This window comes from Nelumbo lutea, chromosome 2 (assembly GCF_056320005.1).
Source record: "Nelumbo lutea isolate HS-2025 chromosome 2, American lotus-T2T, whole genome shotgun sequence".
NCBI lineage: Eukaryota > Viridiplantae > Streptophyta > Magnoliopsida > Proteales > Nelumbonaceae > Nelumbo > Nelumbo lutea.
Window position 1 is genome coordinate 33,168,351 of NC_142685.1, and position 72,089 is coordinate 33,240,439.

General features: G+C 36.1%; 2 protein-coding genes across 3 annotated transcripts; both read right to left on the reverse strand.

Annotated features, from left to right (window-relative positions):
- Positions 1-250: 250 nt before the first annotated feature.
- LOC148869708 (putative N-acetyltransferase HLS1-like) lies at positions 251-2,311 on the reverse strand. The gene is made up of 3 exons (XM_088973789.1): positions 1,957-2,311; positions 1,716-1,864; positions 251-1,380 (listed from the first exon to the last, which is right to left on the reverse strand). Exons 1-3 carry the CDS (start codon positions 2,134-2,136, stop codon positions 510-512), a joined length of 1,200 nt encoding a protein of 399 aa, XP_088829915.1. The 5' UTR covers positions 2,137-2,311; the 3' UTR covers positions 251-509.
- Positions 2,312-27,446: 25,135 nt separating this feature from the next.
- LOC148869709 (phototropic-responsive NPH3 family protein NPY1-like) lies at positions 27,447-34,945 on the reverse strand. Of its 2 annotated transcripts, none has more exons than XM_088973875.1 (4): positions 34,172-34,945; positions 31,242-31,311; positions 28,485-29,618; positions 27,447-28,222 (listed from the first exon to the last, which is right to left on the reverse strand). In XM_088973875.1, exons 1-4 carry the CDS (start codon positions 34,231-34,233, stop codon positions 27,680-27,682), a joined length of 1,809 nt encoding a protein of 602 aa, XP_088830001.1. In that variant the 5' UTR covers positions 34,234-34,945; the 3' UTR covers positions 27,447-27,679. The 2 variants fall into 2 exon arrangements, with proteins under 2 accessions (XP_088830001.1, XP_088830002.1); XM_088973876.1 differs by having other exon boundaries at positions 34,155-34,450.
- Between the last annotated feature and the right edge of the window lie 37,144 nt (positions 34,946-72,089).

Below are 72,089 nucleotides of genomic sequence, written 5' to 3' on the forward strand. Positions count from 1 at the left end.
TAATACAAAATACAAGATTTTACATTCAACATATTTGTATTTATACTCTTCCTAAACTGAACCTAGCTCAATTTGAAAGGAGTACAAATACAAATATATAATGTGAAACATTAGACTTCATTTGGAAGGAATACAAAAACAAATATGCAGAGTGCAAAACCTTATATTTTGTATTATTTTGTATGTTACACTGTACAAATATTTTTGATGTACATATTTGTATTCTATATGTATTTGCCGTATAGATATTTATATTTTATACTCCTTCCAAATTGAGCTTAATGGGTGACTTGCACGGAATCAATTTCATTACATTAGTTAAATCTAACGATCAAAATTTGCTACAAACTTACAAATGGGCTCACCATAACATCCAGCTTAAGAAAATCCAATGGTCTATGACTATCTATCAGGTTCATTACATTAATTAATCCAACGATCAAAATTTGCTACAAAATCGATGGACATCTTGATCGCGTGAGGCTGGCACCAATACAAGGCCCGAAATGTCAAAATTCACGAGGGTCAACGAAAACGACTGGTGTGGACGGCCGAGATCTAATCCAGTCCAGCGTGCTGCCATTTTCCTCATCGATATCCTGCTTCGCGGACGTTAGTTTCTTTATACACCACAAGTCCTCCGCCCATGAAAACCTTCTCCAATGTGGGATTACTTCTCTAACTGGGTCCCGCCGTCCCACCTCAGCAACCACGGCCCCACATCCGGGGTCATCCCTTCCCATGTTATGCGCAAAGGCGCATAGACCCTTCATGAGCCGCGATGCACCCTTTCCCTCCATGTACGGCCCGTACAGGAAATACACTCCGAACTGCCGAAACACGTCTGGGATGGACGGTATGCGTAGCCAAGGCATCCAGGAGTCCAGCAACCGACTCGTTACGCAGCAGGCGTACGTTAGCCTGGACACCCCCTTCATTTGAAGCTTAAACACTTCTTTCGTGTTCCACACGCTCATGATAGCATAACACGGCGGGAGATGGCCAGTCTTCGGGTCCCACTTGGCCAGAGCCTTCTTGGGTAGGGCCATGAAGGTGCCTAGGTTGAGTTTGTTGGACAAAATTACGTCTATGTCCTTGGGAAAGAACTCAGAGTTGGCGAAGACTCGGCGGTAGATTAACTCGGCGAGATGTGGCGAGAGCTGTACCACTGCTACCCCGGATCCCAAAGGCCTGTAATGGGCGTGCACCGGTTGGACCAAGACGGTAGGGGTGCGAAACTTCATGTAAGCGCATTTTAGAGTGAAGAGGTTGATGGAAGCCTCGTTGGTGCAGTCCGTGGCCATGTATGCGTACTCCGCACCCTTCTGCTTACACCACTCCTCCAGCTTCTCCACTAGCTTGGTCCCGATGCCTAACCGCCTGAGAGAGCAAACTTGCGCAAGTTAGTAAGTGGTCGTTCAGTGAACTAACGTGCGCATTTTGTCTGCGTCGTCAGCTCTGTTTATGACGTAGGTAGGAATTGTTTTCTTCATGATAAGGATCTCTAACTAGATAAAAACAAAGGTCAGAGAAGTGGGACTTCTTTGAAGGGTCAAACCGATAATGTCTGAACAGAAGAAAGAATGCCGGAAGAGATCTCAGTAACTCAGTTTGGTTTCTCTTCTCATGAATTCTCAGGTGGATTGGCTAAGATTCATCATCCAAACTAGCAAAGAGAATCGATCGAATAGCAGGAAAACAGAAGAAATTAGAACCTGTGAGTGGGCGATACTCGAAGCCCAAGAATATAAGCAACCTTCACGTAGATACTACAGTCGCTCATGGCTTTCTTCCCTCTCGTCACAGTCTTTATACAACCTCTTACAACCCCAACAATCTCTCTTGCTTTCCCAAACTCTGCAACCTGTTCAGAAGAAAGCTGAATAAGAATGAGGGCGCCATTGATGAGAAAGAAGCTTGTAATCACAGCAGCTTCGACAGTGGAAATCTACTTACCAGCATGAGATAAGCCGGAGAGTGGCGGATGCGGCAGATAGGGTCGCCCATGTCGTCGGTAAAGAGCGAGGGCTTGCCTCCTGGCCCCAGCTCGCACCGCCTCTCCATCTCTTCTATCGCCACCCTGTCTCTCTTCTCCTCATACTCCCTCACTGCAACCAGTACTCTCTCCTCCTCCATCTTTAGCGATGCTTCCGCTATCTATAGAGTCAATTTACGCGTGGCAGAAGACAGGAAGGAAATTAAGCTAGAAATCCAATTGGGTCGTCTAGAAAATGGAGATAGATCTGATTTATTCAACTGAAACCTCTTAAAACAATCAAGAAGTTCTCGACTTCTCGCTGCTCTAGCTTCCAAAATCCTGTCCAATCTCTCTCTATATATCGAGAAACTGGAGTGGTGCTGACGTGGAGCCTCCGGTTTGTCAACAGTGTTTTCCAAAGCCATGTAAGCTGATCCATGGTTTTGATCACGATGGAATGTGATGGTGGTCATGATTTTGCCAGCTAAAATTACAGTAGATCCAGTAGTATGATATCAAGCATGCAACAGTAGAATGCTTGATTGGGTGGTTGCAGATTCTAATAATTGTAATGTACGAAAGCTGATCAGTTGGTCCAAAATCAGTATTGTAGGGGGACCCACCTGCTGGTGGACCTTATCAAACACGTGCTTAGATCTTGGGTTTTATCTGGGGATGGATCTACAACCCCTGGTCCACCATGTTTTGTCTGAAGGCAGTGATGGGCATGTGTTCGTCCTGTATCGTGACCATTCCCATGTCACGATGTGACCATGCAAAGCCAAGCTGTACAGACATGTCCTCCTTTGAAATGAACGGATGGGGTGACGACACGTGGCGGGCAGGGGGAGGAGAGATGAAACTTTTCTCACCGAAAAATGCTGTCTCACCTGTTTATGCTGTCAGATTTTGTCCATCGGTATCTTTGAACATCAAAGGGTTTAAAGTAGATAACTCTAGGTTCCTGAAATGCATCTATTTTGGGAAATTCTTATCCTTAGAAAGACAAAAATGCCCCCGTACCACAACTTGTGTTTCCACAAATAGAAGTGTTCATGGATAAGATAGTCTAAAAACCAAGTGAAAAAACATCCAACTTGTAATGCTGGATGGGTCCCGTTCAAGAGATCTAAGGGCAGTAGCAACCGTTGGATTTTAAGTTTTGTGCGGTTGTGATCATCAGCACTGGAGAAAAGAAAAGATGGCAGTCCTTAGCAGTTAGGAATCCTTCCCAAGACAGGTGAAGTAATCACATAGACTACGAGTTGTGGCAAATATGATTCGATTAGGGTTTCTTTTCATTTACTTTTAGGGATTATCTTCCAATTTTCTTTCATTGCCTCTTCTTTAACAGACGTTAAGCAACCAACTTGTGCACATTCATGTTCACCTCGGAACTTTCACAAGCGAAAAAAAAGCTTTTTATTAATATAAAAATACTATTTGTTTTTTAACAATTTAATTAATCCTTACTATATAATATAGATGTTTATGTTTTCATTCTTCTCAATGTTTTTAGTTCATCTATTTCTTCTTTCTCCATTTCATTCATCTATTTCTCTTATATTTATCAATATATATCACAAAACTATAAGAAATGATTTAAGTACGCTTGAATGATGATGATGATTATTGTTATTAGCACTTTTAACCCGTCATTGATTTCGCTGGTCATCAGATTACTGAATTGGTAAGAACCCATGTTTAATTCAACCTCTAACCTTTTATAATTACAACTGTATTATAAAAGACCAATGACTTAGTTATCCGGGTCAATGATATGTTGGCTCATATGGTTGAACCATTACCAATTAGCTCAATTGGTAAGGTTTTGGTTGGTCGTTGTAATGGAGATTGGAGACTTTTGGGATCAAATCCTACTATTATTGGTAAGGGGATGGGCTACCCTCTATTATATTGTGTAATCCCATGAAGGACCCCCCCCCCCCTCCCAAAGAAAAGAACGACTGCTTGGGGTTGGTTTTTTTTATTATATTTTAAAATTTTGAACATTTTTATAAATTATATTGTATCATAACTAACAGGTTCTGTTGATCTAGAGGGAAAAGCAGTTCAAGACTTTGGGCCCGGTTTCTCCAAAATGCAAAGAGAAGAGAAATGATGGGCAAGCCACTAGTCTGGCGGTCCACATCCTGGGGGCTTAGGCCAGGATATCAACCTGGGACCATTGTAAAGCGATTCATACAAGGACCCCATCAGCCCTTTTTGTGGGAGAGATGCTTCTTGGCCATTGAAACATTGGTTGCTCTTGGCCAAGGCCAATCAGGGGGCCTGGTTTTAAAACATTGGTTATTGTTGGCCTCCAAAATGAAAATGAGAAGAGAAATGCTGGGCTAGTCAGAAGTCAGTAGTCACCTAGTCTGGTGGTCCATCTTTGGGGGCTTAGGCAAGGTTCAACCTGGGACCATTGTAAAGCAATACATACAGGGCCCCCATCAGCCCTTTTTGTGGGAGTGGTGCTTCTTGTCCATTGAAACATGGGTTGTTCTTGGCCAAGGCCAACTAGGGGGCTGGTTTTAATTAAAACATTGGTTGTTCTTGGTCTCCAAAATGCAAATGAGAAGAGAAATGCTCGGTTAGTCGCCTAGTCTGGTGGTCCATCCTGGGGGCTTGGGCCAAGGCCAACCTGGGACCATTCTAAAGAGACTCATACTCATACAAGGTCCCCATCATACCTTTTTTCTGGGAGAGATGCCTTTTGGCCATTGAAGATATCATTGGCCACTGTCACCCTTGGGAGTTAGAATCTAAAGAGGTTGGTTTGAGGATTGGAACTGAAAGGCTGATTCTAAAAATTGAGCTCCCACAAGCATTTCAACTGTAAGAAGATGCTTTGTGGTCCTAAATATTCTTTTAACTTCCACAAAGCATTTTAGGGAAAAGTAGGGCTGCAACTTTGGACCAGCTTGGGTTGAGAATTTGTTAAGCTTTAAACTCGGGACCAGGTCCGATTTGAGGGAAATGTTCAAATCGACCAGGTACCCGAGTTGTAGCCATATTGAATAGCAGATCAGATCATCCTATTGAATAAGAAGCTTGGGAATGACCCCTTTCGGGTTCAATAAATTAAGGAACATTTGAACCATGATTCAAAGTATTGATACACTCGATTAGCTTATTAGTGGCCCTGAAAACCAATACATATCATATGATACAGTGCGGTAGGTATTGATACTTTAACCATGGGTTGAATGATAAAATCAAGAACTCCCCCTACCCCAACCTGATGTCCTGTTTGATTTTCAAAACTTTTCTTAGACTTAGAAGAACTAATATTGCTCCTGGTCTACTAACCAACCCATTAATAGCTCTAGCTAACCTAGTCATGGTTGAACCAGCTTGAACTGATGCAATGCTGACCCAGTCAATCTCTTGTTCCACTTCACAAACATTAATCAAAAGAATACACCAATTCAAAAGGTTTGTGAAATAAAAGGTGCCAGTATCAGAATAATTGACTCATTTGAAACCAGCAAGACCAAAGGAAAAATGCCAAACAAGAAAAAAAAAATCAAAAAGCTTCAACCAGTTATGACAAGGACAGCAGATGTAACGTAACCAACATTTTTTGTCTACAACATAGTTTCCTCCAACTTGTCTTAGTTGACTACAATAATAAAGAACTTATACACCTTTTAAGAAATAAATTAAGCTTTAAAAATCAAAAGAATATTGGAGATTGATAGATTTATTTCTAGAAAGCTGCTTTTAACATAATTATTAGCATCTAAATCCTATTAATTTCATCAAAAGCAATTCATATTAAGTTTTAAGGTACATAGTTTTTATTGCTTGTTAAATAGAGAAATCAAAAGTTTCAATTTGAATTTTAAAAATACAACCAAAGGAGTAAGCCTTATCAAAAGCACATAACCCTAAGATAGGTAGGCCTGGTTAGTAAAAAGTGGGTCTATGCCAAAGTTTCCATTTGAAATTTAGTAATGCATTTATAACTAAGTAGCCCCATGTAGCCACTGAAGCAAGTGGGCACCCAGAAAAGCAAGCCTAGTAACCTTCAAAGATGACTCAGACAAGGAGATCATTGCCAAAACCCTATCAAAATATTTACAGTGACACTGATGAAATTCAATGATCATGGTCCCATTAAGTTCTCAAATTGAAGTTTGGTTTGATTTGATTTGCCCATTACTAACTACCAAACTAAGGTGTGTTCATTGTAAAGGAACTCCTAAAAACATGTACATATGAAAAATAATCAAGGCAAATTAACCATCTTTTATATCCTAAAGAAATTGCATATAGAAAGAACTCCAAGGTGGATCTCATCAATATAAAAAATATAAATCTACTGAATAAAAGTATATATAAGTACATATAAGAAATGTAAAAACTAATTTGAATCAAGAATTATGTAATAACATTTTTCTTGGTAATTACAATATAAATGAACAAAATTTTGTTGTTTTCTTTGAATAAAAAATTATTTAAGAGTATTTGATTCTTTAGGTGTTATCTGAGTTGAACTTATGTTGTTGTTTTCAAGTTAGAAATGAACAAACTGGCATCTATTTATGGAAATGGTGAATAGTATTTGCATGCATATCTCAAATTATTGTAATTATTGGTTACAAAAAAATATTGTTATTATTATGCAAAATCCAAGGATTAACAGATAAGATATAAATGGAATTATTGAAAATTTCATATTTAGCTAAGTCCATAAAAATTAATTTGGTAGTTAATAATTAAAAATACATTTACTGTCCCCCCTCCCCCCCCCCCCCCCCCAAAAAAAAAAAAAAAAAATCTCTTTCACACACTCACAAGCTTCTACTGTACCAGAATGTCAAAAGAAGTTAGAAAAGAGATATTGCTCAAGGCAATAAAAGATGAAAGCATACAACTTAAAAACATGTACCAATTAATGTGAGAAAGGGATTCAGTAATAGTTAATTCACTTAACTAACATTTCTAAACATGTGCATACTTGAATCTCATTACATTATTGAAACCATCAAAACACAATAAATAATTGTGTAAGAAAAAAAAAAGAAAATTTCACATGTCTGAGAATCTACAACGCTTACATTTGCTTTGTGCAATGGTAAAATCTCAGGTTCACAAGCCTGAAAACATGGGTTCAAGTCTAGAGAAGCCATTTTGAGGAAAAAAAAAGGGAAAAAACCAAATAGTTGGATATCAATATGGGTAATGGTATTTTGTGTATGAAGAGAGCTTAACTTGTCATATAACACAAGCATTTATATCATGTGTTCTTATAGCAGTTGGTGGCATTTTATATCACGTAATATTATATGCCATTTAGATATTATTATTATTATTATTATTATTATTATTATTATTATTATTATTATTATTATTATTATTATTATTATCAAATCAAGATAATCACAAAACTGATACTGTTCCTTAATGAAGTCCATATTCTTTTAGAAAGCAAAAAATCTCCTTTGTAGACCAATGTAGAAAGAGGGGAAAAGTAGATGTGAAAGGGATTCTAAAGTTACTTGTCTCATTATTAAGATTAGATGGAATGGAATGAAATGATATGTTGGGACCATTTGTGGAAGAAAAGAAAGAAGAGTTGGACGAATTTGATGCAAATTCTTTAACATGTGCATGTATAAATAAGTTTGGTTTAAGCTTTTGATTCGAAGAGTGATTAAGATTGACACCTTAAATGGCCAAAAATGATAAAGGAGGGAATGTAATAAGAAGTTGAAAGTGTGATCTAATAAAGATCACATATGTATGATTTGTAGAATTGTATTAAACTAGTTATGATCAAAATCAACATCCAATATTCTGTGAGATTTGAATATAATCAATCGTTTAATTTCTTGATTTTTGTCGGAAGCAATCAAAGAAGTTTTTGATTTGAAAAATGATTCTGATTAAATATTAGTTTAAAATATAGGGATTTGATTCCTAAAACAGGAAGAAGTAAAGAAGGATAAAGATAAGGGGGACCCACTTTGGTTTATATGTTTCAAATGGAGATCAAGACATTACTTGCTGAGTTCATGGAGAAGTTTTAGGGGTTTTATAGGGCTGCATTGTCCTTATTAGGCTGACATGAAGCAGCTGCCAATGTCTTTCTCAGTTAAGGGAATAAGGGACGAAGCAAGTGCAGGCCCCAGAAAATGGGATTTTAGGTGTCAATTTTGTCTAAGGTTGATGGAAAAACCAGAGCCCCAGTAACGTGGAGGAGCCATTTTCTTGAAAAGTTGCCGGTTCATGGTAGGCACCAGTGACTGGGATTTTAGGTGTCTTAGGCTTAGCTAGCTATCCCACATGTTTCTTGCTTAGGTGCATGTTTGGTTTGGGCTGTATTTCCCTCCTGTCATATTTGGATGGATGAAAGTGTCCAATCACCTTTTGGTTTTCGTATTTAAACCCTAAACTCTAAACCCTAAATCCTAAAATTTATATATATAAAATACAGTTGGTTGGGTGTATATCTTTCAATCAGATAGGGGCCAAATATTTCCAAATAAAAGAGAAACAGAAAGTCGAGCAAAAGTTCTCAAGAAATTTTGTTAGTTATTAGTTCAGATGGATTGGCTGGGACTTATCATCCTTCAAAACAAACACAAGATGGGTTTACCCGGAAATGGTGAACCACATGTGGCTCGACCCTGCTAATTTGGCTCATGGCCAACCAAAACGCAACAGTAAATGGAGAATGGAAGACCCCTTAACTTGAGTTCACATCTGCGCCCTACAGTACATCCCAACCATGTAATTGGGAGATGCTTCCAATACACGGTTGGGATGTGCTGTGGAGCACTTGTGGGGCTTAAATGTGAATCCCCTACCCAAGCAGCGATTTTTAATTTGGTTGGAGATTCTACTGATTCATAGTTGAGTTATTTGAATATAAACCTTTCCATGGAACTGTCACCCCCTTCACATTTTCCCTTCACATTGTATCTGCTTAATTTGTGTTTGGTGTGTGGATTGATCTAATTATTCACTTCACCACATCCAGAGGCAGCCATAGATAGAAGTTTGGCCAAGTTCCACTGATTATATGTTATGTTCATATTCCCAAATCTTTCCGTTTTTAGGTAATTACTTTGTATTCTGTGGGGAGGGGGATTTGTAAAACGAATGGTTGGTTATACACCTGTCTTGCCAAAACTTTACGATGTCTCTCCTCTTCGTATAGTCCATATCTTAATACTTTTTTAGAAAAAGGTGATCTGTTACTGAAAAGAGAAAAAAAGAAAACCCTATCAAGAAAAATACATAGAGTCCTGGTTTACAAGATTAATAATCTAATTTGGGCAGATGAACAAGAAATAAGCAGCCTTCCTAAGACCTCTACGAGCTAAAGCATGAACAACCGTCTGGTTTGCTTTTCTATAGGGGTGTTAATTGGATTGGACTGGATTTGGTCCAATCCGATCCAGTCCAATATGAGTCCATTACAAATGGACCAGGTCCAATTCAATCCAATCCAATGAATATTTTGTATCACTTTAGATTAGTATAATTCAATGTCTGGACTATATAATCTGTTCAAATTTGTTTTAATTGAGATTAATTCTAATCCAAACATGGTCCATTGACACCTATAATCTTCTATCAATGGACCAGATATTGGATCAATCCAACCCAATCCAATATAAATTCATTATGGATGGACCTGGTCCAATCCAATATACTTTGGACCATTAAGTCTGGTTGGTCCAATTCAAAATATCTTGTTGGTTCGTCCAATCCGTCCAAATTGATTTTGATTTGGATGAGCTTCAATCCAAAACTGGTCCATTGACACCCCTACCTGTCTCTTAACAAATAAGAAAGAAACAATCAAGACTTGAACTTCACCCATATATCCTTGATCATAAAGAAAATCCCCAAGGGCAAGCTCCCATTGCCCCCTGAAATGCAGTATATAATAGAAAAGTTAATTGCTTTCAAAAAGAAAATCGCTAATATGCCCTTCCAAGCCCAAAAAATTCCTTTGAATTCTGAATGCCCTCAAAGTCATTAACATCTTTCATACTTGTATATTGTCATTCATAAGAAGATATCCATAATGTGTAGCTGTGGTGTCCTGTGTGTAGCAGATCCAGGTTATGTAAAGATCAGGCAACCAAATGGCCCGTTCCTTTGCGAAAAAAATTATTCATGCGTGTAGTCTTCAAAGAGAATTTTGATAGGCGTTCTTTTTTTGTTTTTTGTTTTTTGTTTTTTTTTGTTTTTTCTAACTACATTTGTCCAAATGTTGTGAGGTGAATATAGATGTTAAAGAGGTCGTTTGATAACAGCTCAAGTTGTTGAACTAAATTACTTATTGTTTTTTCTTTTAATAATCAATAAAAAAATCAAATTCAAAGAATTGGTAATCCATCCTCATTGAAAATCAAGGATCCCACAACCCTTGTAAAATCTTATTCAAAGCAATTCTTTAGACTAAAATGTCATTTGGAAGGTTGAGAATATAGATGTGTATCGGACTATTGGTTTTCAGGGTCATTGCTACTATTTTTTTTTTTTTTTGGCATTTAGTGACACACACCAATAATAACCCCCTTTCTCAATCATTTGATTATACTATAACAATAATTGGGTGAGTTTAATTATTATAGATATTAGTTACTGATGTGACATGCCCGCTGTGGAAGTATTGTAGAAGGTTAAAAAAACTATGGAAAAGTACCGACAGTTCCTATGCAGATTTTTTATTTTGACTGTAGAGTTATAAATATTTAAAATGTAAACAACTCACACTATGCATCAACCCTCGCCCATGAATTCACATCAATTCCGAATTGGCACTTAACAAGTTTTTTACTTAAAACAAGCTTTAATTTGTATATCAAAAGTATTAATGCTTTCGACCTTCGTGGTTGGATAATAGATGAAGCTGCTAAAATGAACAACTTATTGCTTTGTCTTGGTTAATATGATAATCTATCCAATTACTCCAGCTTCAGTCATTAAAGAATCCACAACTTCCTTAAATAATCTTATTAAAGAGTGTTCTATACTGTTGATATTCTAGGGATTGTTATGTCCTAAAACACAAAACACCATATCCATTAGGTGTTCTTTAAGACTATGTTTGGTTTGAACGTAAAGGTAGGGAAAGGAAGGGAAACATAGGAAAACCTATGCAAGGTTTGTTGATGGAGGCTCATCCCAAGGCCCATCTCACTCCTAGGGGTGGCAGCTCCTAGGATAAGGCCAAGAGTCAAAGATAATTCAAGAATTCAAGAATTATCAAAATTCAAGAATTCAAGATCCATCAAGAATCCAAAGAATCCAAGACTCATCAAAAATTCAAGAATTCAAAGAACCCAAGACTCATCAAGAATCCAAAGAATCCAAGACTCATCAAGAATTCAAGAATTCTAGATAATCCAAGATTCATGCATGGATAAGATCAAGGGAGATCGGACGGGGGAGATCAAGTCAAGAAGAGTTCGATCCTATCTACAAGTTTGAGATGTTTAGATCAAATCTAATTTCTTTTCCTAGTTCTTTTATAATTTCTCAATGTATTATAAATACTGCTATTTCCTAGAATTATTAATCAATTCATAATTCAGATTTTCAGAATTTCTTCAAGTTCTCTTCTTCCTATTTTCGCTACATTTTTCTCTCTCCTAGAGAAATCGGTGTTTTCGCTAGGTGCTAGCGAACGCCCGGTGCTTGCATAGCCAGCCCCGGTTCTCATTACTTCCACACTGCGTCAGGTGGTATCAGAGCAGGGAATTCGCCCAGTCATGTCCAACCCAGACAGTAGCAATCGCAACCCACCCCGTGACGGAGATCAAGGGTTCCCAACTATTTGGAGAGCAATCGAAGAGCAGCGTACAGCCACACGTAACATCGAACAGCAGTTGGCAGAGGTGACTGAACAATTGCAAACCTTATTACGGGAGGTTGTCCCACGAATCCGGGAAAATCCACAGCAGATCAAAGGAGACGACCACGACAGACCATCCGTCGCTACTGCGTCCTGACGTCCAGTTCTTGACGACGACAGCGATGATGATTTCGAATTTGGTGGTGCTCCAATTCTTCCCGGCAACGACAGAAACGGTAGAAATTGGCACAATCAAGGTAATTTCAACCCCCGTAGGAATAATGATGAATTTAAACTCAAGGTAGATATTCCTACTTTTAGTGGAGATCTTGGTATAGAGGGACTTTTGGATTGGATCACAGAAGTCGATAGGTTCTTTGATTACATGGAAATACCAAAGGAACGAAGGGTAAAATTAGTAGCTTTCCGATTAAAGGGAGGCGCATTTGTTTGGTGGGAACGGATGAGAGAGACCCGGATGAGAGAAGGAAGGGGTCCTGTTCGAACCTGGAGGCGCATGAAACAATTAATTAGAGGTAGATTTTTACCTCCTGACTATGAACAATATATGTTTGAATCTTATCAGAGGTGTGCGCAGGGTTCTCGTAGTGTTAATGAATATACATCTGAATTTTTGAGATTAGCTAAAAGAAATCAATTATCTGAAAGTGATAACCAGTAGGCAGCCCGTTATCTAAGCGGTTTAAGACCTTCTATCAGAGATAAAATTGGTGTACAGATGGTTCTTAGTGTGCAGGAAGCAAGGAACCTAGCCTTGAAAGCAGAATTAATGTTCCAGGACAAGGCACGCAGTGATAATTATCGCCGGTATAGCGGGAGCGACAACAGACCGGCAACTGTCGACAAGAACAAGTCAGTTCCGGCAGCACAACCTTCTCACCCGGCAAGTACAAGTAACGCTGGTAAGGCTACTACAGGAGGACATACTCGAGGTAATCTTTCCAACCCTCCTAAACCCAGTAACCCTTATGCAAGGCCTGCTCCTATTAAATGTTTTAAATGTAATGAGATTGGACATAGATCCAGTGACTGTCCCAGGAGGAAGGAATTTAATATGGTAGAAAGGGAAGAGGAAGAAGATATTGAGGAAGAGGTATATTGTGGACCTGATGGGAAGGATGAAGAGGGTCCATATGAACATGAGGAGTATACTTGTGTGGTAAGAAAATTAATGCTGTCCTAGAAAAATAAGGATACTTCTCAATGGCACAGATTATTTCGTACCAGATGTACTGTCAAGGGAAAATTATTTAATTTAATTATTGACAGTGGTAGTCAAGAAAATATTATTTGCAGGGATGTCATCCAACAATTACAGCTGGTTCTTGAAAAACATCCCAACCCATACACAATTGGGTGGATCAAGGAAGGAGGCGGCGTACGAGTGGAAGAACGTTGCAAGGTACCTTTTTCAATTGGTAAGTACCATGATGAAGCATATTGTGATATTGTAGATATGGATGCTTGCCATATTTTATTAGGGAGGCCTTGGCAATTTGATACAGATGCATGGCACATGGGTAGGAAGAATACCTACCAACTTGAAAAAGAAGGTACACGCTATACTTTGTTACCCATTGCAGAAAAAAATGTTACAAATACTCTAAAGGCACATGAGAAAAATTTCCTTACCATCACCCATCATCATGCTGAATTTGTTAAAGAATGTAAGGATACTCATGAGATACATTTGTTAGTAGTAAAAGGAGATGTTAATGATGAAAATACAATTCCAGCTGAAATACAGGGACTACTGGATGAATTTAATGATGTAGTTCCAGAGGAGTTACCAAATGAACTCCCTCCCATGAGAGATATACAACACCATATTGATTTTGTTCTAGGTGCTAGTCTACCTAACTTCCCACATTACAGGATGAGTCCCAAGGATAATGAAATTTTACGTGAAAAGGTAGAAGAATTATTGAAAAAGGGACACATTCAAATCAGCATGAGTCCTTGTGCAGTACCTGCCTTATTAACACCTAAGAAGGATGGCAGTTGGAGAATGTGTGTCGACAGCAGGGCCATTAACAAGATCACCATTGGGTACAAATTTCCCATTCCTCGGCTGGACGACATGCTGGATCAACTAAGCGGAGCTGTAGTTTTCTCAAAAATAGATCTCAGGAGTGGATATCATCAAATCAGGATTCGTCCCAGAGATGAATGGAAGACAACTTTCAAGACTAGAGATGGCTTGTTCGAGTGGTTGGTCATGCCCTTTGGACTAACCAACGCACCCACCACTTTCATGAGGCTGATGAACTAGGTATTGCGCCCTTCATTGGTAAATTTGTGGTAGTCTATTTTGATGATATTTTGGTATACAACAAATCTATCACTGAACATGTGGGACATATTAGGGAGGTCCTGAAAACATTGAGGGAAAATAAATTATATGCTAATTTGAAGAAATGCATCTTTATGAATGATAATCTATTATTCCTGGATTTATTATAAGCAAGGATGGTGTGAAAGTAGATGAGGAAAAGGTGAAAGCCATTAGGGAGTGGCCGACCCCATCCACTATCATAGATGTCAGGTGATTTCATGGGTTGGCAACCTTCTATAGGCATTTTATTAAGAATTTTAATAGTATCATGGCTCCCATTACTAAATGCTTGAAAAAGGGGAAATTTCAATGAGGAGAAGAACAAGAGCAAAGTTTTGCTCTCATAAAAGAAAAGTTATGCACTGCTCCTATTCTTGCCTTACCTGATTTCAATAAATTATTTGAAGTTGAATGTGACGCCAGTAGAGTTGGCATAGAGGCTGTATTGTCCCAAGAGAAAAGACCCATTGCCTTCTTTAGTGAAAATTTATGTGAAGCCAGGAGAAAGTGGTATACTTATGACAAGGAGTTTTATGCTGTGATAAGAGCTTTGAAAACATGGGAACACTATCTAATTGCAAAAGAATTTGTTCTCTATACTGACCACCAGGCCCTAAAATATCTTAGTGGGCAAAAGCAATTAAGAAGTGATTTACATGCCAGATGGTCTGCTTTCCTAGACAAGTTCCCATATAAAATTGTGTATAAGACAAGGCAGCAAAATAAAGTGGCTGATGCACTTAGTAGGCATATAGCTCTCATCAAGACCCTCAGCGTTGAGATCGTGGGTTTTGAGTGCCTAAAAGACTTATATGCCCGAGATGAAGACTTCCAACAGGTATGGGAGAAATGTGTGAATAAGCAGCCAGCGGAAGACTTCTTTATTTATGACGGGTTCCTTATGAAAGGGGAACAGCTGTGTATCCCTTGCACCTCCCTCCGCGAAAAGATCATCAGGGATTTGCATGGGGGTGGACTAGTAGGACACTTGGGAAGGGACAAAACAATAGAAGCTGTTAAGGGGCGATATTACTGGCCGAAATTGAGAAGGGACGTCTCTACCATTGTAAGCAGTGCTATGTTTGTCAGATAACTAAGGGACAAACCCAGAACATAGGTCTCTACATGCCCCTACTCGTTCCTACTGCTATATGGGAAGATTTGTCCATGGATTTTGTTCTCGGCTTGCCAAAGACCTAGAGGAACATGGACTCCGTCTTCGTGGTGGTTGATAGGTTCTCAAAAATGGCTCACTTCCTCCCATGCAAGAAAACTGCAGATGCATCCGCAACAGCCAAATTATTTTTCAGGGAGATTGTTCGCTTACATGGGGTACCCAAGACCATCACTTTAGATCGTGACACATGGTTCCTTAGTCACTTTTGGATGACCCTGTGGAGGTTGTTTGATTCATCTCTTAATTTCAGCAGTACAGCCCATCCGTAGACAGATGGACAAATAAAAGTGGTAAATCGAACCTTAGGGAATTTAATTCGCAGCATATGTCGGGAACGGCCGAAACAATGGGATTTCGCCATAGCCCAGGCCGAGTTCGCCTATAACAATGCAGTGCATAGTTCTACAGGCAGATCCCCATTCTCCATCGTGTACATGAAGGTCCCTAACCATGCACTGGATTTAGTGAAACTACCCAAGGTACCCAGTGCCAGTATCTCAGCAGAACAGATGGCAGAACAAATCCGGTCCGTCCAAGACGCCGTGAAGCAGAAGCTAGAGCAATCCAATGCCAAGTACAAGATGGCCACAGACAAACACCGCCGACCTCAAGTGTTTGATGTAGGTGATGAGGTTATGGTCTTCTTAAGGAAGGAAAGAATTCCCGTAGGTACCTACAACAAGTTGAAGCCTCGGAAGTATGGTCCATACAAGACCGTGAAGAAGATTAATGATAATGCCTATATAGTGGACCTACCAGATCATATTGGCATATCCAAGACCTTCAATGTTGCTGACCTTCACCGGTACCTGTCAGAGATAATACTTGCCTATCCTCGTCACGACTCGGAGTCAAGTTCTCTCCAAGTGGGGGAGAATGATGGAGGCCCATCCCAAGGCCCATCTCACTCCTAGGGGCGGCAGCTCCTAGGATAAGGCCAAGAGTCCAAGATAATTCAAGAATTCAAGAATTATCAAAATTCAAGAATTCAAGATCCATCAAGAATCCAAAGAATTCAAGACTCATCAAGAATTCAAGAATTCAAAGAATCCAAGACTCATCAAGAATTCAAGAATTCTAGATAATCCAAGATTCATGCATGGATAAGATCAAGGGAGATCGGACGGGGGAGATCAAGTCAAGAAGAGTTCGATCCTATCTACAAGTTTGAGATGTTTAGATCAAATCTAATTTCTTTTCCTAGTTCTTTTATAATTTCTCAATGTATTATAAATACTGCTATTTCCCATAATTATTAATCAATTCATACTTCAGATTTTCAGAATTTCTTCAAGTTCTCTTCTTCCTATTTTCGCTACCTTTTTCTCTCTCCTAGAGAAATCGGTGTTTTCGCTAGGTGCTAGCGGACGCCCGGTGCTTGCATAGCCAGCTCCGGTTCTCATTGCTTCCACGCTGCGTCATTTGTAAAGATTTTCCTATATTTTCCTTCCTTTTCCTACTTTTTCTTTCAAACTAAACATAACCTAAGGGTGTGACATGTTTAAAACCATATATGAATTTTAAAACACAAAACATTGCAATTATTTTTCATAGTAAAAATCTTGTTTAAAATTTTGCTAAGAATACATCAACACCGTAGTGCATGGAAAACACCTTTGTGGAGTATGGTGTGTTACAAACCATGTGATTTCAACTATACCACACCATAGTGGGCCTAGTAGATTCAAACGCCTCACACCTTATAGACACCATACTACCAAACACCTCCCTTATTCACCAAAATACAAGCCAGCAAGCTTTTCAAATTAGCCCCTTCAACTGTAAAAGACATTCCTTTGATCTGTCTACGCATATTGGTTACCACTTTGGTTGATTGGTTTCAAGTTTTTCTGGTATTATCTCTATCTGGTACCATAATTGAATCCATGTGTGTATTAATATAAATAATTTTAGGGCTGTTAATGGGTCGGGTCTACCCAATATAATTGAACCAATTATGTCTGTTCACGTTTTAGGATTTTGTCCCATTTAATAATTGAACCGGTTCTGGTTTTTTCTTAATCTAAATCCTCTTTTTTTTTTTTTCACTCCAAGGGCTATATAATGGGTGGTAGCCCATCCCCCAACCCAGGTGCATGCCGGATTCAATCTCAAGTCTCCGCTACAACCAGCAGGAGATCATACCAACCAGCCGATTGGCACCTTGCTCAATTACTTTTGTCAATAATATATAAAGGTTTTATAACTTTTTATAATTTTTATTATATTTCACGTCTAAAAGGGCAAACCTTATAGATAATATATAAGATAATTTTAATTAAATCACTTGATTTATTAACATATAAATAATTTATCACTTTACTATCATTTTTATTAATGTTATATTATGAAAAAGATAATAATTTTATTAATGTTATATAATCAGTATGATTGGGCTTATTATTAACAAAAATAATAAGTATAATTGGGCTTATTAGGTCAGACCTTATTATCCCAATTGTTAATTGTAATGTTTTTAGGTCAGACCCGATTAATAATTGGTTGGCGATTGGGACACCCTGCTCCAACCCATTGACAGCCCTAAATAAGTTAAAAGATGAGTTATGGGCCTTTTCTGTTTATTAGCCAGCAACGATCACCATTTTTACACAATTGCTTTCCAATGGCAAAGAGGACAAATGGGTTCAGCCTTTGCTAGACCCGGATCAACTTAAGCCCCGCCAAGATCCAAAATACTTTTAACCCCCAAAATACAAAGCCCGAATCAAGGTTTTTTGTGCTTTTAATCTTTGAAAGCACAATTCCTGAAGCCTATCCAGACACAACCTTAGTTTTAATTGTGTAACTGAGTTTTTTAAATAAAGTCTAGTTTTACTTAAACCCATATCAAATGTTTATTAAGTGAAGTGATGTACTTAGGTAATAAAACTGGTTTCAATTCATACATTTCTAGGAGAGGAATTCAAAGACCACACTAGCAAACCCATTCAAAACAGGAAAAAAAAAATAAAAAATAAAATTTTTAAGTTAAAACTTGAGACTTACAATTAACATACATGATGAGATTTAGGGTCAACGGTTAGTTTGGTTCAACTTTAAAAGAAAAGCCTTTAATTAAGAAACTCATTCATGGAAATTCTTCAATGAAATGCCATCAAAGAAAATTGCATAAAGAAGACATAATGTTTAGCTGATCGGTATTTTATCAAAAGCCAGGCACCTGAGTTGAAGATTTTTCATATCTCATTCACATTCAAATTTTAACAAATCAACCTAAGCCCACCAAAGTTGCAGCCGTAGTACAGGAGAGAGAAAGAGAGAGAGAGAGAAAACCATCTATGTGAATGATGCTTAGTCAAGTTACTCTTAAGGCTGTGTTTGCTTAAACAAAAACTAAAAGAAAAAAATGAAGGAAAGGTGTTAACAAAATTGTTATAAACAAAAATACCTTGAAGGTACCAACAGCTTAGGAAAAAACTTTGGCCGTTGGGGACCAACAATCTATGCTGTTGAAAACATTATTGGGAATGCCACGTTACCATGAGAGTGGGGTAAAATAATAATTGCCCCGTTTTTTTTAGCAAAAAGGTAGACATGGTGTGAATGGGTTAACATGTCCAGTCCAAAAACATGCTGTTGACCCCCAACAACCAAAGTTATCCCACAGTTTAAGGGGTTGGTCGCAGCATAATTGGTTTTCTCTTTTGAAAACAAAAACGTCTACCACATTTTTTTTCTGATGTGGCAGATTTAAAAAAAAAAAAAAAAAAAAAAACTAACCATGTTTTTGAACACCCCCTTAATTGATAAGTTTGTTTGGTATATATCATTTACTGAAATAATTTATATAACCCATGTAATTCCCAAAATTCACAAGATAGGTTTCAAAACAAATTAATATGTTCTAGACAAAAATAGTTATATAATTCAAAGATCATTTTTAATATAGCTCACAAATTTAAGCGGTATGGAACATTTGTCGTAGGTTGATATTGATATATTAAAATTCAAACTCAGAGTCACATAGCAAATTAATAAATGTATACTATGACCACTTGCACCCCAGTGATAAGAGACTACATACATGTTCTATGGCGAGATTCCAAATTTAAAATAGATTAGTCCAAGATATTATTATATTCATCCCTAATGGCATGGTCTAGAACGTAGTCAAATATCATTAGAATATAACAGATGCATTAATCAATGTATAAATCTCACAAAATGAATTTAACAACAAGAATAATATAACCAAATATATAACAAGTTCAAATAAAAAAAAAAGGCCAATGGTTATTTTAAGGAATAACAAGTGTCAAATAAGTTTTTGAAATAATTATCAATGTACCATAATAGTTAAAAAATTTATTCGTATTCCAATTTCATAATATCACAAGTTTTCACATGCTTGAATCCTAATTCAAATAAACATAATACACACATACACTGTTTTTTAATCCCAAAGTTTACTACTAGTGGAGCTGTGGCCACATAAAAAAAAGGCCAATGGTTATTGGAAACATCTATCGATGATGACATCATCATTACTGATATTATCATCTGGAGATATTCCCAATACACGAAGGAGATGTACTGTGAGACATTGTGGGGAGCAATGTTGTGGGGGTTGATTTGAACTCCTCGTAGAAGGTCAGCTAAGGAGTTGTAAATGAGGTGCTCATGAGAGCCAGTTCCCAATTTCAAGCGACTATCTGCCACCTGATTTGCTTCTCTATACACATGTACAACATGAAGATCCACCAAAGTTTGAAGGTTCTCAATCAAATCTAGCCAGTACCAAGTTGCCAAGGGGGATGATTGCATTTCCTGAGAATAATGTCATGAAGAACTTTAAAATTAGTCTTCAGTATCCACCACTAATTTGGTAATTCCCATCGCACGAGCTATCTCCACGCCCTTTAACAAGGCAAGGTCTTTCACGTGAAGGTTGGTTATGTGTCCAAACCAGCTTTGAAATGTCACCACATACGAGTTCCTACCATCCCGTATTTTTCCCCCACCCCCACTTGGGCCTAGGTTTCCCTAACTATCCACATTCAGCTTACACACACAGGTGGAAACGAATTGAGCCTTTTACTAACTATTTCATCTCAGTTCATTAAAAGTTTGATTTGGTTTTGTCTAAACCCAACTTTGAGTCGAATTCATGGCCCAATATACATGTTCATTTTCTAATTGAGCTGAGCTTGAACTTATTATACTTTAATTCATAAGGCTCGCGGGCCTATATACATATAAAAAATAATATAGGAAGCTTGACTCACAGCCGAGCTCGAGCTTATAAGTTTTTAGTCAAGTCAAACTCGAGCTCAACTCTCTAGTTCGAACCAAGCTTGAGCTCAAGATCGAGTCTCATGATTTTTTAACGAGCCAATGCTCAAATAGCTAAATATTCAGCTCGATTAGGCTTGAATCCATCCCTACACGGTACACACACATAATTGCATAAAAAATGAGTCATAGTGTATCCATAAGTTTCCCTCTAGCCACCTAAAATAAGAAATTGTTATTCCAATATAAATCTCTCACAACATATTACAAATTAAAATGTAATCCTAGTAAAAAATGTTACAAAACATGTTAGGATACCCACTTCCAAAAATCATTACTTGCGCTATAGAAATTCAAATGACAACTTTTACTTACCATTTTGAACATCTCTTGGACAACTATAATTAAAAATCAAAATCTAGTCAAAACTTTGCCGGAAGACCAGTTTCCGGTGGCCTTAAAGTTGGCTACGTCCACTCTATAGCAATCTAAAATGTAATGTAACTATCGTTTTACAGATCCAAAAAAAAAACCCTAATTCTAGCTTTAGCTTTGATGTGGAAGAAAACAAAAAACAAAAACTCAAGGGAAAAGTAGACTTATCTAAAGATTGATTTGATGCCTAAGAATCATTCAGATTAAGAGTTTAAGACCCACCCTGATTCTCCAAAGCTCAATTATCCTCACCTCTTCTTACTTCTGAAAACGAAACGAAGAAAAATTTTCTTTGATTAGCTAATAAAAAATTACCTTTCCCTTTCCCTTCTTAACACTTGTTTTATTTTTTGCCAAGTAGTTCCCCAACAGAATAAAATTACCAACAACCCCTCATACAACTAAGTCACGACCCAACTACACTACTGCTAATTAGAGCTGTTATTAATTTCTTTTTTGATTGGATATTATAAAATCAGAAGGCAAATTCTATGGTAGTGAAGGTAGGGTGTTGCACTATTTGCTTTGGATAATTGTACTTTAGGGAACCAGTGAAATGCGACATCTTGTTGCCATTGGCAAAATTTTTAGTGCTGGTACAAGAAAACTGTGCCATCAAATGGGCTTTTCTTTCATATTGGACCACCTGGATTAGACTGGATGAGCCAAACTATTACACCGCAGCATCCAAATCTTATACACATTATTGGGGTAGCGAAGTCGGGACAGAGCAGGCCCACTAACCATTCCGCGAAGAGCCTGCAGTTCCATGGATTTGATCCCATACATCCATTTTTGGAGTTGTATTGGGAGATCATCTCAATTGTGAGCATGGCTTTTAAAATTGGACTGGATCAAACGGTTGGACCAGAAAAACCAAGAACTAGTCAGGTGATTTGTTCCATTTTTTTTAAATCAGATTTTTCTCAAAAACTGTTGATTTTAATAAGTAAATCGCTGACCCAGGTGGTTAATCGTTTGAATAGTTTCAACAGTTTTGACCATTTTTTATTTATTTTTATTTTGTCAGAATGGGCCAACCGTTCAAACCAAACAATTAGACCATTTGACCTGGAAACCAGACCCCTGACCGGTTCATTCTCCTAGTGAGTACCAGTTTGAAAGGGTTAAGAGCCTGTTTGGAAGTGCTTCAGTGTTAATCGATTCCATTGATTGAGCCGCTTTGAAAAAGCTATCAAAAATAGCTTTACCGGACGGTTGATTTTTTAGCTCCTGAATATGTATTTTTGGCTTTCCAATTTTTTAGTTTTTACGCCAAACCTGGGTTGGGGCCTTTCAAGTGGGGTCTATCTTGCAATGCTTGAAGGCAGTGCATGGAAAATCCAAACGGGCATTAAAGCACAATGTCTTCTAGCTTTCTGAAGTGGGCCCCACACAGACAGCCTATAAATTATCTTTTCTTTGATGAAAAATCCAAACAACCCAAATCAGCAGTCAGTCAGTCGTTTGAAGTGTTGTCTGCTTCAACCTCCTTGAATAGTTTTTTCTAGAATGCTTCAAAAAAGATAAACCAGTTAGCTCAGTCCTCCCAATCAGGCCCTTGGTCGTCAGCATATTAATTGTATTACTAGAGACTCTAATACCAATAAAGAGGACCCAGAGACCAGGACCAGCCATTCACTAAGGCACTGTGACTAGGAGTGCAATTTGAACAGTTTGGTAGGGTATTTGTCAAAATTTGAAGGGTCCAGTCTGAAAGCCCAAATTCGAAGTAGTACTGTAAAATGTTAACTCAGGCCAATATAGAAGCTCATTTTCGAAATAATATAAAATGCTAATTTAGGCCAACCCAAATTGCACCCTTAACTGTGATTGGGGATACAATGCCCCAGTGCAGAAGTTAGGGGAGCTTCATACAATGTTTTCAAAACCAGACCGGAAAGTCGGGAATTGGTCATCTGACCGGTTCCGTTTCAGTCCAAAACTGCGTTTTGACGAAAAATCATTGATTTGGTCAATGAACCGCTGACTCAGGTGGTTGAACCACCGACCCGTCAATCTGGACAACAGTTTTTAGCTGTTTTTTATTTTTTGTCAAAACAGACAGTCCATTCAATTTAAACAATCGGACCATTCGACCCAGGAATCTGACCATAATGGTTTCCTGTCCAATTCGATTTTAAAAACCTTGGCTTCAAGAAGTTATTCCTTTGCCTTGAACCAAACTCAAGAACTGCTGAAAATATCACTAATTGTAAATTCATGGGATCCCTTGGATCATTTAGGAATATTCAAACAGTTGGGCATGAGTGTTCAGCAACAGAAGCTTCAATAGAATTTATACTACTATCAATTAATATTTATCAATGCTTTGAAGCAACAGGGATTTCATAGAGACTACTCATAGTTCAAACCCTTTTTTTATATTTACAAGTCTTGATAACTAGCGCTTGAAAATGTTTATTTTTCCCTAATTTTGTAATGGATGGTTCAATTGTTCCCTCTCCATCCATCATTTTTGCCTTGTTTAAACCATAGTTGTATATTTACTTTGGGATGGGGAAGGAGGTAAACTCTCTTGTTTCCAGATAGATTGCTCTCATTAGCAGGGTTATTTCATACAAAGTGTTTTTTAGGTTCTAAGAAGATCAAAGACAAATTTCTAGTGATAATTTTATAGAACCTGACAAAAAATTTGTCATAATACAGTGAAACCCATCTTCATTTCTATGTGATAAAAAAAGTTGTCTGCTTGCTGCTAAGATCTGATAGGATTCTTAGGTGTCTATCATAAAAAACATATATAAAAATATTTCTCATACTGATCAATTGTTTCGTGGGGATTACAGTCAATATGCAAACTTTCTATTGTGCATTTAAAAAGCGCTAAATGTGTTTAAGCACTTCTGTCTCTTTGTATTAAGAACTGAATCCAGATTAATAACATTGTTACCATATCATCTGGCCCAAAATATTATTGGTATTAAAAATCTTTATTAAGAAACTTGTATGCACAACTTCATCATTACTTGAATATACCACAGACCAAGTATACAATGGTTAATTACATGAAAGGGTGGGGAGTCCAGAAAAATCTCTTTTAATAGACCCAACTTTTAGTGTATCATATATACCTTAATCAGCATTATATTTGAACAAATAGCATTTCTACTCAAACTACCAAAACAAACCAGTAGTGGCTTTATATTAACCCAAGAGATGGAGCCAACTATGTCTTGCCAGATGGCAGAGTTGATGCTTGTTAGAACAAAGCCAACTATGTGGGTCCTCATTGTTGTCTAGCATTTTATTCATTCTACCATTATTTAGACAAAAAAAGGATTTTGTGGCAGGGATAAAATTATCTTAGAATGGTTTCAATTGTGATGTTTATGAACTATATAAGCATCACTATGCATTTCTTCCTCCTTTATTTTATTTTACTTTTTATTTGGATTTGAATTCACAACTGCCATTAGGAAACATGCATCTCTTTCTATGTTACTAGGACTTTTAACCATCAAAGATGAGCTGAGATTGGGCTTGTAAACTAATGGTTGAGCTCGGATTATTATTATTATTATTATCTTTTTGCATGTTCGGACTCTTATTGTCTCATTTAATTTAATATTTTGACATTAAACCCATTGAATCCTTAAAACCAAAAATAAAAATAATATGTTATGTTATTATTTGTATTTATTAAATGCAATGCACCAAATATACAAAATATATTATAATATCTAAATCAGCTAAGCTAAAGCAAGCTCTTCCAGCCAAACAAGTTCAAATTGAATTCATGTCATTCAAGCCCACTAAAGAGTCAAACTATCGCAGCTCATATACTGTGATAACTTTGCAACATAATCCCATCCTTGTATATTTATCAATAATTTGTTAAACTTCTTCTCTATTATCTCATATTTATTAAATGGGTAATTGCTTGGTGCAGTGGTAAAAATCAATCGGGTAATGCCCATTTGTCATATAATAGTCATAAGCATAAATACGTTATGCGTCTGACTTGAATACCCGCAAGTTACTGTTCCTACATCAGTATACAGGGAACGTTACAGTTGTACATTGTAAATATCTCCTGAGAACAGTTTGTGCTTCATGGGTAGATATTTATCTTGGGTTCTTTATAGCTTATAAAAGTTAAATCTAAGGCACCGTATATTTTTCGGTAAGTTATTTACTCGGGCTAATACATTTACCTACTTAAGTGTTTTCCGGAAAATATTTATGTGGGAAAGTGTATTTATCCATTCTCTTTTATTTTTCATGTAAATAAGACAATAATCATTTTAGCCATAAAAATCAATTATTAAAAGAGGTATTTTTGTTCCATTCAAGTGTTGATAATTTTTTCTACAAGTGAGAATGTTATTATCTTGTGGATGGACCATTTTAATCCACTCTATGGGATGAAGATGGCATTTAATTTAGTGTAGACAGGACTGGTACCCAATGTATCGTGGGTCAGCCTTGTCTACACCCCATATTCTCTTCAACACTATTTTCTTGTAGATGCACTTGGTCCACACCTATTTGACATTTTTTTATTGATATGGTACATCACCCTTCTCATTCTTTCCCATATCATTTTACCCTTATAGGCTCTTCACCACCCCAAGGGAAACTCTCCTCTACCATTTCGATCCACTCCATTGGACTAATATTTTGATGTTATGCTTGTCTCACAATAGTGGCTTTGTTATTTTGTTTACTTAAATATTAATATTTTAATGTCTTTATCAATAAAATAATAATTTTTATTTTACTAATATTTTGTTAAAGTAAATATTTATTGGTTAATGTTAATTTATCAATGATTTTTTCAATTTATTTTGGTTTAAAAGTGTAAAAATTAGATCAACTATATAGATCATTTCATAAATAGTATGTAAGATGCATGGAATCAAAATGTTTGGTGCCCACACTAGACAGAACACTACTATGGGTGTGGACTGAACCAATCTACATAATCTGTTCACAATTCGGAACAGTTATAGACTGTATGGTGTGATGTGATCGGTCCGTGCCACAGTGGTTAGCAAGAGAGAGAGAGAGAGAGAGAGAGAGAGAGATTTGTGGGAAACGCAAAGCATGGTTAGGAGAAGTTATATTATCATTGTCTGGGACTCTGGGTGATTGGGAGACGCTTCAGGTCCACAACTTGTTCCAAGTCATCAAGAATAAACTAATTCTTTTATTTTAGACATCGAAAGATGGATGGATAAGACCAAGAATATGCAACTTCCAAAGTTGACAATTGTCCTCTTGAGTGTTTGTTGTAGCTAGGAGTGTTAATTGAACTGAATTTGGTATAATCCGACCCAGTCTATTATAAATGGATCAGGTCCAATCCAATCAAATAAATGTTTTGGGTCAATTTGGACCGGTCCAATTCAATGTCTGGACCGTTCAATCTGTTCAATTCATTTTGATTTAGATTGGTTTCAATCCAAACCCAATCCATTGACACATATATTTTTATCTTATATCAATGGACCAGATATCTGACTTAATCCAATCCAATCCAATATAAATTTGTTACTGGCAGATCAGGTCCATTCCAATCTAATAAATATTTTGGAGTGGATAGGTCCAATCCAATATGTCTTGTTGATCCCTCTAATCTGCCCAAATTGATTTTGTACCCCATCCTTATTGTTAGTCCATCCATAATTTTGACATTAATGGATGATGACTGGTCTTCTCGGAGAAATAGCATCAGTCCTTTTAGGTTCTGTTTCTTTGTAGTACAAAATGTAAATTTGATATGTAGAAGTGCAAATGACATGATATGTGTTCCCTTTTAAAGAGAATGGTGGCGGTGGTGGTGGACCTTGAATGCTTTTCTAGAATTCTTTATTATGTTACATTTGTCAATCGACAAAGTGAAAATAATGATGACGTGCCTTCCCTGGACGGTGGCAGTCTTTTAGTCTTCATTTGTTTGCAGTGCTAAATGCACATTTCACTGGTGCAATTATGCTTGAGTGCAAATTCTGGTTAACTTCTGCTTCAAGTTTTACTTTGTTTTGGTAGAGTACAATGGGAAGCCAAAGAAGGTGCAAAGGTTGGCTATTTTGGAAGGAGTGAAATGGAAAGTAGAATGAGTGAAAACTTTGCAATGTCCATTAGTACAAATGAGACAAGAAGTGCAAATTTTGCATGCAGTATGGATTTGAAATGCAAACAAACAGGGCCTTGAGGCTTCATCCTTTCATCCCAAATTCCAATCCTTGATTCCAACCTCTCCTCTGGCTCTAAAATGCAAGCTCACTGACTACACATCATTGTGTACTGAGATAAGCTCCAAGGAGAGGTCCTTTAGATTGTTTAGAGCTTAAAGATGAAGGCTGTAGAAGAAACAGTATATCATTCCAAAGAATAGGCCTTGTCTTCTATGCTTTCTAATTTTTCATTTTCCTACAGAAATTATGAAAAAATATTTTTCATAAACAAATATATTAAATTGCATGAAAATAATGGTACATCTACATACAATGAAGGGAACCTAGAAGAAAACTAATCGCATCTCTCTGCAGAAAAAACCCTTTACCTTCTAAGTTATGCTCAGCAGAAATGAGATACATACATTGGCTTCAACAAAATAATCATCACTTTTTACATTTCAAACGTACAACCTTGATTAGCTAGGTCATGTGCATTCCAAAATTTTCATCAAGAGATGGAATGCCTCCTCTGTCTTGAAGATGAACCAAATGACTTGGTCTCCCCAGGATTCACTGAAGTGGGGCTCTGAGAACTACCAGATGTGTCGGAGCTCCTGTTCTCACTGTGTCCTTTACCTCCAACCCACAACTTGTCAAAGATCCTCTTCGATCGAGATGGCAGTAGCAACACACCACTCCCTCTGTTTTTGCTGCTCTTCTTTTTTTTCTTCTCTCCATTTCTCTCACATTCCTTTTCATGTATCTTCATGTGGCTAATCTGTTGCTTGAGTGAGTTGTAGTCCTCTAGGTCTGTCCTATTCCAATCTTCTGTGTTGGTCGTGGATCGAGAATTGTCACAAGAAACATTTTGTGGCACATTGAAGCCCCCAGCTGCAGTCTTGACCTGCTCAAAGAACAGGACCTGGACTACTACACGGAGGGGAAGACGCTCATTCTGTGCTGCATGCATGCATGCATCTGTTGTCAGATTCTTTACATCCATAAGCCCACATATTCTTCGTCTCTCAATTTTCGTCAAATTTGGGTGTTCCTGGACAAGAAATAATGGCATATCAGACATCATAACGCTAGAGCCCTGTTCCAACTATTTTGGAAAACTACTGTGGCATTATAATAGATAATACTATAGCAATCGTGTTCTGTGAAAGAGAATGGACAGAATTCCTGAAAGAGAAAATTGCAAAATAGACATCATATTAATCAGCTCCCTGGATATAAATATGAAAACTCTTTGGAAATCCAGATGTTCTAACACAACTATAGCTCAAAGTGCACATAAATATAGAGATTACCTTCAGGTAGGTATCAATTGCTTTGTACAACCCATCATGGATTGGTCGAGCTGTCTCGGGAACCGATTGTGCCAGATTAATGAAGCTGGAGAGTGAAAGATTTGCATCAGAGGCAATTTCAACAAGATACCCATCAATAAGTTTGCCAACTTTAAGCCATGAATCCTGCCCTAAATCAAAATCATCTGCATCTTCATGCATCATAAACCGATTGATGATGTTCTGTACCAACTCAACATCATAAACTGTACTCTGAGGTGCTCGTGCTGGAATCAGTAAATCACTTAAAGAAGCTCCGTCCAACTGTAAACTGATTCTTTTTACGAGTTCTTCCCTGGCTGCATCACCAGCTCCAACCAAAATGGCAACTTTCAACAATTTTAACAGAAAACTACAAAAACAGCCAACACCCCCATCTGATGGCAACAACCAAATAATTGTTTCCACTAAAGCTATATACTTCCAAGTACGATCATCAGAAACCAGGGCATCAATGGAATCTGGCAACCATCTGATAGCATAAAATTTGAGAGCCTCCCCTATCACATCTCCAGACATTCTCCCCTTTGATTTTATTGCAACCAATACTCGCTTGTAGAGGCCAATATCCAGCTCACATATATCTTCAACCCACCAGTCAATGGGAACGGATTGCATTTTCTGTTGGACTTTGGTGTCGTGTTCAATAATAATCTCTCCAACTGCTAATTTTCTGTTGTAGGTATATGACCAGTTGACATTTGTTGGATCCACAGAGGTTTTAGAAGCAATGGAATCTATGCATCTACCTACCACCTTCAGCTCTTCAGCCCATGGTAAAAGAGACTTGGTGGTCTGGAGGACAATAATTGAATCTTTCCAACTGCGGAAAATACTTGAGTTTAGAAAAACCTCAATTTTAAAAATTAAATTCCCACGATCAACATCCTCAGTCATCTCAAGGTACTCAGCTGCACATCGAGCAGCAACAACATTATAAGCATTGAGAGTAACTATCATTCCATAGCAGAATTTAGCACAGATCTCAAAGGCTTTTGGCCCTCCTGGAAAATTGGCAATATGGACTTCCTCGCTGTTCTCATTAGCTTTCTGTACCAGCTTTTGCAAGCGATGGCTCTTGGACAAGAGAGGAAACTGCATGTACATATTAGAATCGGTATTAGAAACTGGAGAACAGAAAACAACGAGGATCAATTGATCTTCCAATAAGGAAGATGCTGACAGGCAACATGATAATACATCAGGTATCTGGTTTGGATGTCACTAGGGTGGGGAAGAGATCACTAAGGCCTGCTACAGGAGAAACAAGGACAAATTGGGCAAAATATTTGATGAATGCGATCATTACAAGTTATCGCATGCCATTATGATGTCTTCCATAATTGTACTGAATTATGAGAATGGATGCTGTTAAGATATGTGTTTTAGCATGACCTTCCCACGAGTATATCTGCAAACTAGTTGTCCAGGCAACTAGATGCCCCCGCCTATGTGTCACCTAGATGGTGATTTATCAAACTGAAGGCATGGTTAACTTGTTTCTCTAGCATTTTTCGGAAGTTTGTTTCCATAGTTGAACAACCAGCAAACATTAGAAGTGATCTCAAATGAACATTAAAAATAGAATACAAGTAACATTATTAGTCTACGAAGAATAAAATCTAAAGGGTGGATGCCTAATCCTGTTAGTACAAGGAGATATAAAGAGAATTTCTCTGTGCTTGTTGATTCAGTCTGCTAAAGGGGATTCAACAAGGAGACTTATGGGTGGATTCAGCAACTATTATGTTGGATTCAACAATGACATACAAGAGAGGTACGTTTTTGTGTGTTGACTGCAAGGAAAAATAATAGAGGGGAATTGCCCCACTTGGAAAGATAGACTGGGTGATTAGAGAGAATCAGAGAAAAGAAAAGAAATAAACAAAGAGGTAAAACACCTGATTCAACAGTGAGAGAGAGAGAGAGAGGATACTCTATTTTGTTTTCAAAAATGAGAGACAACAACAATAAATAAATGAAAAGCAGAAGTAGAAACTTATTGTGATAAATACCATGATGAAAGCTACTAATTAAAACCCTACCATAATGAATATATTACTTCCCATTCCTGCCAGTGTTTGCTTCAAATCCACTTTAAACTGAAGATTGATTTATTATTAATGCCCTTTTTGCACGATTTTCCCCTTAATTATACAATGTGATATGGATTTAGCTGCACTACACCTAAAATTTTACAGTCTCAAAACAAAATCATCAAGATTAGGCGTAAGGTAACCCCAAGAAAAATGCCTAATTCCCTAGATGCTGCCTAGACACCTTGGCAACTGTGTACATCTGGCAAGAACTAAAATGCAGAAATGTTTCGTTTGGGTTGCATTCTAACTAAAACTAGTGCTTATTAAAAAAGTTTGTATCTGAAATATTTTTAAATTTTCTTTTCTTTTCAATTTCAATATTTGCCTTGCGTGTAAATGAATTGCCACTTAAAAGCCAAAACATGTTCCAAAGACATCAGATTCTGGCTATTTTCAGAGGACAAGTTACATTAGCTTCACACAAACCATCAGGTTCTAACTTCTACAGGTCAAATTTCCATATTAATGCATGAAAGAATTTGTTCCATTTTGAACAGGTGTCAGGTCAATTTCTTGCTGAGAAAAATATTAGGTTAACGTAAGTGATATCAGAAAAAAAAAAGTACTGACTTGGATCATAAAGATTCAATTTGTTCCAGGATATAAAGAGAAAACTTACCTTATGCAGGAAAAACTTTACCTCCCCAACATTTAAAACAATGTCTGTTGCCAGCTCAGATTCAACATATCTGCATCAAAAGTTTAACCACGCCAAGTACATGAGATGGCATTGCAACTGAATGAAAGTTTGGAAGAAGCCATAAAAATTTAATGGGAGATGTTTCAAAATTGCATATGGCAAAAGAAAACAAAGGCTCAGTTGAACTAATCTCAATGATTTGCAAATTCATCCCACCTGGCATTTGGCACCTTACTTATAGTCATACTAAATTCAGCAAACTGGAGGAACATACCTATGAACCTATATATCTCTGCATGCAAGCTTAAGGAAACTAACAGAATATCATAGGAAACAAAAAAAAGTCGATGCAAAATAAGCCCTCCTTGTTTTCAGTTGAGTGGTAAGAACAGGATGTCCGATAAGAATCAAAACCCAAGAGATCCAACAAATCCAAAATGGAAAATTCCTTTGTTCATCACAATAGAAAAATGTTTCTAGAGTCCTAATACCAGATACCTTATAGCATATAATGTCAACAAATACCTATCTTCCACTCCCTGAAAAGAAACTTTACTCAAAAAAAAAAAACTCCATTACCCTATATTTAAGTTATTTTCTTCCCTGCATGTTTAACAATCCTAATCAGAGCACCATATGTGAATACATAAAAACTCTACTACCAGGATACGGACATGGACTTGCAATGTTTTACATACATGAAATAATTTTAGCAGTGAAATTACAAGGAACCTGAGATGATGAAGGTCTTGCTGGATTTAACATTTATCTTTGATCCATTTAGATTAAAGCTTCAGTCAAACTTTTATACTATCCCATTTCATAACATGGAGTCTGAGCTTATAGCTCCTTAACCGTACTATGCCCTTCATTTAAGCAGGCAATGCAAATCAAGAAAACAAAGCCATGAAACTACAAGTCCATGTCTGATTAAAAAAAATTCTTCTAGGAGGCAGGTGTGACACTGTGACTTTATCACCACATATATGTATTCAAATTTTAAAATTTTATTGTCTTATTAGTACCAAGATCCCATGACTACCTGTCTACCTCATTCCCTCATCAGAAAATGGTATTATTATTTAAGGTCACTTTAGGAAGTATACAACCAATACCACAGATTTCATGAAATTAAATTTTCTTTTCTTTTTCTTTCTTTTTTTTTTTTAATTTTTAATTGTTGGTTTTGAGATTAGTTGAAGAAACAAGTATTCTACAAGGCCAAGGATAAGGGCATGTTATAGTTTTCCTCTGACTCTTAAACTTCTATTTCGAATAGTGAATCTTTATGGAGCCAAAAGTTGCAGGAAAGTGACTCTAACATCTTGGTTCCCATAAAACATCTTTTTTGGCGATGAAAAGGCATGCAGCAATCAAAATTTTGGCAATCAATGAGGAACTTGGATTTTTCACAATTCCATGTTAAAGAAACATGAAATTAACAGATTAAGGGATCATCTTGTGCATGATAAGAGACTTAAAGCTCCAATGACAGTTAGAAACCCCAGCCCTGAATATTTGCAGTTAGTACATCAGGATTCCTCCAAGTAGCAACTGCAACTTTGACAGATGTCAAATGTGCTCGCTATGTTCCAACTACAGATGGAACAAAAAATTAATCCAAGAGTCTCACCTAGAATACCGAATACCGCATAGGAACTCTTTCTTTTTCACTCACCTAACTCTTAGTTTAAGGAAATAGAGTACTTATGGCATGGATGAGTTACAAGCTTATCCAGGTGAGCCCTTCAACAGGTATATAATTCTTTTACTAGGCTTAAAATGCAATTAGTAAAAGATTATCAACCTTTTATCTCATTAGGATAGGAAGCTGGGTAGTTAAACCAAACCCAACAAGGACGCAGAGATAACGGGGAAGAATGTCAACCAATCCTAGAAAATTATCACACCTCTGTCTCCTAAAACATGTGGATTAAATGCCATTGAACTTTCCCAGCCCCCCATTATCCATCAGTCACGCTTGTTTACTCATAATCAAACGTCTCAGCTTAAAGAAAGGGTTTGGTATGTGTAGAAATCAGAAAACTTTCCTGCATTACCTGGCATTATATGTAACCAGGTCCACCAACTCATCAATCAAGACAGTTCACACAGTGGACCACCTCTTGAGTGAGTCAAATGTAATTTATTAATCACGTCTATTCCTGTTTTAACCCATCCAACAGTTAAGATGTACAACTTAAATTGTGAAGGACCAACAACTGTGACTCACCATAGTAATTACATTCCTCAGACCACAGAAACCCAAACCCAAATTGCAAGGAAAAAGCAGAAAAAAAAAAAAAACGAAGTACGGAAACACACTATGCAGAATTCCGAATTCCAGCCCCCTTACTACTAGCCTTCTCCCCCTATAAACCACATCCTGCCCGTGAATTTGACATCAATTTACGGTCAGTTGCATTCCCCCTTTACTTTGGGGCTATAAAATTCTGATCTGGGCTGATTAGTCATTCTCCCAAAATCTAAAGAATAACGGATTGAGAAATCCATATTCTTTGATGAGGGCATTCCAGTAAATTTAACAGTGGAAGTAAAAAAATGGGAAAATAAGAAACCAAAGGAAATCGCACTGTAGCAAGCATATAGATTTCAGAAGACTTTGAATGGAGAAGAAAGGAACAGAGTAAAGGAATGAAGCTACAGGTTTGTACATGACTGCATGTAACATATACCACCGAAAACAGGACAAAATCGACCTTACGAATAAACAGAACTCCTACAATGTGGAAGAAAACAGAAGCCAAAACAAAAAACAGGAAGAAGAATAAAAAAAACCGCAACAAACAAACAAGCTACGACATATAATCAAGAGAGAGAGATAGAGATGACACGGAGAGAAAAGAGAAAAGACGAGAGGAACAAAAATACCAGAATGAGACACCGACCTGATACAATTTCCATCAGCTTTAAACACATCCGGCTTCGATCCCAACTTCATAAACTTCATCTCCCAATACCCAGAACACAAAACACAGAAAAATCCACCGAAAACAACCTAAAAATCTGCCTGGAAAACCACTTTTGAACGCCAAAAACCACACTTCTGACTTCACTACCGAACCCACTCAAGTTTCTCCCCGAAACCCAACAACACCAATACACGGTACTCTATCGCGCCGTCCTTTGCAGCCCCTTTTTAATTCCTCGTTGATAGAGACAAAACCGCCTGACCATCCCCCAACGCAAGAAAAAACCACTCCCAAGTCCCAATCCTCAGAAACGCGGTTTCACACAGCAAAAACCGCTATTACCAGACTGCAACATTTCTCTATGAGACCCAATGCATGTGGGGCTATATTCATATCAAACAACGTTCAATCCCCGCCGTCTGCCTTGGTTTCACAACCGTTTCGACATCAATGATGATGATGACAACGATGTGTACTCGATAGTCGATAATTCTCTCCTGTCTCTTCTTCTCCCAGACTCCCACTTCAATTCTCGCCGCCTAACATTAATTCACGCTGATCTGCGAAGATTTCTTGGAGTAAATTCTCGAGATAACTTCTTTCCTCTCTCCGTGATCTCTCTGTATTGCCTGAGAGACTCCACCTCGCTCTGAGAGATTTGCCGAAAAAAGAAAAGAAAACGGAAGAGTGTTGTTGTTTGCTTCCGCGTGTACGTGTGATAAGCAACAGGGGACTATCCACAGTCCACAGAGAGGGCTCGCCTAAAGGAGCTTTATGCCGTTGAAGCACGCCACCCTCCTTATGACCAAAATGCCCTCATTTGTTATTTGTAATTATCCAAACTACCCTTCTACCTGACTTTTCGGCCATCTAGATTCCAGCTTGGTCGGTCTTGTCCAGTATTGTCGACCGTAAACGTGGTCCCACGGCTTAATACCTTCGGTGGGGCCATGTGTCGGAGGGTCGTTACGTAAAGACGATCCTAACCCTCCAACCTGTGGTGCAATGAGTGAACGGCCTGGATTCAATGATTGGTAAATCAACAGACAACAATGCTTCTTTGGATTCCCGGGACGTGGTTCGCCTCACGTGCAAGGGAAGTGGGACCCAGTGTTCTAAATGTTCTCTCGGATGATTGAAGGTCAAATTGAAACATGGGTCCAAGTGAAATGTGAGAGATCAGAGACATCGGGTCCCACCTGGTATGGTAGGAACATCCAATGAAAAAAAGTCAAGATCTGATGACCATGACCACTAGATCTTTGACAAGTCGTGCGATCAAAGGTGGGGCGTGGTACGGCGATCCAGAAGTCACGAGGCCAAAATGGGTTGCTGGGAATGGGTCGGGTCGACGGGAATTATCAAATTCGGGCTAGGCTCCGGATGGTAAATGCAGGATCCTTTATCCAAAAGGATTGGGAATGGCAACATGTAGGGTAATCCTGATTCCTGAAAAGTGTCCTTCCTGTTTCATAACCTGTTTAGGTATTCTTGAACCCAAACCCATTTATCTTTTTCTCCCAATTTCCCAATTACGTCCTATCTTAAATTCGTTTAATCCGTCCCAATCAATTATTATTTCATATATCTTATTATTGCTATTACTTTTCAAAATTGAAATTGAAATTTAATTATCTTAATTAATAACCATTAAATCACCATAATTGACTCTATTGACTACATAACTATCTTTATTTAGCACACCATTTATAATATTAATTATCTCCATCTCATAATTGATTTAATTATTTTATTAATTCTATTTAAATATATTTAAAGCCAATATTGTCTAGAATTGAGATATTAGAAGGATTTTAAACCTAAGTTGATTACTTAAAATAAAAGTATTTTAACCACTATTCCACTTGATGATATCTTGTTAAAATAGTATTGATAAGCAATTATATTATATCCATGCGTATTAAAGTACAAAAAATATTTATTTACAAATACCTAGGTCTCAAGCCATAAATTCCATAATCAAACCAGTTTTGAATGCTTTTTCCTTTATAATCTCAATTATCTATTTAAGATTTTTTTTTATGGATAATTTCTTAGGATAATGTACTTTTTATACTAAGCAACACCATTATTTATTAAATTTTGTTTATTTAAAACTTTGTAACCTTTTAAATGATCATTAATGAGATTTATAGTAGTAGTTTGTTATGTTATGCATATATGTATATACAAATTAGGGGTGAGTATGGGTCAGTTTGGTTTGTTTTCATGGCAAAACTTAGAATCTACCACGTAGGGGTTGATTCCAGGTTTTTGGAACCGAAACCTACCCTATGAAAGTCTGTTGCAGGGTTGGTTTTGGCCTTAGTAGTTTTGGGGTCGGTTCTAGGGTCTACCCGTGGAACCTATTCTTTCTTTACTTTCCCCCTTCAAAAAAATGAAACATGTCCTAAAAACTTAATTTTCAATAATGATAATATATAGTTTAAAATTTATATTATCTTTATTGATTAAATTGAGTAATTTAATATGTAGATTATCATAATATATTGATATATGGTTCAAAATTTGTCATTATAATTTAAATTTTACAAGTATTACCTTTTACATTATTTATTATACATATTCAAATATTAAAATAAAAACAAATGATCAAATCACTTAAGTAACTCAATGGTCAAATGAGACCATGACTTTTGTAACCATAAGTGCTTGATTCAAATCTTCACATCCTTACAAATATTTTGGGGTTTATTTCAAGGAAAATTTGGTTCCAAGGCTGATTCTACCAAAACCATCCAAGCATGATTCATTGGGTAGGTTCAGATAAGGTAAACCCCTAGAGGCTAGACCTTAGAACCAACCTAGGTGGGGGTTGGTTCCAAGAATTTGTAACCAAACCCTACCTTGTAACAAATTGGATAGGATCGATTCAAAGCCGATTCCATTCAGTTCTAGTTAGAACCTACCCATTTGCTGACCCTAATATCAATGTTTCCTTGGGACATTCTGATGGTTATACATTCCATTTATATGGTGAAATTACACTTCATATAAAGTCATAAACTATTAAAATGCATTTTTCTTATGTATAGAGTTATTAGAGAGAGAGAGAGAAAGGCACCGATATCAGGAGTGACTACATGCATTAAGTATAATTAGGTTAAGGTAACAGGTACTTTATGATCAAAACCCAAATCTGTCCCAAGCCCTATAGAGTTTTAATATAAAATCCCAAACCTGTTCCATGATTTTAACGAGCGGGTCCTTGAGGTGGATCAGATACCTAAAATTCCCATCAAATTGTCATCTCCAAAAAAGATTGCAAGCCGTTTGATAACAGCTAAAATGGCTGAATTAAAAATTTTATTATTTTTGTTCTCTTAGACTTAGTTTGGAAGGAGTACGAATACAAATATATAGAGTGCAAAACATTCTAATTTGTATCATTTTGTATGTATTTATATTATACATATTTGTATTTATATTCCTTCCCTTTATATTACTTCCAATCTGAGGGAGTAAATTTTTGAGGAGATTGTGAAAAAAAAATAAAAATAAAAATAAATAAGTCATTCAATTGATAAACGGCCGTGTAAGCATATACTGTGTGTGAAATTGTGAGTATAATCCACGATGGAAGCCGGAGATGTTAGTCGGTTGGGTTTAAGTGGTAGACCCGCACTGACACGATTGTCTCAAGATTTGGTTAAGGTTAACTTGATCCGTTGACATTAGACCTGTTCATGGGCCGGGTGGCCTGTTGGGCCGACCCGGCCCGGCCTGACCCCTGGATGGGCTTGGGCATGTGTTTTAGCCCGTGGGCTTGACCTCGGGCCTAAAAGCCCGAGCCCGACTATTTTATGGGCCGGGCTCGGGATTTGTTAAAAAAGTCTGACCCGACTTTTCCTAAACTACCTAACCCTAACCCTAAATATTTAAAATTTTTCTTTTCATTATTCTTTATCACTCTCACTCTTAGAAGCGGCAGCTCTCATTTCTCCCTCTCAACTCTCAGAACCGGTGAACCCAATTGCACTTGTGAATTCAGTCACCGACGGTCGACTCCACTAGAACTAGTCATCTCTCTCTCTCTCTCTCTCTCTCTCTCTCTCTCTCTCTCCCTCTCTCTCTAGTTGGCACCGTTTTCATCTTCTTTCTTTTCATTCTTAGTTCTCTCTCCAACCGGCACCACTAGAACTCAGGCGCACCATTTTCATTCTGTGAACTCAGGCACCGGCGGCTAGCACCACCAGATCTAGATCATCTCTCTCGCGGTGAGCTCTCTTTCTCTCTCTCTCTCTAGTCGGCATTGTTTTCATCTTCTATTTTCTCACTTTTTGGGTTTCTATTCTCACTCTCAGACTCCCAGGAATCAGCAAACTCAATAGCACCATTCTCTCAATCCTCAGAGGGCACCGACGCTCAGACTCCCAAGTCGGGCTTCGGACTCGAGCTCGGGCTTCGAGCTTTTTATGAGGGCGGGCTCGGGCCCAAGTTTTAGGCCCGTTGGTCGGGTCGGGCTCAGGCTCGAGCCTGAAAAGTTTATGTTAATAAAGAGCAAAATCCCGGCCCGAGCCTGGCCCATGAACAGGTCTAGTTGACATTAAAGCATTGAAATGTTTGTATATTTGGATTTGGTTAATTGCTACCCAAGGCCAAATGCAGTGTATATTGGACCGGGTTCGATATTTCCAAAATCTTGTATTTCACGTCGAGTTCGGGTTTGTCCAAATCAGGACAGGGCCAAACCGTTGGCATCCCTAAATTTCCCTATAGTGCGGCCGGTATGTGCATTCTTTATTCAGTTACATTCTTCAGGTGCATTCCTATTGGAAATCCAGCAAGAGACTCGAGCCAATAGATTATCTGGTGGCAAATTGACCAGAAAAATAAGGTATCAAACCCAAACATACTTTAAGTTACCAAAAAAAAAAAAGTTCTTTCCTTCCGACCCACTCTTAACCAATGTTTTAAAAATCGATCTGAAACTAAAATTACTTTGGCCACTAATTTTTGGATCAGCGGTTTAACGGTCCGATGAATGGTACATTTCAATTTAGAAAAATAAAATAAAAAATAATCAAAAACTATTGTTTGGGTTAAATGGATCAACAGTTTGACTGCCCAAGTCAATGTGTTATTGATCAAGCCAACAGTTTTTTTTTTGCTAAAGAATGGGTTAAGGGCGGAACAGAACTGGTTGCCTGCCTAGATGATTCCCAAGCTGAACGATTCCACCATCTAGGTCAATAATGGTTTTGAAAACACTATTGTTAGCTACTTATCAACCTTCTATCCATTTAAATAAATAGATTCATCATAATTTGAATGACGTGTCAACCTTTATTACTGCCAAATTTCACAAATGATATATTTACGGGGTGTTCAACAACATGGTTAATTTTGTTTTTGATAAGGAAGGCAATTTCTACCATGCCTGGTGAGTATCCACCCTAATGGGGCGGATTTTTTTGGGATAGGATGGGTTTTGGGATTCTACAAGGTACAGGTAAGGTACAGTACTAGGCTAAAGGTGACCCCTTCTTGACCCGCATATTTTTGGACACATGAACTTTAGTATTAGATCTTGAATTTAATAATTTGTTGAATTTTATGTGAATGATAAATGATAGTTTATACATTTTTTACATGTCTTAATCAAATAATTGAAATTTTTGTTGTTTGTTTGTAATATTTTACCTATTTATTGCTTACTAGTAAATTTGCACATGCTTTGCATGTGGCAATTTTAGATGATGTAGATGGTAATATACATCCAAATTATTTTAAATATTGTATATAATTCTATATTAGAAATGTCCCAAATGTTTTCTACAAACATTATGTATTTTTTGAGTTCTTATCTTTCTTTAATTTTCATTATTTAATTATGACATCATGGCTTGACCCATTTGACCCAGATGGTTGACCTTACCCACCACCTAGGCAGGACAATTTCATTTTTTGGTTCAATTTTGAAAAAAAAAATGAGGCTTATATTGCTAAAAGTATTAGATATAGATCTAATAACATAATTTATTGGTGAGAAAATATCTTAAATATATCATTTAATGAAAGAAAATGGGCATTGGCACCTCAAAATCTCAAATATATGACTTAGTGAGAGAGATTTGAATGAAGTGAAATATAATTGTTCAAATTACATTTTTACCCTCACAAATAAAAAAATGGACTAAATTCAAATTACATTTTACATTTTTTATATATCCATGTGTATAAAAATAATTCTATGTTTTTGTTTAATATGATGAATATGCAATATTAGGGATGCACCCAAATAATATATATATATATATATATATATATTTTGCAAAGTTTATGTATTTTTTCTTTTTTCGAGTTTTTATCATGTTTTTACTTTTTATTATTTAATTATGATATCAAATATTGACAAAATTGACCTAAAAGTCGAACTGTTAACCCAGTCCAAATAGGAAATCAATTTCTTTTTTTTTTGTTTGGTTTTAAAATTTGTATTTCATTTGCATTATCAATAAAAAATAACCATTGTTTATAACACTTATTTTTCTTTAATATGATTAATGTAAAATATTAGAGAAATGACCCTTTTTTCTACATTTTTAATGAATTGGCTTACCCACCATTTGGATGGAAGAATGGTTTCATGTTTTTTTTTTTTTGGTTAATTAAAAAAAAAGGATAAATTGTTGAAACCTCTCCTGAAGTTTCTAACTGTTGCTAAAGTCTCCCCTGAAGTATGGTAATTGCAATTGCCTCCCTTGAATTTTCTAATCCCCTCTCTTAGAATCCTCTAACAAGAGGCACACAAATGTCCAAAATACCCATTCAGTTACTATTGAGGTTGGTTTTGCATAACAAACAATACAAACTTTAAACAACAACAAAAAAAGAAAGTTTAAAATTGCAACTTACGTTTAAAGGATTCATATGAAGGGAAAATTATAAAATAAATGAATTTCAGAAAAGATTAGAAGGGTTTGGAGTAGTGATTGATATGAAGGAAAAACTTGGGAAAAAAACATTTTAATCAAAGTAACTACATGGTTATTTTGGACATTTTCATGCCTCTTGTCAGAGGATTATAAAAAGAAAGGCCCTACTTGCAACTATGTTAAAGTTCAGGGGAGGAATTTGCAATTATCAAACTTTAAGAGAAGTTTCAACAATGGTCAAAAACTTCAAGGGATGTTTTAGCATTTTACCCTTTAAAAACATGGGTTTCATATCGTCAAAAAGTATTTGGTAAAGATCTAATTATTAGAATTATTAAATAAAAAATACCTTAAATACAAGATTTAATGTGAGATAATTTGAGTAAGACTTAATGAGAGGGAATTAAAGAAGGTGAAAATTGTAAATGATATTACATTATTAGCCCTTAGAATTAAAGAGGGACTATCAAAAAGAGGGGTAGTTTAGTAAAGTTCCACACCCTCATTGGTACTTTTAATAGTATAAATAAATATACTATATGTATTCATGTATGTATAAAATAAAAGTAAATATACACAAAAAATTCAGACTTCACGTGGATTGCATGCGGAAATTTTAAATTACAATAAAAATTATTTTATTAAATTTTGTGTTTGATTTCCATCATGAATAAAAATTATAATTTTTATTTTAACAATTATTTTTATTTAATATGATGAATATGTAACATTAGAAATTCTCTCAAATGTTTTAGACAAAATCCCATACTTCTTTATTTTTTTTGTTTTATCTTTTTTAATTATCTATTATTCAACAATGACACCATGAGTTTATTTGAAAAGTTGGATCATTGACCCACCATCTAGATGGGAAAATAGCTTTTCTTTCAAATCAGTTTTAAATTGTATATTTCATCTACATTATATAAATAATTTTTACTTACAACACTTAATTTTTGTTTGATATAATTAATATATTAGATGTGTATATTTTTTTATAATTGTTTATATTCTTTTGATTATTTGTAATTTTTTTATTTTTTAAAGAATTATTATTTAACTATGACATCATTAGTTAATCCATTTGACCCAAACCAATAATCCACGACCCAAAAAGGAAAATAGTTTGGTTTTTAGATTGACTTTAAAATTTTTATTGTATTTTCATCATTGATAAAATTAATTCTTATGTATAATACTTATATTTTTTTATCAATATAGTGAATGTATAATATTATAGATGTACCCAATATTTTACTTTTTTTTTTATAAATATATAACATTAAATGTGTGCCCAAATTTTTCTCTAGTTTTTATTTTTGTGATTTTTTTATTTTCTATTTTTTTAAAAAATTATTATTTGACTATAACATCATTTGTAAGTTGATTTTATATTTGACATTCCATTTTCATCATTAATAAAAATACTTATTATGTTTTATATTTATTTTTGCTTATTATAATAAATATACAATATTAGAGATATGCCCGATTATTTTTGATTTTCTATATTTTATATTTTGTTTATTTTAGGTTTTTTGTTATTAAACTATATCATCGTTGATTAACCCATTTAACCACAAATGTTGATTTGCTTACCCAAGTAGAATTTAATGATGAGAAAAATATATCTCAAATGTAGGAATTAATGAGAGAATGTAACTTATATATGAGATTTAATGAGAGAGAATAGGAAAATAGTTTTATTTCCAATTAGTTTTAAAATTTATGTTCCATTTCCATCATTAATAAAAATATTTCTTATTTATCATAATTATTATTGTTTAACATGTCCAATATATGATGTTAAAATTGTTCCTAATTTTTTCTTTAATTTCTACTTTTGTTTGCATTTTATCTATTTTTTATTGTTTTTATTATTTGATTGTGAGAACATGAGTTGGCTCATTTGATCCAAAATGGTTTAATTTTTTACCACCACTTGGATGAAAAAACTATTTTTTCAATGTAGATTTTAAAAGTATAAGTTTTTTATGTTATCGGAATTATTAATTTATTATGTATGGATTTAACTAGTAGAATTTAATAATGAGAATAAATAAAAATACTTTAAATATATGATTCAATGATTTAATAAGGGAATTGAATTTATTTAATAATAGTATTCAATTTACATTTTTTACCCTCACAATAAAGGGACCATATTTCAAAAATGGAGGTATTTTAGTCAAGAAAAATTCCAAAAACTTTAGAGACTATTTGTACTTTTTATAGTAGTATAGATGTATAACAAGAAACAATAGGAAATTAGATGAAGGTTCTAAATCCCCAATCTGCCCCTTTCCTTGAATGTGGGGAGGGTTTGGATTCTCAAAATCCAACCCACCTTGGGTTTTGGGGCATGTAGATGTTGGGAGATTTAAGGAGGCAGGTAAGGTTTAGAATTAAAAAAAAAAAAAAAACCCTCCTCGAAAATCCCTCTTGTTGCCATTTCTAGTTTATGAAAATAAATACAACTGTCATATCAGCAAAAACAATACAATTCTGCTGACATGGCATTTGTTTGTTTCAAAAACAAAACTAACCATGTTGTCGAATACCCCCTTTGAACCCGAATTGGACCCAACAACCATTGCAATTGTACATAGGGAACACTTAACCTTGATTATTCGGACTGGTTGTGGGGACCCTCTGTTAGGGCTAGGTTGGAATTCTCTTAATCTGGGATGTGCGCATGTGGGTATTAATTTACCACATTAAACGGTAAATAGGTAATTGGCCAATACAGACGACCTAACATGATTTGTATCGCACATCTCATGCATAACGGGTCCCAATCTTATGGTGAGATATGCAGATATGCAGATATGAGATGTGCCAAGACAGATCATGTTGGAAGAGCATTGGGACAGTTTTTTGCTAGGTTCATATGATATGGGAATGAACTGACCACACAATATGTTTCCATTATGACACCAAGTCCCACGAAGTTAGGAGATGATGGTTTCTCAGAGATTGGATTCATTCCTCATAGGACCATGCTTACACCGTACTCACTGCCATTTGCAAGAATATCTCAGCACTTGTATGTTTTTATTTGTGGGGAGATATTTTCAATATACAAATGGTTATGAGGATGGTGCAAGCATGATTTTCAAAATTGGACCGGACCGGATGGTCGGATTGAAAAAATCAGGAACTGGTCACCTGACTGGTTCCGCTTTTCTCCAAAACAATTGATTTTGGTCAGCAAACCACTGAACCGGCCAGTTAACCGTTCAAACCTTTTGAACAATTTTAACTGTTTTTTATTTTTTTTTTATTTTTTGTCAGAACGGACCGAGCGTTTGAGTCGAACGATCAGACCATTCAAACTGGTAACCGAACCCCTGACTAGCTCAGTCACTGGTTCGATTTTAAAAACCATGGGTGCAAGCACGGTCTTGTGAGAACTGCATCCGAGTTCGTTTCTAACTTGTGCCATGAACGGTTGGATTCCTTGCTTTTAAGTAGTGATTGGTCACATGACATCCCACCATCCACACAACAAAGAAATTATCTAGGCACATGACGGTCAAGGGTGTTAAACTAGGTGCCCGATTTTAAGAGGTTACACAAGATTGGGCATCTTAGTTCCCATTCAAATTATAACAAAGGCTCAACTCAAGCTGTTCGAGTTGTAACCCTACATGATACTGTGATAGGTAAAAGTAATTTTTCATCAAAGTATAAAACATGATATAAACTACTTTGATCATATTCAAAAGTAAGTACAGTAGATTTAGGTTTACAATGAACCGAAATGTAAAACAAGATTCCATAAAGTTGGAACAAGGCTTAGATGATGATAAACTAGTGATACATGCCTTCGCTAGCACATCATGGTCAAGCGTATAGGTTTGGGTGCCCAATTTGAAAAGTTCACACAATATAGAGCATCTTTCACCTGATTTCAACTTTTCAAGGGTCTTGGGGCCCAATTTGAAGGGTGTAAGCTGGGAACCCGTTTTAAAGAGTTTACACAACATAGGGCATCTTGGACCCCACTCAAATTTTAACAAATCCTTAACTCGAGTCCGCCCAAGTTGCAAATTTAAATCAAAAATAAAATTTCAAAGTATAAATTACTTACTTTGACCAACCAAATGACCAAACAAGATTCATGTAATTTATCCCATAAAAATTGGGACAAGGCTTAAATGATGATGGTGAATTAGTTATAACTATCTCTCGTGGGGTTTCCTGAGTAGATCTTCTGTCCGATTTACATATTAATTATTAATTTACCCATCCCTGTAGTTTCGACTTTGGAGTTAAATTGCTTATTCCTCCCATTCACAAAGGGGGTGCATTAATTTTATTTTTGAAAATAAAAGTAAATATTACATCAGCAAAATTATATTAAGATGGTAATAAAAAAATAAAAAGCAGTTTTAATAAAGAAATAAAAGTTTATAGTAAAACTGAATTTATTATTTAGAAATGGGGGTTCTCTTTTTTAATTTCAAAAATATATATTTTTTAGGCTGATGCTTTGAGCTTTCACTATTAACTATTAAGGGCACCGTTTCTTCTATCAGACACCTTGTGGTTTTGTGATAAAGGGATTATAATTTAATAAGTAAATCCATTGGGGTGGTTTATAAATATTTGACCCAAGTATGAGGGTAGGTGTATGTAATTATGTAAATCCATATTGATCAAAGGCAAAGAGTATACCGAAAAGGTATGATACCTAAAAAAACTGATAACCAATCATTTTGATATTCATTCAAATTCATGTGGGTTCTTAATTTGTTGAAGTTTAAGTTTTAAACCCTTGTATTTTTTTTTTCTTTATGCTTTGTATTTTATATTATTTTTTATATATTTTCACTGTATATGTTTACATTTATACTCTTTCTAAACTGAGCCTTATTTTTTTCACGGGGTTTTCCGTCCCCAAACCGATACAACAAATTATAAATACACAAACTTTGCAATCAGAATTAGAAAATAATACATAGTTATTTAATTTGTAGTTATTTTTTCCTTTTTCTTTTTTGTTGCATAGGAACTGTAATTCCATGTACATTTTAACCAAGAGCAATGCTTTGAAAACTAAACTGGACTAGATGTTGGACCACTAAAACCATGAACTATTGAGGTCCTTGATTATAAATTATTGATCGTCCTGGTACAAAAACAAAAACAAAAAAAAAAATCATCTCTTAATTAGCTTGTCTAACTGTCCAAACTGGTGTAGAATTCTAATAATTGACATTTTGGAACCCTTATCTGTGAACATTTTTAACAAAGGGAAGAGAAAGGAATGCAACCCAAATGAGAGATACATTTTAACATAATTTTCTACAAGGAGTAACTGAGATGAAGTTGAGGAAGAGGATCATGGTCGTACCTTCAATTGCAATGGCAAAGTAAGCTTGGAATTATCATTGTCATGATCAAATATTAGTCTCTTTCTCCAATATTTTCTCCATCTCTCTTCTCCTCAAGGCATCTCAAGAAACCTACCACACAAATTTAGGCTCTTGGGAAAATTTTCTTTGTGCTTAATGGTCTTTATGATTTTTTTTAGTTGCAAATAATCATATAGAGTCAACAGAGCTTCTACCTCAAACAATTTTGAGAAAAAAATTGAAGAACCTCCACAAAATCATATGTGATTATCTACATGTTTGTGCTCATAGATCTTGTGGGGACATCATATTTATAAAGATGTCATGATCCATTCCATGGGTGTAAGACAAAAACCTGTCAAATCAGTCAATTACATATCAATAAATCTTGAGGTGTATAATAGTTGTTCATAGCTGCCTATGTTGCATACTGAATAATGAGATTTTCCTTAAAACTAAACCATGAGATTCATACACTGAATGGCCATTACTCTTGAATCTAAGATGTAATGGGCTTCTGATCCTGTTCCCTACTAACATCTGGCCCACCAACCCAACTGCTCAGATACCCAGAAAAAAGAGTAATTGCAGTTGGAGTGGCCACATATATGTTTTGATATTCTTGTCTTAACCTAACATTCAATTATTGAGACTCAATGGTTTTCATGGTCCCCCAAAGTTTAATGTGCTTGGGACCTTAGGCTCTACACATGCACAACATTTAAATGAGTGATGAATGACCAATCAATTGTCTCTTTTATCTACTAAATGCTTTTATCCTCAAAGCTTCTCTTGTATAAGTATCTATCAAGTTTCTTTCATGTGGTATTAACAACAGACCTAGAGAAATAAAAGCATTTTAATTGCTCACACCACCCACCTCACAATTTGGGGTTTGAAAAGATGGTGCTATCATATATTGGGAGAAAAATCTTTTTGTGTCCATTTATTATACATTGTTAGGCATTTACCTAACTTTTCCCTCTAAAAGTGGTCATGGTTCTAATAATTCTGGTTAGACTGCAACAAATTAAGAAAAAAAAAAACTCTAAAAAACTAAGTTAATAGAATTCAACATTGCAATTGAACTAACACTTGGCGAACCTCTAACTTCTTCAATTATATCATATTGCATATGTGCATGTATCTGTATTATATTTGTATACTTAGGTGTCATCAAGGTTCAAAGAATCGAATACACAAATTTTATGTATTGCATGATTCAAAGGAGTGATACGCTTGGGTTGAAAATATATTTGGTTTTAAGAACTGAGTGCAGGACACCTGTAGGAGTTTGGATCGGCTTCCCATTGAACATGCTCCACATGTGCCCCACATCACATCTCCCCGTGCATTAGGAAAACCTCGTATTTATTCATAGGAAAATGTGTTATGGGGCATGTGCGGAGTGCAATCTGTGGGGAGTTCATCTCAATTCCTGTAAAAGGGTATTAGCTTTGAAAAAGAGTCCATATTTCCTATTCATTTTTCCTATCCATTCTTTATTGGCAGTGAATTGCAGCCACACATTTCTCAATTTATAATAGAGATGTGTGGCTCCAATTCACGGAGAGTGAGTAGGAAATCCCAAGTGTTTAAAAAATGGTCATATGTCCTAATTCTTAGTATTTAGCTTATTGTGGGTTCAAAAACTGTTATGTGTATTGATATATTAAACCTTGGGTGTTATTATAAACTAAAGAATTCCAAGAATAAGAATTTTGAAATTATGTCAAATAGGGGGTGTTCTAAATAATATGATTTTGCTGATGTGGCAGTTAATTTTGTTTTCAAAAACAAAATCAACCATGTTGTTAAACACCCTCTAAGATTGTGATATATTTTTGTTTTTCTAATCTAAGGCTGCATTTGGCATTTGTTATTTTAAGTGCTTACCTCCTTTTTCCAGTTAAAAATTCAACATTAGTAAAGGCATTCTAACTGAAAAAAAGAGATAAATCTTTAAAATAAGGAATACCAAATGTAGCTTAAATCTAATTAAATATTTGTAAGCATATCCTTATGTTATAACTACTTAGCTATATCACTGTTGCACAATTTGGATGGATGCATCTATTCCCTCACATTCTAAGGCTATATCTTCTGTTAAATAATGAATTATCGTATTTTTCCTCACTATTTTTTTTTTTTTGCTATTACAAAATACAGGGACTCAAAGGTGGGAACAGAACAGGGTCCATGTGAGGCCCATTTTAAAGGGATGCTGAGTCATGACCATCTCAACCACTGGGTTATTCACTCCTTGAAAAGTTGAAACCAGTTATTTCTTCCTCTAACTTTATTAGAATTACCACAAACATATTAATATTTTTTATACTTTATTTTCCATTATCAAATTTCTTAGTCATAGAATACATTTTAAATACAAAAGTAAGAAAAGGAAATATGTACAGAATAATACATGTATAAATAACATAATAGTTACTAAAGAATATATAATTGCAACAACAGATATCAATAGTTGAAAATACTTTGGAAAAGAATGATGTGAGGAATTTCTACAAAATATTTATGAATAATTAGGAACTATAGTCATTAATAAATTAAGAAAATAACCTCGCAAGTCGCAAAGTGAGGTGAAATTTGTAAAAATAAAAAAATTACTTCTAAGTAAAGCAATCATTATATGGTGAATAAGAAATCAAAGAGACGGTGCTTCAATCACTTTATAGGAACTACAACCAAAATCTTTAATCAATATAATGATCAAAGATAATTTAAATAATACCATTTCTACATCAAGGTGTTTATAATTTCTAATCTGTACTGAAATGCTTTATCTTTTTTTTTTTTTTTCCAATGAGATTTGATTAAATCTACATTTTTCTGAAAAAGAAAAGGTAATCTCTTATATCAAATATATAACACTAAATAAATTAACAGAAATTTAGATATTTAAAATTAAGAGATTAATTATCTATACTATATAGAGCGAGGTATTTGTCTTGAATGGAAATATCATGCATCATGTATATGGTTAGTACGTATTTGCATACATACGTGTATAGTATGTGTTTTTACACTAGTAGATAGTAAAAAACTAAAAATAACAGTAAATATAAAAATTATTAACAACATGAAAAAAAAAATTATATACAAGTAAAAATGTTGACTGGATTATTAAAAAAATATTTATCTAGTGAATAAGAAAATAAATGTGAAACAATTTCAAAGGTCAAAAGAAATTCTAGCTTTAAGTCAATAAATTGCCACTTCCCATTTTGCTCAGGCCACTCCTTCATGTTTTCAAGGCATATATTAATTTAAATATTAACTTACTAGAATATTCAAAAGGAAGTGAGAATATATAGCAAAATTAAAAGGATTTATAGTTTGGCATTGACCATTTGGTGGGTTGAACCAAGTGCACGGGTTAGACGGCCGAATGAAGCTAATGTGACATTCCATTTAACACAATTAAGGCTGTGTTTGGTTTGAAGGGAAAGATAAGAAAACCTTTAGAAAGCTTGTATAGGTTTCCTATCTTTTCCTTCAAACCAAACATAACCTAAGGGAAGCAGATGAAGGATAAGAAGAATGATTCTTCAGTGCAGTGGTCCTCAATAAAGCTTTTGGAAAGGGAAGCACTTTAGCATTATCTCCAAAAAATTTTGGCTGTCTAAATTCAACAGCCTGTGTTGTCAAAGGGTTCTGCTCATAGACTCTTTAATTTGTAACAGTATTCAGCATTGGATGCATTACTGGATGAACTAATGTATCACACTGGAAGAGCTCTGTTGATAGTCCAGGCTGTTAGAACAAGAACAGCCAAAGCTTTGTCCATTGTCGCCGCACAGGCACCACCACTCGGGGCAGAATTGCATGGCGGAGCCCACAGTCTATACTGGTGGAAGGCAATTTTGCGTTAACACAGCAGCCTGCTTTTGCCGTTCCAAATGCTTCGATGGTGGTGTCAAGTAGCAGCTGGTAGATGCTTGCCAGGTTTGTAGGGCTCAAGGACTTGAGCCCTTCTCCTTACTGCCCCTTTGGCCGGGTTGGCATTCCCTTTACGTTGTTTTAATTTCTTTTCCGTGCACTTCCACCTTCAAATGTCGGACCGCATTGCATTAATTATGGGCGGCCTGTTCTCTTGATATTTGTTACGAACATATGGGCTGCAATTTCACTAGTTCAACCTTCAATTAATGTGGTCAAAGCAGTTTAATTTATATAATTGGTCTCTTAACTATTCAGTCTAATTACTTTTTAAGATTCTCATCCATGATTGTGGTTTGAAAATCTCTCTCTCCCTCTCTCTAAATTATTCTAAGTAGTGTTCAACTAATTGCACATGACCTGCATTAAAAATCATTGACAAGTTAGAAGGACTGTCAAACTCTATATTCCAAGCTAGGGTTGGCAATTCTCATCTAACCTACCAACCCATTTTGATATGGGTTCTGATTCAGATTTAACATTGACCATTCAATTCATACAAATCTAGCACAGGCTCAATGCAACCATTTTTAGTCTTCCTTGTCCCCTTATTCAAGAACCCATTGATTAACTACATTCTATTTCCAAGTTTTTACCATTTGGGAATCTAAAGGCTTGTTTGGTTTGTGGTTGCATTACTGTTTTGTCTGGTTCTATAATACATCATGAGTGAAATGGCTATCCGATTGTTTGGTTGTAGTTAGAACCAGTAATACATCATACATATTTTCAGAACCAAGAAAATTGGTATATTTTTTGAGGACAACTTTCTAATATGATCATTTGTATGATAAAAAATAAACAGTGAAAGTAACATTTAGGCAAATTACACAATTAGGGTTTATTTTGGGTTTAAAATCAATGAAAGTTTAACAAATTTCCAACCCAAACCGATCCAATTAAGTTACACCTTTACACGCAATCACGGTTCAATAGACAACCAGAAACAGAACAACCTCTTTTGCATTCTTTGGCTCAAAATGGTGCATTTATCATTCCCAATAAATAAATAAATCACCCATTTTCTGAACCATAAACCCAACATCACCTAAAACATGCATGGGAAGGCATGATTATGTCCATCCTGAGTTGCATGTGCACGTTAATTAAGACCCATGTGAGATTTTAAACAGCTATCTATTGAAATTAGGCGTGAAAACAGAGTCCGGATTTGCTACCGACATGCTGGGACCAACATTGCTTCCAACATGATCATAAGCCGCACATCTCGAATATGCTGTCACAGAGACCGCGATCGTTGTTTTGTTTGAGATATGGGTCTTACAATCATATTGGTACCAACATGTTGGTAGCAGATCCAAACTCCAAAGTATGAGAGTGATATATCAATTAATATGATGGTTGGTAGTTGATTAATTTTCTCCTTTCTTGAGGGGGACTATTTGGTTCCCCCACATTCCAACTTCTTATTTAAATGCATTCAAATGCTAGAGATATTTATTATATACAATAATACATATTTGTTACCAGCAAGATTATCTCCAGGTTCTATGTTCGTAAAGTTCGACATGATTGTACCCGCACGTCAACTAGACAACCACACTGCCTCAAATTACGGTTCCTTCTCTATAAAGACCATATTAATGGTGTTGGAAAGGAGACTCTGAAGCCTACAAAAAGTGTCGAAAGCACCCAACTATCCCTATGGGACAAAGTATGAAAAAGCTATGCATTTATAGAGGGAAGAAGGAATGTGTATGAATTGTTTAGTCATTTATAGCTGAATCAAACTTTGGGTTAAGGGATCTATAGGGTGGGTCTCCTACATTGGATTGGGATGTCTCCTTGCCAACTATATGTGGGGTACCTAATAGATGCTTGCAAGTTAATGCATTTCTCTATCAGTCAAATTGGCTTTTTTTTTTTTTTTTTTTCTAAATGCACCAAAGAGGTCCTAATTTTTAAGTCTTGATATTAGATAATGTCCCGGGTGAATGCCATTGCAATGTGCAATGGTAAAATCTCATGACAAGCAAGAGAATGTGGGTTCAAGTATGAGAGTGCAAAAAGAATGCCGAAGATTAGGTTTTTATCCAGTCTACCCCCAAGTAAGGGTGCAACTTTTGCAGGTTAGGATTGGAATTTTGTCAAAATTCTAATAGACCCAACCTGAAGTCCGAGCACAAAACAATATAAACTATTAACTCGGGCCAACCTGATTTGCACCCCTACCCCCAAGGCCCTAGATGATTGGGATAAAATTTGGGTGATGGCCTTTTTTTGGTTGGCATTGGCAGAGAAATCATAAACATGCATGGATGTGGCTGAATCAGGCTTGAGTTGAGTCCTTGGGTAGCCTGTACTTAACTCTAGCTCTACCATGTGTGCTTGTGTGTACTCGCATGGTTGCACAAAATAACCAAGGAAAAGTTTTGTTTGTTATTATCTAGGGTTAGGCTATGATACTAAAAAAAAATTACAAACAATCGACTTTTCTGATAGCATGTCTTTTTAGCATCATAGATTTTCCCTTGGTGCTTGTAGTGTTAATGTAATGAAGGTAAGATCTACTTAATTTAGTCAATTTAACTTGCTTCAAATTGGGGTTAGGGAGAATGACCGATACCCCCAGTGTCAGAATTTATAGGTTCAAAGTACATTTAAGGTAAGTGTCAGCTCAGAAATAATGCCAATTCACAGGTGGGTATAGATGCATAGAATGTGATTTTGAACATTTTGAATGTTTATAGCTGGCTGTGCGGTGGGAATGAAATATCTGCATTGGGTGTATCCATACTTTTCCATTGAAGTTTAGATTTGAATAGGGTTTTATGCATTGAATATGATTATCAAGCTTTCTCAGCTAAAGATTGGCGCAAGATGGCTTCAAAGCTCTTTGTTATAGAATAAAAACATATTTATGGACCTCTCCCCTACCTCCAATCTCTCTGTTCCTCATGTTACAAAGACATTGACTGAAATTGTAAGGAATTTGTAACGAGGTTCAAAATTTCAACACAATTTGCCCTGTATTCGGCATATCGTCTTGTATTTGTGAGTGTCCAATACTGACCTATTTTTGAAAAAAAAAAGAAGCTAGAATAAAAAGATTTCTATTTGGGTATTCTATCGCAACACATGTAAGTCTCAAGGTAGATGATAGGTAGCGAAACTCGAATTCACATCTCGGCTGGAATTACCCTTTCCAACGCATTAGGATGTACCAATACTTTAACCTTGTTTAATAAAACATACAGACTGCGGAAATTAAAATATCAAAATGTAAATACATATTGTGGAAATGTTCCAGCAAAGGACTGTCAATGAAGTGAGCAATCTGGACTTTTCAAGATCCATAGGGTCTGCCCAGCCCAGTAGCACTCTCTGGGCAACAACTGAAAGTATGTCTTCTAGTGGAGAAAGAAACAGAGTTGACAACACTAATAAAATTTTGTTTGTATCCCTAAAGTTTTAACGACAATTCTTTATATCTGAATAGAATGTAGTTGGCTAGCCATGTGAATGGATGACGTGGCTATTTCCGAGTTCACCCTTCTATGGGCCCCCATATGGTGTTGTTCTCCACATAGGCCCATTACACTACTGGTTTTCCAAATTAAAAGCCGCATAGACCCCCATATGGTGTTGTCCCTAGTTCCCACCTTTTTCTTGCCTCTCATCGACAAGCCTACTTCTGGTCTGAGAGGTCCCTACTTGCTCCCCACTAGTTTTGTGCGAGCCACAGCTGAACAATGTGTGGGACCCACAAGCTACAATAACAAAGGTGTAGAGCCCACCACATACTGATCCAGTTCACTTCTGATCTTTTGAGCTGAAAGCAATACGATTTGTCGGCCCAAGTGCTCCCCGTTTGTTAAGCACACGTGGCATATAATACCTAGTTGGACCCACCCCATCAACTTATCCCACTACTAAGAAGACCTATAGACCAAAGTCATTATGAATTGTATAAATGGGACCCGCCAATTGCTGGGCCTTCAGATCCAAATTGACACATCACACACCATAAGAAAGCTGGTGGGCCCGTTAATCTGGTTTTTGTTGAGAGTTTTCTGAACTAAAACCGATATTACCATGTTGTGGAAGTGGGATCTCACTTGTCAACACTCTCAAAACCGAAGTTATCTGAGCAATGCTTAGGCTCTCAGCAAGGCCTTGGAGCAGGCTAAAACAAAGAATTCTAGGCCCAATATAACCAGGGTTCTGGTGATAGGCTTTCAGAATTAGGGTCATGTTTGGGAGTGCTTAAGTTAAATAAGTGATTTTTTTTAAGTATTTATTTGAATAAGCATTAATTATATTTGGTATTCAATATTTTTAAATGTTTATTTTAAGAAGTAAGCACTCATTTTGTATTGGGTGTTTGGTAGTCTTTCTCCTCTAATAGGCACTTAAATAAGCATTTGTGACTATTTTATTCTTTATTTTCTTTTTAATTTTCAAAATATACCCTTTGTACTTTTATTAAATTACTTTCATAAAAACACTTTTATGAAAGTACTTTTATGAAAGCACTTTTACAAAAAATACTTTTACGAATGTACTTTTATGGAAGTAATTTTACGAAAATACTTTTATGAAAGAACTTTTATTGTACTTTTACAGAAGTGCTTTCATAAAAATGCTTTTGTTAAAATACTTTTATAACAGTACTTTCATAAAAATACTTTTTATAAAAGTACTCACAAAAATACTTTTATAAAAGTGCTTTCATAAAAACACTCTTATAAAAGTACTTTTATAAAATTACTTTAAAAAATACTTTCATAAAAATACTTTTATAAAAATACTTTCATAAAAATGTTTTTTGCTAATTATAACAAATCTACATCACAGGATCTATTATTTTGGTGGTGCATCTGACCCTGTCAAAGCCATGCCAATAGGTTGGGCTTAGACTAGGCTAAGATAAAAGCCAAGGATGATTCTGAGTACCTGGGCCGGGCTATGAGATCTTTGGACCAGATTACTGATATAGACATACTGCTTGTTCATGGCCTTTAGGCTTTACAGTTGACACCCAAAAAAGAAACTATTTCAAAAGGGAAAAATATGTGCTCCATCACTAGGCCCACCCAGCATATGTGCAATTCCATTGGTGAAAGAGGTCCATACTACCCTAAAACTCACTAAATGCTAACCAGTAGGAGATGAGTTGATCGCTGAAAGGGGCTTCGCATCTGATAATGTCATCTATCCTTATATCTTAGGTTTTAAGTAATAAGAACTACATACTCGTTTATTCACCCAAGCAAGCACCAGATTCAAAGCGGATTATTGTCAATTAAAATGAATCAAGCAAATAAATAATACACTCAAAATGCTTCTTACAACTAACATGATAGATTTTAATGGATCACTGAGTACCAGATAACTACTTACACGAAAAAAAAAATAGAAGGAAAATGGATGGTTACATTGATTATTATTTTTTTTATAAGGGAGAATTACATGTCAGAATTACAACCCTGCAGGCATAAAAAAACAAATAAACAAATAAAAGACAATTTAATATCATTTAAATGGGAGCTGGGAGAATTGACTTAATGACTCAGGTTTGCCAAAGGATCCATTGCAAAATTTGCTTCTCTGAAAACATGCACGTATAAGATGTTGAGTTGTTCGGCTTACGTATCTCATGACAATCGCGAATGAAATTGCTGACGTTCCACTAGGGCTCCATAGTCCATACCACCATAGACTATCTATAATGAACCTTGGCAACCACAACCCGGAAGTGAGGGAATCTATTTGCTACATTGTGAGCCTCAAGAGCATCCCATGCTTTGGCTTCATTAATCAAGCATTCCCCAACACCCCTGCAACTGACCCACATAGTCCTATCATAATCATTTCTCAAAATGACACCAATCGCACAACTACCATTTTTTACTTTGCTTCCCTAGGAAAAAGGGGGAAAGGATTTTGATAAAATCACTACACTCAGCTCTAGCTTTCTCCACAAGCTGACCTGGGAATTAATACTTTTGTTTCTGTAAATTCTTTCATTTCTTTTCCCCCACATGTTCCATAGAGTAAAACTTGCTTTTCCTAGAATAAAATGAAGTTTACTACTAGTTTCACTTAATTATTACTCGATCCCACCATTCCAAGATAGATTCTTGAGGTGTAGGCATAGGAACTATATCCCCTATGATTGTCCAAACTTGCCTAGATTCCTCACAATGACGTCAATCAGCATCCACTCCGATCCCCCAGTTTTTGAGTCTTTTATATGTTAGTATCTTACCTCTTAGTACAAGGTACGTAAAGAACATGATTTCAGGGATTCCAGGTCACCTGTGCACAAGACTGGATTGGGAATTGGGAACATCTCTCCCTATATAATACCATTTAGGAAGATGAGATGTTCTCCATGTGTACTGCGATGTTATGTGGGTAGATGTGAGCAGAGTTTCTGTGGGCAGAAGAACCAGGCTCGATTTTAGGGGGGCAAATTAATTTCCATGCACATTTCAGCCTCTTCTCCATATTCTGATGATCCATTTTCACCTCAAAGAGGTTGTAAGCGGACTTAATGCTATGTCTGGTTTGAAAGAAAATGTAGGAAAAGGAAAGGAATAGGTTTTCCGACATTTCCTTTCCTTTCCTTTCCTTACCTTTTCCTTCAAACCAAACATGGCCTAAGAGAGAAGACCCCTTAGGGTCCGGTTTCCATATCATAATATCCTTTTCATCCTTCGATGGGATAGGGATTTCCTTGATTTTTTCCCATAATGCTTATGGAACAAGATCCAATTTTTTTTTCCTTATTCCATGTTTTTGACTCCTTGATAAAATCACTAATCATGCAATTTTTTTTTTTTTTTTGGGGGGGGGGGGATGTATTCACTTAATTAGCTAGAAAGGAATTCCCTACTCACACATCATTCCAGAAACGAATTGATTTACCATTCCCTACTTTCCAGCCTATTTCCTTCTTCAAGACATCTTTGAATTCTAAGATGCCCCTCCGTGCCCAAGAAATATTTTTATTTTGATGTAATTTGCTAGATATTCTCATTTTTAATGTATTTATTTTTAACTAGTTTCACCCAAAGATTATCTGATTGGGTTAGAATCTTCCATCTCAATTTTGTTATATTCACTACATTTAGCCATTGTAGTGCTTTTTCACTCCCCATCCTCCATTATTTTTTGATCTGTAGATTATTGTGTCCCAAGTTATAAGGTTAATAGCTTTTTTTTTCTTGTTCTTTTTTATTCTAAGGACCCTTTTTTGTTTCTTTTCCAAGGTTTTCGCTATGGAATTAGGGAGTTTGAAATCCTCAAGAGGAATTGAGGCATGATGGTTATAGATGCTTTATAACTCTACCAGAAAGAGATAGGGAGTTTCTTTTTCATCCAGATAATTAATTGTTTGCGCTATCTTCCACTTTCTTAAATGTTTCATTAGTAACTTTACCCTCAATAATTAATGCCCTTAATTAGTTTTCCTTTTTTTCTTAATTGAAGTCTTTAAAATCTCAAGGGGACTTTTTGAATTCTTTTATGAATATTTCTAGAGAAAGAAATATTTCCCTTTGCAAAGATAATGCAATCAATGTTTGACATGAGGCTCCTGCATACCTATCTATAATTTTGTGATTTTTAAAAGTATGAAAATGCTTTTAAAAAGTTAGTTTACCTAAACATGGCCTAACTATATAAAAAATATCATAAAAAAACAATTAATTCTTTAATGTTTTTATTGATGACTACTTTTAATCTCAATATAAGTATTTCCAACTTAGCTTTATATAAACTTTGTGGTTGTTATTAGTATCAAACTGATACTAAAACTCTGTATTCCTTTCTAAGAATTTAAATTTAATGGTAATAATGTAATATAGCATTTAACAAGATAGATTTGTTTCAAAACTTCAAAAGTAGTTTAGCATGTTTTTGAGTTGCACATCTACCCTAATTAAAAGATCACTTCACATTCATTCCTCTAATCCTCTCAACCAAATTCATAGGGGATAATAGTAATGTAGCTCAAAATGGTGAAAGAAGTATGATGAATTAAGATTAGAATAGAGTGATAGATCACATCAAAAGTCCTATAAGAAATAATTAACAGTTTTTTTTTTTTCTCATTTCAACCCAAACATTTTCATTATTCGTATTGTATGTCATGAAATTGTTTCTTATTATGATTTTTTATAATATCCTCGTATACAAAAATTTTCATTTATGCAATATATGCATCAACAAAAAAGATGGACTATAAAGCATAACAAAGGCATTTCCAAGTATTGATGTTTTAGGTGATTCAATGTAAGATGAGCTCTTCGCGTTATGAGATGATATAATGTATTTTTCTTTTTAAGGTCTCAAGTTATGAATATTGATTAATTATGAGAAGATGTAAGATAAAATTGATGATTTCATAGCTCTTAAACCATTATTAAATAAAATTCCAACTTTATTTGCACCATTATTTGCCTTGCAATAAGTTGTAACTATGTCTTTGAGAAAAAAAAAAAAAAACCCATAGGAGGGAGTTTAAATATATACTATTTTTTAAAAGCAAATAATATAGATCCATATCAAATATGTGCTATTACTTTTTGAGAAAATTTGTGGAAAATACATCGTATATATATACAACTCTTACGTCTGAATTTAGGAGATTCAGATGTAGTAGGAAACTACTAATTACAGCTAGCCAAAGAAACTAAATACATTCCTAAATACATGCATGGCTTCCTAAATACGCGCCTCCCAATACTCCCCCTCAAATCGGCACATGAAGATTTTGAATGCCCAATTTGCCAAGGAAATATGCGAATTTCTCTTTTCCAAGTGCCTTCGTCAAGATGTTAGCCAACTGTTCTGTGGTTCGAACATGGCGAGTAGCAATGTCCCCACGCCGTATCTCATCTCGCACAAAATGACAGTCGACTTCAATATGTTTTGTTCTCTCGTGAAACACTGGATTTGCGGCTATATGCAGAGTTGCCTGATTATCACAATACAAACGCGCAGGTTCATCATGCGCTACTCCTAGGGACAATAGAAGTTTCTTCATCCACTTCAACTCACAGCTTGTCGTGACCATCGAACGATATTCTGCTTCTGTAGAGGAGCGCGACACAGTATGTTGTTTTATCATTTTCCAATAAACCGATGACTACCTCAGCAGGACAAAATATCCAGTCAATGAACGCCGCATTAACGGGCAGCTTGCCCAATCAGAGTCGCAATAAGCATACAGACACAACTCGCTATCAGAACGTAACAATATACCTTGTCCAATATATCCATTCATATATCACACTACTCGCAGAGTAGCCTCCCAATGTTCTTGCCGTGGACTTTGCATGAACTGAGCTAGGATATGAACACAATAACACAGTTCGGGTCGTGTGATGGTTAAGTATATCAACTATCCCACTAATCGTCAATACTAATTAGGATTTTCCATTAGAGCGCCCTCTGCCAAACGCAAGATGATGATTCTATTCAATGGGCACGGATGTTGGTTTGACTCCCAATAGTCCACATTCTGAGATGATGTCCAGGGCATACTTCCATTGGGACAAGAATATTCCCTCAGAGCCACGAGCTACTTCAATACCTAGGAAATATTTGAGAGGACCCAGATCTTTCATATGGAAGCATCGATTTAGATACTCTTTAAACTTCATAATGGCTATAGTATCTTTTCCCCCAACAATCAAGTCATCAACATATATCAACGCATGCAAACGAATATTGTGTTTGCAATAGGTGAACAAGAAGTAGTCAGGATACAATTGAACAAACCCTAATCGTATCAAGGCCGCTGTTAAATTCGAGAACCAACATCTAGGAGCTTGACGTAATCCATAGAGAGATTTCTTTAGTTTGCACACTCTTGTTCGATCCTTAGATGTAAAGCCTGGAGGCAACTACATGTATACCTCCTCATTCAAATCCCCATGCAAGAATGCATTATGTACATCCATCTGATGCAACTCCCAGTTCCTAGCAGCTGGCACAACTAAGAAGGTTCGAACTGTCATCATTTTGGCCATAGGAGCAAAAGTCTCATTGTAATCTAACCCCTCAACCTATCTATTCCCTAGAATAACTAGGCACGCCTTATGCCATTCAATCGTCCCATCTGAATTATATTTGATCTTATAAACCCATTTACTCCTTATTGCCTTTTTCCCAGGAGGTAGAGTCTTCAATGTCCAAATTGCTCCTCTGGTGTTGTTTGTGATGCTGGATTCTCACCGCCATTAATTTCCACTTCCTGCACACCCCCTCCATCTCCTTGCTCCTCCTCTTGTCCATCATCATTATTTTCAAGGCTCCCCCTATCATTCACACAAATATCATCTTCGTCACTTCCCCTGCCTTTATTTCCTCTGTGGCTGTGAAAATCATCATCAACCACGGCATCATCTAGTGCAATGGCTGGGTCAGAGTTGTTTTCCAGAGTTACTTCTAAATTAGCAGCATATGGAGATACATTTTCATGGAAGATTACATCATGAGAGACGAAATAATCACCTCTTTCAACATCATATATGTGCCAACCTTTCTTTCCGCAGGGATAACCTACAAAAATACACTTCCTACTCCTCTCTCCAAACTTATCCTTGTCTTGAGGATTCCAATGAGCATAGCAGAGGCAACCAAATTCTTTCATTTTCTCATATTGAGGTGGCATCCCAAACAGTACTTCATACGGAGTCTTTCCGCCAAGTACAAAAGAAGGTGTCCTGTTTATTAAGTATCCGACGGTTAAGACACACTCCCCCCAAAAACAAATGGGCAAACCTGCTTGAAATCTCAATGCTCTCGCAACATTCAAGATATGCCTGTGTTTTCTCTCCACCCGACCATTTTGTTGAGGTGTCCCAACACACGAAGTTTGATGTAGAATGCCATGAGTCTCAAAGTATGATTTCAAGCTTTTAAATTTTGTTCAATTATCACTTTGAACAGTCCTGACTTGCTTGCCAAATTGACGTTCTACCATGGCACAAAATTTCTCAATAATATGTGCTACTTCACTTTTTTCAAGTAACAAGTAAACCCACACAACACGAGAATAACCATCAACAATGGTTAGAAAGTAAACAACACCACAAGAGGCAGGTACTTTATAAGCACCTCATGTATCACAATGGATTAGAGAAAAACAATCATCAGCTCAGTGTTTACTTTCAAGAAAAATTTCCTGAGTTTATTTTGCTCTATAACAAATATCACATGGCTTATCTCCTTCAGTTCTACTATTTAATTTATCTACTTTAGGAAGAAAAGATAATATCTGTTTAGACGGATGCCTTAATTCGCGATGTCATAACTCCCATTCATTCATACCACTTGTTCTATTTGCCTGAACCGGTGTTGCTCCTCTAAAATGATAGACCCCATCACACTGCTCACCCGCTCCAATCAGAATCCTCGAGGTTCGGTCCTGTATCACACACAGCTTGTCAGTAAAAGTGACAGTACAATTTATCTCCTGCAATAATTTTGCTACAGAAATAAGGGTGTAGTTCATCCTTGCTACGAAAAGCACATGATGCAAATAAATATTTCCACACAAATGTAAAGTCCCTTCCTTTACTGCAGTAGTTTGCTTCCCATTGGAAAGTCCCACCAGACACGGTGTAATATTCCGAACATCAATCAATAAGTTAATTTCTCTAGTCATATTGTGTGACACCCCAGAATCAATTATCCAATCGGTAGAATTTTTCTTACCAGAAAGTCTTTCTACTCCACCAGATTTATGAGAATTCAAAATATTAAGAAGTGTTGTCCATTGATCTCCACTTAGCCTAGGAAATCCGCTACGATCATGACCATTCGTGGTTCCAGCCTTCTGTCCATGTCCGTCGGTACCCGTGCTCGAACCACCTCGCTCACGACCTGCTCCTTTCTCGGTTGAGTGTGGTTTATCACCCCACCATTTCGGATATCCAATGACCTGAAAGCAGTCATTTGCTTCATATCCAGATTTTCCACAGTGTGTACAATTTACGTTTTTATCATTCGTACGTGCAGCAGCTGCTTTCCCACATGACCTGAAAGCAGTCATTTGCTTCATATCCAGATTTTCCACAGTGTGTACAACTTACGTTTTTATCATTCGTACGTGTAGCTGCTGCTTTCCCACTAGCACCCATATGTACCGCAAATCCCACGGCATCACTTCGTTCTTCTTTGCTCTTGGCTATATTCTGATGCCTTTCCTCTTGAATGACAATTGCATAGACACGGTTCAAACTCGACAATGGCTCCATGCTCAAAATATTCAAACGCACGATGCCATACTTTGTATCGTTAAGTCCCATCAAGAACTGATGTACCCTCTCTTCTTCACACTTCAATTGATGGACCTGAGGTCCATTCTCGATAGAAAATCTCTGTCAGAGATCCTCCCACAAGTCTTTCACGCTCTCTGTATATGATATATTAGATCGCAAGGTTGGTTCGATAGTATAAAAAATCCATGCAACCAGCATTGAATTCACCATCCACCAATCTTCGATGTCGGTCGAGTTATCTGTTGGTTTACCCAACTTTCCATCAACAAACCATAGCTTTCTCTTTGCTCTAAGGGCATTCTTTATAGATCTCGTCCATTCCTCATAGTTCTCACCTTTCAATTGAACAGGTGAGATGATCATTCCAGGTTTGTCAGACGGATGCAAGTAGTATGGCGAGAAGATGGCCATGTCCTTCCCTACACCTTTTCTACTCTCTTCATCTCTACCGGACATGGTGAAAAATCTGTCGATACGCCTTCTGGTTCGCTGGTCGACGAGCTATGGTTGCTCTGATACCATGAGAAAATTTGTGGAAAATTCTGTGTCTCTATTATGCAAGATACATCATATATATATACAACTCCTACGTCTGAATTTATAAGATTCAATTGTAGTGGGAAACTACTAATTACAGCTGGCCAAAGAAATCTAGAGAACTCCTAATTACAGCTAGCAAAAGAAACTAAATAGATTCCTAAATACATGCATGGCTTCCTAAATACGCACCTCCCAATATTTTTCTTTATCAGCAAGCTAAAACACTCTCATTATATACTTCATATTCAAGTTTTGTGCTATTACATTTTTCTCTTTACATTTATTTCAGTATTATTCTTTTACTATAAACATCGCTGTGAAGGAATAAGGATGTTTCAATTCTAATGTCATTTTAGGTAGACTTTATTCTTTGTTCATACATGTTATTTGTTCATGCGTATACAAAATTTGCATATTATTCGTGCACAATGAAACAAATAAATCATTTATTTTATGCCTTATCCCAAGATTTACGTATAATTTCATATATTTGATATAGAAATTTTTATGTTAATGAAACATGTTAAAAAGTAAGAAAAAAAAAACTATTCCTACATCAAAAACCAGCTTGTAATTTGAGACGAAGTGCTCATTAGATTCAAAAAATATAGTTTGGAAGTAAATTTGCATGTTTTGATAACCAAATACTGCAAAACTTGTGTATACAAATTGAGCATAGTAAAATATTAGGCTATTCAAACTTAACTTGCTAGAAAAATATAAGGCTCAAATTCAGGCTTGGCTCATCTTGAACTCAACATTAATGAACAAAGCAAGCTTCATAAAATAAATTAAATTATACATATAAAAAACTTATATTTCTTAATATGCATAAAATATAAAGCTATTATATATAAGCTTGATTTGAACATAGTCAAATAAAGTTTTTTCATGAGCCAAGCTTGAATGGTTTGTGAAAAGGATTGAGCTAATATGGGCTTGACCTAACCCAAACCCGGCCTAAAGGCACCTCAACCCAATCATCACCTAGCCCCAACTAAATGGAATAGAATTACCTGACCCACCCCAACCCTATTGGATCACCACCGAGCACCGATTTCAATTACCTGAGCCAACCCATGAGCAATATCCCATTCTTATTGAAGACTACATTTACAAAACTTTCAATGTATGCCACTTTTCATAAAAGTTTCATGAATTTCATTGCAAGTCTTTTCTTACCTAGAAGAAGAGATTTACATAAAACGGTGTCACCAGTCACCACTCACCAAAAACATATTTGAACAAGCAGCACTACAACACCTATATGGGAAAGGAAACTGTCTTGGCGATATTGGTGGTTTTGGTTTAGTATGCGTTTTTCTCACCTGGGCATGACCCCAAACCTGAAGCCGGTTAGGTTAATTTGATCCGATCCGACATGAAAGGCTGACACAAGCCCGATCCAATAGGCTTGAGTCAAGATAAGTCTATCACATTTAATCGAACCCATTGATAACCCTACTTAGGTGTACCAACTCGAGTTGGCTTGAGTTAGCATTAGGGATGCAACTTGAATGGTTTTGGCTTGATCTTTCGTCAAAATTTGAATGGACTTGACCCAAAATCTGAGACCAAAGTAATGTTAAATGTTAACTCGGGACAACCCAAAAAGTACCTTACACATTGCTTTGGGTTCAGGCTTTTGGGTTGAGTCCATCCAAAATTTGATAAAAGTTCAACTTGAGCCTGGCCCAGTTGCACTCCTGGCCCTACTAGGCCCCTTAAACACAAGCTCAGAGTTTCACTAGAAAAGAGGAAATCCCCTTAGGCTTGATGAGTTGGTGCAACAATCAAATAGATGCCTAACTTCATGAATATCTAGCATATATGATTAGGTTATATGAATAGAAGAAAATATTACCACTAGCATAATAGAAGCCAGGGGTTATAAAAAGCTTGGCGGAGGCAAAAGAAAATAAAAAAGATTTAATTGAAACAGTGAAAGAAACATTTCACAACTCAAATTTTAACAAAAGATACTTCAATCAATTGTAGGGGTGCAAGTCAGGCAAGCTGGACCGAGTTTTAACTCAACCCAGGCCCAGTCGTAAGAATTGGGCCTTAAGCCCAAGCCTAGACTAAGCCCGAGGTCAAGCCCAAACTAGCCTATCCAAGCCCATCGCCCTCAATAAATTTTGATGCATTCAAGTTGGGTTTAGGCCTGGGCCATGCTTGGGTTGGTCAATCAACCCAAACTAAAAATTGATATGCATGTATGTGTATATCTATGTAAAGCATTATGCATATACATATGTACATATATTTCTATATACATACATACATCCAAAAAATTAAAAAGCCCAAATTTTTGGGCCCATGCCTAGGATAAGGACAAAAAATCAAGCCCAGTCCATGTAAAATTGTGGGTTAGGTCAGTTCAGGCCTGGGCTGGGCCTACCCAAGTTGCACCCCTAATTGATTGAATGGATAAATAACCTCATATAGAGGATTGTGTTTGGAAGAAGCCTATAATAAGAGTTAACATCTGCGCCCCACAAGGGGGTGCAGATCTGAACTCCTATAATAATTGTCATGGCAACAATTTTGAGATTCTTTCTTTTGTTTATGCTTAGATGGATGAGTGGTAAAACTAGAAAAAGGATAGGATTAAAAATAAAGTCATACGAAGGAACCCAAGAGTAACTCCAATAGGTGATAAAATGAGAGGAGATTGAGATGAACCTGGATTTCCTCCTAACAAAATGGTCCTCACACCAATCTATGGTTGCAATATTATGTGAAGTGGGTGTGGGAAGGAAATTTGAATTGAAATGAGATTGTTTGACCATGTGCATATTTATAATACTTGCTAGGAAAAGCCATCTGTTACAAGTTGAAGGGGTTAAAAGAAATTATATAAGAGACCATAATTTAATGATGTATATAACATTGAATAAAATGGAATAGTGAAATAGGTTTCATTAGCCATCCCCATATGGTTGGGACAAATTAGATGATCGACATGATGATTTTCTCTTTAGTTTGCAATCACATGTTATCTAGTTGGGATCTACTCCCAACCAAACCTATTCTAACATGATCTGACACTGCAAATCTCACCATGAGACTAGGACCTACTATGCCTGAAACTGAGATGTTCATTGTCAGATCATGTTGGAATGTAATTTATTGGGAGCAGATTCAGAATTCTCGGTATCCCAACTGTGTATTTATAGCATCTCCATAACAAGTATAGGAGATGTTCCCAATGCATGCTGAAATGTACTATAGGGTAAGTTGTGAGGAGCCAATCCGAACTCTAAGGTGAATACCAATGGATTGGCATATTAGTCCTATCACTACTAACCCACTAATTTGGGTCTACTACATAACACGTCACCCCTAAAAGGGGACCAAAGCCATATCACATGTATAAAAAAATGGCACATTTCATGAAGGAAGAATCACCTATAGTCCTATTAACAAATACCAAAACTAGCTATCTAGTTTCTTAGGTTGTATGTCTGCATAATTGGATATGACCTGATGTTTGGTATTTTGCAAGCAAATGGCCATTCTCATGAGTCTAAATTAGTGGGAGACAAAATGATGATGCACAGCGGGCTAGGCAATCTATCACAAATGCACATGAGTTCTCTTTCCAATATGTTCCCCGTTCTCATGCTTGTACCTGTGTTATCACAATTGGCAATGCACTTTTAAGATGAAAAAAGGTCGCGTCTAGGTCATGGCACGGCCAAAGTAGACCCAGGCTAGACCTAGTTCTAACCTAGACTCTTTAGGGGCCAAGAACCAAATGTTACATAGATATATAACAACTATCCATTTTATAAATGTGATATGTTTTCGAGGGTTTACATAGAATGTCTGAAATTTTCATTTAATAGGAGATATAAGATGTGTGAAAAGAGAGCAAGAAAATTAATAGATTTATTGTCAGATTACTAGGACAAAAGGGCTGTTAATTAAAAATTCCAATTATATTAGTTAAAGCCTGATGGTTTTGAGTCTATTACTTATGTATGCATTTAGATAATTGCTTTGGGTTTTAATGAGATTAGAAATGGGTAAATCCAGTTATATTTCTATCCCTGTTAAAATCAGGACAATAATGCAGATGCAAATCATATCAATTCGGGTTTGTTTGGTTGACCCGAATCAATGACAGCATTACCCCTTCGGAGAGAAAACAAATGTTGTAGCGAAAAACAAGAGAAAAAAAAATGTATCATAGAAGAAAAGATGGTTACATGGGGAGTGGTATCCAAGGGAGCACACCCAAATGACAGAGTCCGGATCACTGCCAACAAACACGTTCCAACCACCATGGCGGGTGAACGTGTTGTGTTTTGTTGGCAGGAGATCCAATTCCAGCTAATATAAGAGAAATAAATATAGGCGTGCAAACCAGATCGTGTTTTGGGATGCCTACGTTGCATCCTAAGACTGTTTGGTTTGAAGGGGAAGGTATGAAAACCTACTTTTCTTCAATTAATTTCTTTTCAATTTTTGTTATGATCATATCAACTTTCTTACAATAAATTGTTTACTACAGCGTTATAAGTCCGAGAACAGATATGCATTTTGGGTTCTGGTTAAATTAATTTCTAGAGAAGGTGCCTAACTTATCAAAAAAGCGGTTGTGCCCAAATTAGTCCCTTGATTTGGAATTCAATCACATGAACCTACAACAATAATTTATTTATCTATCCACGGGAATGTGAACAATGTCAAACTTTATGGGCCACCATAAACGGTTCAATCCATCAAAGTAATCAGTACGGTAAATCGGGTCCAGATTAGGTCGGGTTATGAGACTATTGGTTTTTTAATACAATAGTTATTGGCGTTAGGTCGGGTTATGAGCATATTGGTAAATCGGGTCCAGATTAGGTCGGGTTATGAGCATATTGGTTTTTTAATACAATAGGTATGAGCATATTTGTTTACTGTGTCTTTATTGGCATTTGCTTAGTTGCCGCTTATATCATATTGGTTTTTTAGTACAATAGTTAAAAGAAGGAATATTTTAAATGATTAAAATATATTATGAATAATGATATCCTACTGAAAATCTTAAATCGTGAAATCAATAATAATAAAATATAATCATAAAATGAAAATTAACAATAACAATTAATGTTTTAAAAATCAATCCAGAGGTCAAACCACTTTTGCCTTTGGGATGCGGGTCACCGGTTCCATCATATGGGTCAAATAGTAGACTGTGCCATGTATATATGTACGTGCACATGCTTTTCAAGTGACAATTTTTTATAGTGGTGAGGATAGTATATAATATGTTTTCAAAATTGTTTACAATATTTTTATATTTCTACATTTATAAAAGTTAATCTTATTTGTCACATTTATTATGATTCATTAATATATAGAGATATGTGCCCAAATATTTTGTTTACATAATTTATATATTCTTTGTGTTTTTATTTTTTAATTTTTATTATTTAATTATAACTTCCCAAGTTGACACATTTGACCTGAAAATGTTGAATTGATCTACCACCAAATAGGAAAACAATTTCACTTTTGTGTTACTTTTGAATTTTGTATTGTATTTATATCTAGGGGTGGCAACGAGCCGAGCTTTTCATGAGCTGCTCGAGCTCGGCTCGGCTCGGTTTCGGCCAAGCTCGAGCCCAATTCAGTGGCTCGATTATTAAACAAGTCGAGCTCGAGCCTACTAGAGCTCGGCTCACGAGCTGGCTCGAATATATATATATATATATATATATATTTGATATTTAATATATATATATATATAATATAGTAAAAATATTATAATTATTAATTATTATAGTTCTTAATTTTTAAATAAAAAATAAAATATATATATATAATTTTATTTTTATAAAATATTTTTTCTAAATATTTTTATAAAATATAAAATCAGTCGAGCCGAGCTCGAGCTTATGAACTCTTTACTCGAGCTGAGCTCGAGCTCAAGGTTTTGGCTCGAACCGAGCTCGAGCCTTGTAGAATAGTCTTGAACTGAGCTCGAGCCTGGTACTATTCGGCTCGGCTTTACTTGAATCCACCCCTATTTATATCATCAATAAACTATTAGAAACAATTCTTGTTTATTGTGTCTAATTTATAATATGATTAATATAAATTATTAAAGATGTTTCTAAATACTTTTTACAAATTTTCTATCTTTTCTCATATTTTTTGTCTTTTTTTAATTTTTTTTATTTAATTATGAAATCATGGTTGATACATTTGACCTGAAAGGTTGAATTGTGGACTCACCACCAAGAAAATAATTTCATTTTTGGATTGATTTTAACTTTTATATATATTTTATTTCCAACATAATAAAGTAATTGTCCAATGAAATTCCGGAAGCCAGCTTTTACCTCCAAGTGCGGGTCACCGGTTAGACATGACCAAAGCATATATTTCCACCCCTATAGTGTGGATTCCTTGGCTTTCTTTTGATCTTGTCCACCATAAATGTTTCTACAATTTTTCTAATTGTTGGCAGACTTGTTTAGCTAGTATGTTAAGTTCCACGGTGTAGATGGATATGGACAATTTCCTTATCATTGTGGTTCTTTCTTCACTCCACTTGTTCTTCATTTAACATGTTTAGATCACCGATGACATGGGAAAGCCCATGGAGATTTTGAACATGGTTTTTAAAAATGAATCGGTGATCAAATCGGCCAAGGGTCCGGTTATCGGTTTGAATGGTCCGACCACTCAACCCAAATGGCTGGCCCGTTCTGACAAAAAAATAAAAAATTTTAAAAAAATTGGAAAATAATCAAAACCATTCGAATGGTTAACCAACCGGTTCACCGGTTTGCTAACCAAAATCAACGGTTTTGGAGGAAAACAGAACCGGTCAGGTCCCAGTTTTTCCATTCCAACCGTCCATTCGGTTTTGAAAACAGTGATTTTGAATAAACAGGCCCTCCATTGATTGCTGCAACATCTCAAATTCAAGGTGAGGCCACCACGCATACCAGTCTAAATGCAGAGGTTCGAGCATAGTTCTTCACTCGTACCAGTCCCACATTTCAGATGGCAAACACCAGTGTTAGGGGTGAAGATAAGGGTATTATTGTCATTTTCTTAAAACATAACTATTGCGTGGTGTGGCATGTGACCGGATTAGGAGGATTATAATAACAATTAGTCAATTGTTAAAAAACTTAAGAATACTTTAAGACAATTAGTCAATTAATTAAACGATAAGGATAATTTAATAAATTTACCCTTTTCTTTTTTTCATATTATATACTTCCTCCTTTAAAGTGTGGGTAACTTTAATATTTGCAAGCCATAATCTTGTTCTACCTCTTCCTCTCCTCCTATTTGTTGGGCATGTTCCTTAAAGCTTCTCTAAATCTTCTATTTTTAACTCCTCCCCGTGCATATCATTTTGCTGCAATGTGAGATGCATCTGCTCTACTTTTTTTTTTTTCTTTTTTAAATTTCATCAATGGTTCCAAAGGAGTGTTTGTACCACTCCCTCAACATCTCTTTTGCATTTTCAATTTTCTTATTATTTTAAATTAGGATTGTTCACAAATAAATTCAAACCAACCAAATCGATTAACCCGGCCCGATTAACCCAATTTGGCTGGGTTTTTCTTCACCACTAGTCGGTTTTGGATTGTAAAGATGGATAAACCGATAATTCGGTTTGGTTTCAGCTTCCACACATGCAAACCGAACTGAGTTATCTATAAATATCTTCTCACTGAAATATTATATATAATATGTATATTTTCAAAATATATATTTCAATTTTAAATGTATTTCCAATAAATATATTCTCACTGAAATATTGTATATAATATGTATATTTCCAATATATATAAAGCTAGAATATATATTTTAGAAATGTATAAACCAAAACCGGCCCAAATCAACCTAAACCGACCAAGTTAGTTAATAGAGGGTCGGTTTCGGTTTAATCTTTAGGTAACCCGACCAGATTGGGTCGGTTGAAAAAAACCTGGTAAACTGACCCAACCTGCCCCGTGAATAGCCTTATTTTAAACAAAGTTGAACCCTACCGTTCCTTTTCCCAAACTTCATGAATCAGATTTCCACTGATCTAGATCACATGGGTAGGAAGTGAATCATTTTGTTAGAGGTGTAACTCAGGCCATGCTGCCCGTGGCTTGGCACGATGGTTTATGGGCTGTGTCGGGCTTGGGGTTTCAAGTCTGCAGGCTGGGCCAACATGACACGATCGAGTAGGTTGTGTCACCCACAACCCGCGTGTCGACACGACCTAGCCCGCAGCCCGGCTCGGCCTAGAACGACTTGTATATATATATTTTTATATATTTATATATAATATATTATATAAATTATAATTATATAATAATATATAGTATATAATATATTAATAAAATAAACAATTGTATACATCAAAATTTGTATAAAATAAAATTTTAAGATTTTTTTTTCAATTTTTTAAATAAATGACTTTGGCTTGGTCCATGGCCCGACTTGGCCTAAGGCTCGGCCAATAGACCAGCCTAGCCTATGGCACGACACCTAGCCTAAGGCTCGGGCTAGGTAGGGTTGTTCAAGAGGTCAATCCTAACCCAACCCGAAGAGAAATTGAGTTGATGAAAATCAACCCCAACTTTAACCCTAACCCAATCATCAGTGGTCAACCCCACCCTTTCGGGTTGGGTTAGGCATGGATTTGGGTTAACACAACCCAACTTGCAACCATAGGCCCATAGTAGTTGGGAATTCATATATGGGCACCCCATAGCACATCGCAACCGTCTATTGGGAACATCTTCCAATGACAAGTATTGAAAATGTTCCCAATTGACTAGGGATGTTAATGGGTCGGGTTTGGCACAGGTTTGCCTCAACCCTAACCTAACCCTCCAGCACCCCAACCCGAAACCAACCCAAC

Excerpts from the sequence above, each read along its gene's own strand:
- LOC148869709 (XM_088973875.1), bottom strand. The coding sequence starts at position 34,233 with ATGAAGTTTATGAAGTTGGGATCGAAGCCGGATGTGTTTAAAGCTGAT. Across the intron at positions 31,312-34,171 it reads GCTGATGGAAATTGTATCAG|ATATGTTGAATCTGAGCTGG; the intron begins GTCGGTGTCTCA and ends CTTTTGATGCAG. Across the intron at positions 28,223-28,484 it reads CAATTGATACCTACCTGAAG|GAACACCCAAATTTGACGAA; the intron begins GTAATCTCTATA and ends TTTCTTGTCCAG.
- LOC148869708 (XM_088973789.1), bottom strand. The coding sequence starts at position 2,136 with ATGGAGGAGGAGAGAGTACTGGTTGCAGTGAGGGAGTATGAGGAGAAG. Across the intron at positions 1,865-1,956 it reads CTCCGGCTTATCTCATGCTG|GTTGCAGAGTTTGGGAAAGC; the intron begins GTAAGTAGATTT and ends TCTTCTGAACAG. Across the intron at positions 1,381-1,715 it reads CGAGTATCGCCCACTCACAG|GCGGTTAGGCATCGGGACCA; the intron begins GTTCTAATTTCT and ends TTGCTCTCTCAG.